The sequence below is a fragment of the Durio zibethinus genome, chromosome 3, assembly GCF_047325235.1.
Source record: "Durio zibethinus cultivar Kanyao isolate XHJ-2024 chromosome 3, ASM4732523v1, whole genome shotgun sequence".
Lineage (NCBI taxonomy): Eukaryota > Viridiplantae > Streptophyta > Magnoliopsida > Malvales > Malvaceae > Durio > Durio zibethinus.
In genome coordinates this window covers 9,347,290-9,419,378 of record NC_143164.1, presented here as the reverse complement: position 1 = coordinate 9,419,378, position 72,089 = coordinate 9,347,290, and the positions used below count along the sequence as shown (strand labels likewise).

Genomic DNA, 72,089 nt, shown 5'->3' with positions numbered 1-72,089 from the left:
TAATTTTTTAATGTTATCAACTTATATTTGCGTTACAATAAAATCTTTTACACTTGTTTCTTTTATTATGTTTAGAATTATCATAAGTTTTTTTTAAGTTATTATGACACTTATAATATATTTTACATCAAATTATATCAATTTTATGATTATTTTCATATTTTTACATTAACACTTATTTTTTAATTGAATTATTTGTTTATTTACAATACTAATTTTTTTTTGCATTACTAATTTATTAAGTTTTAATAATATCTTCTTACGTTATTACTTTTCATTACGTTTAGAATTATTACAAATTTTTTTTTAAGGTGTAAAGATAATTTTAACTATTTCATGTTAAATAATATCAATTTTACGATTATTCTTACCATTTTACATTAACTCTTAACCTTTTATTTAAAATTATTATTTTGTTTGTAATAATAGTTCTTTTATATTACCAACCTATTTATTTATGTTATAATAATTTTTTTTTTACATTTGTTCTTACTTTTCATTACGTTTAAATATATTAAAACTTTTTCCTTAAAGGTGTTACAATACTTCTTACTATTGTACGTCAAATAATACAAATTTTACGATTACTCTCATCTTTTTTATACTAACACTTATTTTTTGGTTTAGAATTATTAATTCTTTTAATAATAATTCTTTTACATTATCAATAATATTATTTATGTTATAATAATATCTTTTTACACTTGTTTTTGTTTTTTATTATGTTTAAATTTATCACAACTCTTTGTTAGGGTGTTATAACAATTCTAATCCAATTTATATTAAGTGACACCAATTTTACAACCATTCTTATCTTTTTATGTTACGATACTTCTAACATACTTTACGTCAAATAATTCTAATTTTATACTTACTTTCACTTTTTTACATTAACATTTTTTTGTTTAGAATTATTTTTTATTTATAATAATAAATTTTTTTATATAGTCAACTTAATTATTACTTAATAATAATATCTTTTATGCTTGTTCTTATCTTTTAATACGTTTAAAATTATTATAACTTTTTCTTAAGGTATTATGATATTTCTAACATATTTTACGCTAAAATATATTAATTTTACAATTATTCTGATCTTTTTATGATAACACCTATTTTTTTATGTAAGATTATTTTTTATTTATAATATTAATTTTTTCATTACCAATTTAATTATTTATGGTTTAATAATATTTTTTCACTTGTTATTACTTTTCATTATGTGTAGAATTATCACAGTGTTTTATTAAGATGTAACGATACTTGTAACCATTTTATATCAAATAATACTAATTTTACAACTATTCTCACTTTTTGATATTAACTTTTATTTTTTTATTACAATAATATCTTTTTATGCTAGTTTTTATCTTTCATTACGTTTATAACTATTACATTTTTTTGTTAAGATGTTACAATATTTCTAACTAATTTTATGTTCAATGACAATAATTTTATGATTATTCTCATCTTTTTATATTAAGACTTATTTATTAGTTTAGAATTATTTATTGGGTTTAAGATAATAATTTTTTTACATTGTCAATTTAATTATTTACATTATAGTAATATCTTTTTACATTTGTTCTTACCTTCATTATATTTAGAAGTATCACAACTCTCTCTTAAGATGTTACGACACTTCTAATATATTTTATACCAAATAAGACCAATTTTACAATAATTCTCATATTTTTTCGTTTCATCTAACTTGTTTATGTTACTAATATGTTTTTAAGTTTTAGCTTTTTTTTCTTATATGTTTAAAAAATATATAATTATAATTTTAAATTGACAACTTAATTATTTACATTACAATAATTTCTTTTTATGATTATTCTTACATTTAATTATGTTTAAAATTATAATAACTTTGTCTTAATATGTGACAATACTTTTTATCTGTTTCATACCAAATGATACTCATTTTAGTTTTTTTTTTTTCTCTTTTTTTATATTATCTATTTGTTTTTCAATTTTTAACGATTTTGCTTATATATTTAAAAGTAATAATTGGTTAAAATTTTATGTTACCAACATAATTATTTACGTTACAATAATATTTTCTTACGATTATTCTTACCTTTTATTATGTTGAGAATTGTTATATCTTTTTTAGTTTGTTATGACACTTTTTATCCATTTTATGCCAAATGACATTAATTTTACATTTCTTCCCACTTGTTTACGTTACAAATTTATTTTTTAATTTATAACTATTATATATATATATATACACAAACATATAAAACAATAATTAATCAAAATTTTACATTGTCATCATAATTATTTACATTACAATAATATATTTTTAGGTTTCTTACTTTTCAATATGTTTAGAACTGTCATAATTCTTTCTTAGTATGTTATGACACTTTTTATATATTTTACGCCAAATGATACGAATGTTACGTTTCCTCTTACCTATTTATGTTATCTATTTTTTTATTTATTAGATATTTTTATATATTTAAAAGGATAATAATAAATTAAAATTTTAAATTGCTAATTTAATTATGTAAAATTTAATAATATTTTTTTACCATTATTCTTACATTTTATTTTGTTTAGAATTATCATAACTCTTTCTTAGGTATTATGACACTTCTAATAAATTTTACGATAAATGATACAATTTTTACGATTCCTTTCGCTTATTTACGTTAATAAATTTTTTATTAATTTTTAATTCTAAAATATCATTTCTTTTATATTATTTTTTATCCTTAAAAGTATTTTTAACTATTTTTCTTATATATTTATAAGAAAAATTAATTTATATTCATGTTGTTAGCTTAATTATTTATGTTAAATAATTCTTCTAATGCTTTTTTTATATTTAATTATGTTTAAAATTTTTCATAATTCATTTTTTAGCATATTACAACACTTTTTTCCCATTTTACATAAATTGATATAAATTTTATTATTTCTATCATATATTATGTTAAAAAATTTTATTTTATTTTAAATATAAATTCTTTTAGATTAATTTTTTTCTTTGAAAGAATTTTACATTAATATTTTTAAATTTTTTATAATTATTTTTTTATTTTATAATAAAAATTACCTATTTTAGAAGATACCAATTACATTAAAATTAAAAAAAAGAATATTTTTAATTATTATTTTTTATATTTAAGTAATTTCTTAAACATGTAATAAAGTAGAAAATAAAAAACTTTTACTTAAAGTGAAAATTAGTTAAATTTTATATAGGATTTTATAAATTTTGTTTTACAATTTCATTACTATCATAACGGTTTTCGGACCGCTAAACAAAAAGATTTTATAATCGAGAAAAATTGGGAGAGTCACCACCAATCTTTTCTAAGATGTGGTTGGCCACCCGAAAGTTTATCTTTCCAATAAAATTATAAAAAGTGATTTAAATTTATCAAAAAGATAAATTTTGTTCCACAAAAAACCAAATTGGGTTCAAAAATCGGTTACTGTGACGAAAGATTAGCACCCCTACAATGCCCATAAATTGATAGCAATTAATCATTTGTTCTTTTTTATGTTGGATAAAATGGTTTTGATTTGAAATTTAATAATAATTTTTTTTCATTTTTTTAAAAGAAAGTAATTTTGTTAAAGTTCTTTATTTAGGAATATCAAGGAAATCTCTCAGTTAAAGAATTACTTTAAAATTCTTCAACATTTAGATAGAATTTTAAATAACTCTTTTTGCTTAATATTTGTCACAAAATTCTTTCAAATGAAAATAACACTTTTTATAAAAGATAATTGTTGGTGACTTTCTAACATCTAGGCAAAATATTAAGAATTATTCCCTTCGAAATGCTATTTTTGTTTTATTTTATAATTTCACATTTTTAAACTACATTTTTTAAAGAAAATATTTCTATGTGAAAAAATAAACTAATGATGGTACAATTAGTTAGCAAACAATAATTAAAGATGCGAACATGCGAAATGAGTACAAATAAATGTATGTATGCCAATAAATGCTATGTATGATAATGAAATATAACTTTGAAATCGGATTCTTCAATATAATGAGACCATCCTGACTCTCCAATATCTAGGAAGAGTTTAGGTGTAATTATTTATATTTAAGATCTCATTTTATTTTTTTTATTTTAAACACATTATTATTGCGAGTCAAAGACTTGTACGAAAAACTTAATGAAATAAAATTTTCTAAATACCACATCTTCTAGGCAGCATTCAAAAACAAATTACATTATATGAGATTTTCATTTATATATTTAGAATTTTGGAAAAGGTTTGAGTAAAGTTAAAGTCAAGACTTTAAAGTTCAATGATTTTTGGATGATGATTTGGGGTTACATGTCAAATTTAGGATGGATTTATGAGATTTAGGGCCTTGTTTGAAGGTTTCAAGATTTTGGGTTTTAGGAGTTTGAGTTTTCAAGGTTTATGGTTTTGGATTTTAAATTTTGGATTTTAGGTTTAGGGTTCTAAAATTTAGGGTTTCAAAATTTAGGTTTTTGAAATTTTAGGGTTTTAAGGGTTTCGAGTTTTAAGGTTTAAGGTTTTGATTTTAGGGTTTTAAAATTTTAAGGTTTTAACTTTTGAAGGTTTAATGTTTTGAGGTTTAGAGTTTTAGATTTTATGGTTTTGGATTTTAGGGTTTTGAGGGTTTAAAAAAAAACACTAACATCTCTAAAAATCCTCAACATCTAAGCTGATTTTTGAAGCAAGTTTGGGTTTTATATTTTTTGAAAATTATTAAAATATTTCATGTATTTTTCTTTAATAAAAACTTATTATTATTATTATTATTATTATTAAATAATTTTTCAACATCTAGGCAAAACTATTTATTATTATTATTTAAAAATAATTTTTATTCCCTCCATCATTTAGACAAAAAAAATCCTTTTTTATTATTCTATTTTCATTATCATTTTTTATATATTTTTTATTCTTTTATTTTTTTATTCTTTTGGTTATTATTCTTTATTTTTTCAAATTAAAAAAAAATCAAAAGTTTTGAAATCATTTTTATTTTTTATTATTGTTATTATTATTAATTATTTTATTTTTTATTTTATATTATTTAGTAAGGTTTTTTTTTTAAAATGTTTACAAAATTATCATAAACTTTAACTTTATTACTCATTATTTAGTTTTATTTATTTATTTTGCTTTTATTTTTATTAATTATTATTATAAAAACAACAAATATTTATTCTAACAAATTTAAAGGTTTTAAACATGCATAAATAACAATAATAAAACTTAAAATGATATAAATAATATATATAAAAAATTCAAAAAATTCAAAAAATTTTACCTGAATCAAATTGATCAACAGTCCGGTCAATACCAGTTCAACTAGACCAGTTGGTTGTAGTTTGGGCAAACAGTTCAATTGAACTGGTGAAGGTTGGTTGAAAGAGGTAGATTACCGGTAGGGCTGCATGGATCTCGAGTCAAATTCGAGTCTATACACAGATCTTTTCTACTTAAAACAGTGTCGTTTTGAGGTTTTCTCTTTATATAAAAGCTCAATTTTTTTGATAGCTCATTTTCTCCTTCTGATTAAAAAAAAAAAGCCTATTTCTTTCTCAAACAAAAACCCAAAAACCGGTCACCTCTTTCAAATGCCAATCGTCGTCTATTGTGTGCTGCCATTGTCGCCTGTTGTCGATCACCCGTCGACCCTAAAAAAGCTAAGAAACCCCCAAAATATCTTTCATGACCCCTCTTTACTGATCTACACTTGCTTTCACAAAAAACTAATACCAAAACCCTATATATAAGTCGAAACCTTTCGGTTTCACCCAAAAAAAAAAATTTGTTTGTTTGAATTTTTTATTTTCTCTATATGGTTGATGGCGCTAAGTTCCCCATTCCCAAAGGACTGTGTTTCTTTTTGTTTTGGGCTTTCTGTATATGAGAAAAATGATCTTTTCCTTTCTTTTCTCTTTTTTTTTTTTGTTTTAGTGGTTTTTCTTTTTGGTATCATTTTTTGGTAGTGGTTTTTGGCAAAGCTTTTGGGCAGGGTTTCGGGTAAGGTTCTTCTTTTGTTTTGCTTTCATAAAGCTTTACTTATATAAATCCAGTCGCAACTCTTACTACCAAGTGATGGTGGCAACTGTAGTTGGGTCTGGGGGCAAACGTCTGGCAGGGCATGACCGGTGACTCTATGGTGGTTTGGGGTATAGGTGCCAGTAGCTGTAGGGCAAGCAAGTGGATTGGCTTAGGGTTTCGAGGGCATGGTGCCAGTGTAGGGGCAGGTGGATAAGTTGGTGCCATGCACGGCACCATGCCTACCCTATCTTTTTTTTTTAATATTATACTTAATATTTAATTATTAATAAACTTAAACAAAATAAAATAAATAAATAGTGTTTAGTCCAAAGAACCTAAATAAAATTTGGTGTCTACAACTGTTATTCTTTATGCATTTCTGAGAATCATGAATAGGACAAAGACAAAGATAATGATTTTTCAAAGAATAAAGATGACTGGGATTGAATTACAAATCAAAGGATAAAGATGACTGAAACTGAGCTGCAAGCCAGAAAATAAAGATGACTAGGATTAAGTTATAAGTCAAAGAATAAAAATGACTACGATTGAGCTGCAAGTCAAAGAATAAAGATGATTATGATTGAATAGCAAGTGAAAAGATAAAGATGACTGAGACTGAGCCGCAAGTCAGAGAATAAATATGACTAGAATTGAATCACAAGTCGAAAGATAAAGATGATTGGGATTGAGCCACAAGACAGAAAATAAAGATGACAGAAGCTGAGCCGCAAGTTAGAGAATAAATGTGACTACGATTAAACCACGAGTTGAAGAATAAACATGATCGACTGAATTGCAAGTCATGAAATGAAAATAACCGAGATTGAACTATAAGTTGAAGAATAAATATGACCAGGATTGAACCGTGAGTTGAAAAGTAAATATTACTGAGACTAAGCAACTAGTCAGAAAATGAACATGATCGAGATTGAACCATGAGTCAAAGAATAAATATGACTGAGATTAACCCTCTAGCTAGAAAATGAACATGACTGATATTAAACCATGAGTTAAAAAATAAAGATGACCAGGACTAAGCCGTAAGTCGAAGAGTAAATATGATTAGAACTAAGCCACAAGTCAAGAAGTGATTTGGGTGCTCTTTAAATTAATAGTCAAGGTTTTGAAGACTGCCCCAAGGGTAGCTTTTCATCTTTTAAGGCTGATTCTTTTAATCAAACCATCATCTTTGCTTTGAAAAGAAACATATCCTAATTCCCCTTGACGTCTCATAAAGAGACCTTTAATACAATTTATCATAAAAATATATGTGATGCATGTGATGATTGTGATAAATTAGAAAGATGAAAATGCAATCAATTATTTATGTCATTTGCTTTTATTCATGTTAATTTGATTTTTTAGATTAGTTCAGTTCTTTCAGACTTTAGAAGCTGTTTTTATTATTCTTATATTTTAGAATCTTTCACTTTTCATCCAATTATTTCTCTTTCCTTTTATTTTGGAATCTCATACTTTTGATAGACCCATTTGACTTTTGCTTGTCTTGAAACTACCTTCGAATTCTTTCTTTATCTCTTTTCACTTTTTCTTTCTTTTTTTTTTTTGGTAATCAATCAATTTTGATTTCATTTTTTATGCTTTCTAACCCTGTATTGTTAATTTTTATCATCCTTACACCCTCTTTTTTAAGTGACATGTTGGCCTATTATGAACATTATCAATCATTATCTTAATTTCAAGTGAAATATGTAATGATTCCATAGTCAAGGTTGAATATGAGATATTTATTTTGGTTTTAGAAAAAAAAAAGATGAGCTCTTCGAAACATAAAGAACAGTTAATTCAACATCTCGAGAATCAAATATCAGTTATTTAAATTATGAATATTTGAACGACTTTTACCTACTTGGACCAAATCTTTTCTTAAAAACTCATTGCATTTATGATTTTGCTATGTTTGATCTCATATAACTAATTTTTGCCCCATACTTGCAACCAATGGAAACTTGCTTCAAAAAGTCATTTCCCTTAACTCTTATGTTGATTTGTCTAGTTATGTCTTCTTTTCATTCCTTGAAGGATTTACTTCTAACTCTACTTTTATTTAAGCTGCCTTTTCAAGTTTTTAGCTTACACCATCACCTTCATGGTTCAAGACTCCTTTTTTAGGTTTTCAGTCTGAATCGTCTACTTTTTCTTTTCATTTTTTTATTTCTTATTTTTTTATCTTTTTTTCCTATCTTTTTTTTAAGCAAAATATTTCCTAAAAATGTCCAAATTCATAGGGTTTGGCAATTCATCACCATCAATTTTGCAATTATTAGAGCTCCACCAAAGAATGCCTTCTTTACCACGTATGGACTTTCTCAATTAGGTGTCAATTTTCCTCTACTGTCATGTTGATTTGACAAAATCCTTTTCAAAACTAATTCACCTTTGCGAAAGCACTAGGGTTGTATCTTCTTATCATGTGTTCACATTATTCTTCTTTTGGTACATCTGCCTATGGCTGAGTGCCAATAGCCTTTTTTTCTTCAATAAGATTTAGTTGTTTGAAATGGTCTCGAACCTAATCTATTTCATTCAATTTTACCTCTATCAAAACTCTCAGGGAAGGAATTTTTATTTCAACTGGTAATACAGCCTCCATCCTGAACATTAGTGAAAATGAGGTGGCCCCTATGAAGGTTTAAATTGATGTTTTATAAGCAAGTAGGGCAAATGGTAACTTTTTGTGCCAGTCTCTATATGTATCTATCATATTTCTTAAATTTTTTTGATGTTTTTCTATCGTACGATTCATCTTTGGATGATACGATATTGAATAATAATGCTGTATCTTGAGCTACACACATAACTCTTTCAACATTTTACCATTTAAGTTGCTAATATTATTAGAGATGATCCTTTTTGAAAGCCCATACTGGCATATTACCTCTATTTTTATGAATCTATATACCACTAATCACATAATACTAGCATACAAAGCTATTTTCACCTACTTAATGAAGTAATAAATTATTATAAAGATAAAACAATGCCCATTCGAAGCTTTTAGGGTTATAGGTCCGATCACATCCATTTTTCACATAAAGAAGGGCCATGGTGGTGCCAAGATATGTAGTAAGACTAGAGGGGAGTGAATCTTATCCATATAAATTTGACACTTATGACATTTTTTGGCATAACTAATGCAATCATTTTTCAATATGGATCAGTAGTAACCCATTCTCATAATCTATATGGCCATAAATGTTCATTAGCATGTGTTCCACAAATTCTCTCATGTACTTCTTCAAGTATTTTTTTTTATTTTTACAACGTTTACACACTTTAGCAATATCTGGTCTTAACTTTTCTTATATAGGAATTTTTTATCAAGCACAAGCCCTACTATTAATTTCAAATAATCCTCTTGCCATTCTCTGAGGCCTACTCAAGGTAGTTTTGGCACTTGATATATTGTATAATGTCATAATATCATAGTTGCCAATCTACTTCTTCTTCTATATTCAAACAGTGGGTCAGTAAATCTCTCATTTACACTCTGATAGGCTAGATTTCATATTGTCATTTAACTTAAACATTGTTGCCATAGTAACCAAGGCATCAACAATCTGATTTTCTTCTCGAGGAATATATTGAAATTAGATCTATTTGAACTATTTTATCAAGTTAGTTATGTGCCTTGGTATAACACCAATTTGGGTCCCTGGTCTTCCATTCGCTTTTTAGTTAATAAATTACCAAGGTTGAATTCTCATATACTTTTAATGCTTCAATCTTCTTTTCAATGGCCATCTGCAAACCTATGGCACATACTTCATACTTAGCAATAATATTTGTGCAATTGAAATTCAACCTTGTAATGCAAGGGTAGTAATTTTCTTTTAGGGATATCAGTATTGTCCCAATGCTATGCCCCATTATATTGGATGCTCTATCAAAAAGCATCTTCCACACTTTTCTTACAAGCTTTTCATCTTCATCCTACAAGATCGCCATTAAGTCTTCATCTGAAAATTTAAACTTTATGGGCCATAAGCTTATGTAGTTATGTCAGTAAAAAAATCAGCTATCGTATTTTTTTATGGATTTTTATGCCACATACATAATATCATATTCTGAAAGCATGATCAACCATCTCGTTATCCTATCTGATAAAGATGGTTTCTCAAAAATGTACTTGATGAGATCCAACTTTGATATCAATCAAGTCGTATGATAGAGCATGTACTGTCTAAGTTTACGAGTGGTCTAAGCCAGGGCACAACATATTTTTTCTATTTAGAAGTACTTGGCATCATACTCCATAAATTTTTTACTTAAATAGTAGATTGCATGCTTTTTCTTACCAATTTCATCTCTTTACCCCAGTATGCATTCCATTAATTTTTCTTGCACTGTTAAATACAAAATCAATGGCCTTCCTACAACTAGTGGTATCAACATCGGTGGGCTTGTCAAATACTCTTTAATATTTTCAAAAGCATTTTGGCCTTCTTTGTCCCATTTACTAGAATTATTTTTATGAAGCAACTTAAAAATCAGATCGTATTTCGAAGTGACTTGAGATATAAAGCAAGAAATATAATTCAATCACCCCAAAAAGCCTCTCACTTCCTTTTACGAGCGTGACGGTGACAACTCTTGAATGGCTCGAATCTTATCAAGGTCTATACCTCTCTCACTAATTATAAACCCTAGCAATTTTTTAGATTTAACATCGAATGTGTATTTGGTGAAATTCGGCTTAAGTTAGTATCTTCGTAGCCTTTCAAAGAGCTTTTTAAGATTTGCAACATAATCTTCACCTTTCTGAGACTTGGCTATCATATCATCAACATACACCTTTATCTTCTTGTGCATTATATCATGAAAAAGAGTGACTATCACTCTTTAATATATGACACCAGTATTCTTTAGCCTAAAAGGTATGACTTTATAACAAAATATACCCTACATTGTCATTAATGTAGTTTTCTCCATATCTTTTCGGGCCATTTTGATTTGATTATAGTAAAAAAACTCATCCATGAAGGAAAAAGTGAAGTGCCTAATAGTGTTATCCACAAAGGTATTGATATGAGGTAGTGGGAAATTATTCTTTGGGTTGGCTCTGTTTAAGTCTCGATAGTCTATACACATCATAACTTTTCCATTTTTTTTAGTAACTGAGACTATATTGGCTACCCATTAAAGGTACTTGGCTACTTCTAAAAAACCCACATCAAATTGTTTTTTCACTTTCTCCTTTATCTTTAACAATGTTTCTAAATACTGGTTGGTACTTTATACTAAACAACATTGGTGCTAAGCCCAGGCATAGTATGATAAGATCATGTAAATACATCCATATATTCTTGCAACAAATCCACCAGTTTTTGTTTTTCAATCAGTGATAGTGAAGTACCTATCCTAACTTATTTCTTATTCTTACCATCTACCAAATTCAACAAGTTACTAGATTCCTAATGGGATTTTATAATTTTTTTTCTTATGCTCTATCCATTTTAATAGATCATGAGGCAAATCATAGTCTTCTGAATCAATATTGTTATCAAGCTCGCTAATGTGAATCAAATTTTTAAAATCAAATCCGACATTTTTGTCTTGGTCATCCATAATATTCATTATTAAAAGACTTGATAATGGGTACAATCACAAGAAAATATGACAGATTTTGACAAAGGTAAGAAAAATAAGGGTAATAACGAAAAAGAAAAAAAGAAAAAAAATAGAGAAAATGGTATATGTGAAATGCATTGCATTTATCATTTTATTAAGATAATGAAAGTAAGCCTATTCATTTAACTTCTGCATGCTCTTAGGTAAAAACAATTAGAATTTTTAAATTTGAACGGTTCAAGGATAATGAAAATAGTACATCATTTTTTTTATCTCCTAACCTAGGAAAGGAAAAAAAAAAACATATTTTCATCTTGCACACCTTTCTCATCTACCCTAATATAAATTTAAAAAAAAACTTCTTCTAATCCCATTACTAGCTCACTTTTTTCAACTTTTAATGATCTAGGATGAACATATCTGCCAGAACAGAATGTCTTGTACAAATAGGGAACACCATTCTTTCATTAACTAATTCATGCCTTTTGAGGTATGCCATTCTTTTCTCTTTTTTTCTCTAACATCATGTTCTTTTAATCAATAGTAGTAGGTTTATAACCTAAACCCTATCGCTCTTTATTCTCAGTCATGTTCGGTGCCTTCTTAATTCTTTGTAAAGCCCTTCCCAAACTTTATCCTACTTGCCAACCTTTGCCTATAGTTTGTTTGATTACCATATCTGTAATCTTCAATAATTAAGGGACTGGTATCTTTGATCCTTCTCCTATACAAATAGCATTTGCTACTTCAAAAGCTCTAAATGAGCATTCAATCGCCTTTTCAACAATTTTAATGTAAGGAATAGTCAAGGTAGTAGTCACTAATAAGTCTTCCCCACCATCTAGACAAACTTACTTCTCTTTAATAATGAACTTTACTTTCTAGTGTAAAGATAATGGTACAGCTTCAGTTATTGAATCCAAAGTCTCTCAAGTAAACAACTATATGTAGGTTTTATATCCATCACTTGAAATAAGATATTAAAGGTACATGGCCAATCTGTAAAAAAAATCTCTATATCATCAATCACCTTTCTTCGTGCTCCATCAAAAGCCTTTACTATCATATAGTTGTTTTTCATATGGAAGGGTCTATTGGAAGCTTTAATAGTGTAGTCATAAGTATGACATTAATAGATGACTTATTATCAATCAATACTTTGGCCATAGCATGAGTTTTACACTTAACAGTGATGTGCAAGGCCTTAATACTATCTCGTCTCTCCAAGGATATTTCATCATTATTAAAAATAATAAAGTTCGGAGCTATAATAATTTTAACCATGTGATCTACTTTCTCAACAAAAATATTATGTTCGACATAAGCTTGGTTAAGCACTTTAAACAAAGTATTCCTATGTGGCTTTAAACTCAACAGTAGTGACAATAAAGAAATACAAGTCGACAGTTTGTTCAACTGGTCAACCACACTGTACTCACTATGCTTAATGATATTTAGGAACTCACAGGCTTCTTTCTCTGATATCGACTTTTTAATATGCATTTTTAAGTTTACTGCCAGTTGAGTACTTTGACTTTTCACTATATCCTCTTTTTTTATCTTATCTTTCCTTTTTCTGACCCTCTTTGATTCCTCATAAGTGTAACACTAACCACTCTGGGTTATTCCTTCTATGCCTGTTATGTTTATAGTATTCCCCATACCTGGATCGTTTGAAGTCTTATCAAGTCCTTGAACCATGACATCATAGTTGTAATTCCATGAGACTGCTTTATCAGTTTGGCAAGAAAATATACTAGGAACATAAATAGTCATTATCGTCCTAAAAAAAGATATAGTTTTCTCAATTGAAGGCTTTGGTTTCACATCATATAATACCGTTAGAAGTTTAGGGATAAAAGACATACCAAGGGGCTCATCATCCATTATATTCACATTGCCTTCATCACACCCATCATAAAACTCTATTACAGTCATGTTCATCAAGGTTTGCAATATTCATCGAAAGATTTCACATCTTTAGATTGAATGTTCAACCATTCTGCCATGGTACTTGTAAACCTAGTCAAGGTCCTCATAGCTTTCATTGGCATCCAAAGATATCATCTAAATCATGCTTACCTCAATCAAATAGTTATACACATGTTCGAAAGGGTCCTTATTTTATCTATGTATCTTTTGATCTTCACATCTTTCCCATTACCCACAACATTAATCTTCCCTTTGGTGTGGTATGGCAAAAGGTTTCTACTCATATTTAGCTTGAATTTGGTATTAAAAGTTAAGTGCTACTCATTAATTAGACCTTGTACCTTATGTTTAAATGTTGTGCAGTTTTCAGTGAAGTGTCATGCCATACTATAATGGTAATTGTACTTGGCATTAGGGTCACACCAACTCGAGTAGGGTGGCTTTAATGGTGCCACATAAAGAGGGGCAACAAGGTGGCCTTTCATTAGCTAGGGGTACAAATCGATGTAAGATATGGAAATTGGTTCAAACTGAGGCTTTTCTCAATTGTTGTTGTTTTATGTGCTTTTTTGGTTATTGGTTCAATAGGTTGGTTGGACAAACGGTTGAGTTAGAGGTATGGGGGTGTAATTGGGTGATTAAAGACTAAAGCTTGGCCAATATAGTGGTTGTTAGGGTGCTCGATATTAATATAGCTACTGAAAGATTTGGTTGGTAGTAGGGTAATAAGGAAGGTATTATAGGTTTGGATTATATGGAACAAAAAATTAGTGTGAAAAATTTCAGTAAGTGATTGCGTGTGTTTCATGCTCTTCCTTCTTTAGATTTGTTGTATTCTTTTTAAGCCCTTCAATTTTGCCACTCTTAATAGCGTTCTCTATCATTTCTCATGAAATCATCATATTAGAAAAAAATTTTATTGTATTTCTAACCAATCTATTGTAGTATGGGGCTTTTAATGTGTTAACAAATAACACACTAATCTCTTTTTTAGTTAATGGTGGTTGGACCTAGATTGTCGTATCTTTCCATCGATACGTATATTTCTTAAAGGTTTTCGTTGACTTTTTCTTCATATTTTGTAATGATAGCTTGTCAGGGGCTGTATCAAGGACATGTTTATACTGGGCGATGAAAGTTTTTACCAAGTCCTTACACAAATGGATTCAACTTCGATCTAGCTGAATGTACCATCTTATTGCTGATCCAATTAAACTATCATTAAAACTATGTATGAGGAGCTTGTCATTTTGGATATGACCTACTATCTTTCAACAGAATATGATGATCTGAACAAAAGGACATTTTGTTCTGTCGTATTTATCAAAATCAAAAGTTTTAAATTTTTTTAGGATAATTAAGTCAGGTACCAAACTGAGCTCGTTAGTATCAATAACCCCAAATATATCATTATCCTCTACTGCTCTGAGCTTTTCTTCTAGTTGGTCATACTTGTTTCGTATTTTTTAGTTCACAACCAGTTTTAACATTTCATGATTGGTTGAAATCTTACAAGTGATGATTTTGTGTACTTGGTGATGTTGGGCATCTATTCAATTTTAGAGAAGTTTGAAAGAACTTCTGAAATAATGTGATGCATTTGGCTATTGTTCATAATTATACTTTTGGTGTGAATTCAAGTGTTTGGAGTTCTTATTGGTTCAAACTTTATAAAAGAAGTTTTTTTTATGGAATATGATGCATAGTTTTTAACTTTGACGTGAAGATGATAGCAATATATTTAGTAAAAAGAGAATTTGAGACATTATGATGTTTATCGAGATTATGAAGAATCAATTGTTATATGATAATTGGTATATTAAAAAGAACAATATTCGAAATTGAAGACAACTTAGGTAACCAAAGATTTATGTTTGAATTTATATAGTATAAATTTATGGATATGATCTATTACATTCATGTCATATGTATTCTAGTGGTTAATTGATAGAAAATTTTATGTTATCGGTGGAAAAGAAAAGAAAATCTAAAGTACTATGTGATATCTTTTTGGTGACAAAATGATTTGTTGATATTGTTATTCAAGGTTGTTATGGTTATGAACACGTGGTGTGAAGCATATTACAAGGAATTTTGTGGATACATGTTTTTTTTGTTACAAAACAATGTTATGAAAGTTAATTTGTTTGAATTTTATTGGAAAGAAATATCAGAGTGCACAGTGGCAGCCTGAATTGATTTTAAGTTCTAAATTGTTATGCTATTATTAGTTGAGAAAGTGATGAAATAAATAAGGACTAATGGATTTTGGACAAGAATATTTTGTGTTCCCTTCATTTATGAGGCTTTATTGTTGAAGAGAAATATTTTATAACGACAGTCATAAGATAAACATTCAATGATTCATTATTTTGAGGTTTTGTATGGAAGTAGATCCAAGTCTTAGACTTATTGGCATAAGGACAAAGAAGAAAAACTTTTATTTCTTGAATTTTTAGAACAAATGGCTGATAAATTTTGGTCAATTAAGTAATGGTTTAAAGTAAGCACGAGAATTATACCAGAATTTAGAGATATGATCTATTGCTTCAAGTGGTCAATCATTTGTACTCATTACGAGGACTATAAAGTAAGAAAGGTTAAGTTTGCATTGTAAAGACATTTGAAGTTCTTGGAAAAGTGAAAAAAAAGGTTTAAACTAAAGAATATTATCACCTCTGATGTTTAGTGTATATGATGAATCTATGTTAAGAGAATATCTAAGTAAAAGCTATGTGATTAGATATGAGTATTTAGAAATTCAAGATGATATGAGTTTTAACATATTGAAATATTTTTTTTTGAATGGTTGATTAGAAAAAACAAGTTTTAAGGCAAAATGATTATTTTTTTCAAAGTTTAATGAAACAATCATACGGTAAGAGATATGATTGCAAAACTAGAAGAATGAGATGTGGATGTAAATCAAGTTTTAAGGATGAAACTTCTTATAAGGAGGAGAGAATGTAATATCCCAGCCCAAATAATAATTGGGCTAAACTAATACTAAAGCTCATCAGTTTATTAAGACATTATTTAGTAAAAGAAAAAAGGCTGAAGTATTAGATAAAAGAAAACCTAACTATCGTGAAACAAAAAAGAAATACAATTCTTTTTCCTCATCTTCCTTAGGGTTAAAGAATATGAAAAATCAAGTTGAAGATTCACAATCAGAGGCTACAATCAAGTTAATCCCTTAAAGGTGAGTACAGGCCCTCTTTTTATTTAAAAAGAAATATCAAGTTGATTGCTATTATTTGGAGTTGAAGTTTTGAGAGAAAAACCAAGAAAAATCATGAAATCCTTCATTAATCTTGATGATCTATTTGGGTAAATTACTGGGCTTTGTTTATTTCATGCTCTTAAGATTTAATAATGAGTATTGAATGGAGTTTGAAGGCTGAAAGTAAATATTTGGGTTTTTAAATATTGAAGGAAAAATTCTATTTTTGAATGAGATGTTGTGATCTGTAATAATGCATTAAAATAGAATTTTGTATTAATGGATAAATTATTGCTGTAATTATTATATGTCATTGGAAAGCATGTTGAATCTACTTTCTACTGAAATAAACAAAAGTTGAATCTGAGTTCTCTATGAAGAGTTGTCTAATTTCTACTTAAAGATGTGCAGGCTATCTAGTAGCAACAGCAGTGAAGAATTTCAAAATTCTTCTTAATTTTTATACAAGGAATTATGTATTGAGCCATAGATGTTAAAAAGATCATTGAATCTACTTTTCAACGAAATAAGGGGAATTGAATTTGGAGTTTCTTGTGAATAAATGTGTAATTTTTATTAGAAGGTATACATGCTGTCTAGCAGCAGCATCTAACGTGGATTTTAAAAATTGTTATAATTAATCTACAAGGAATTACGAGGTGTGCCATATATGGTTAGAAAGCTTATCAAGTATAGTTTCTAACGCATGAAAGAGATCATAATTCAGATTTGGATATATTGAGATATGACTGTTTTAATGAAAAGAGGTCAGGCTGCCAGTATTAATTAGTTAAGTTAACCTTTGTGTAACTTAGTTGATTCTTGTATAAATGGTCTCAAAAAAGGTTGATTAAATTTTGATCTATTGAAATGATCTTGGATAGGCCATTAATTATTTTGGAAGAAAAACTAAGTGGTGGAATTGAAAAGAGGTAAGTAAAATCTCACACACTTTACTTGTTTTCGAATCTATGTATATATGTATGTTTATAAATGAATGAATATTTTATTTCATTATTTTCAATGTATGAAAATAGGATCAAGCATATGATTATTTTGTGTTTCTTTATATAAACGATGGATCATGCTTATGAATGAAATGAGAAAATGGTTTATGTTTAAAGAATAATTTTATGATAGCTACGTTTTTACATCCCTGGAAAGTGGGATCATCGACACCAGAACTAGTTCTACGACCCTGACTAACGGGTAATAGTAGTTAGCAAAGACATGATCATACGACGCTGGCTAACGGGTAATAGTAGTTAGCATAAGGCCCTAGCTAGCGGGTTATAATAGTTTGCAATGATCATGAAGATGAAATTATCGATACGATCAATGTCACAAGTTATAGTAGTGACCGTAGCTAACGATAAACCAATGATAATGATGATTTATGATGATGATGATTTGCTATGATTTTTAATGATTGATCCATGATTTGGTTTGATTATGATATTTGAATGATAGCATATTTTGCAATGATTTATGAAGTGACATACTTTGACATTGATTTATGAATTTATGAAATATTTGATAAAATGATGATCTTGAAATGTTTTGATATTATGATTTGATGAATGTTTTGAATGATCTATATGATGTGTAAGAAAACAATGCTTGATCTAGTAAGGTGTGTGAGCCTATACTTATTGAGCTGTGGTTTGCTCATTCCCTTTTTACTTTTTTTTTTACAGATGACTAAGTGATAAGTTTGTCTTGTGTGAAGCTAGAAGATGAAATGAAAAAGATTACTTAGTCGTCAGAGAATATGTTGGCCAATGAGATCTTAAGAGTTAGTTTTGTATTTTATATGGTTTGTATTTGGATATATAAAGATGTATTATCATTTGGATTAAAGATATGGATTTTACTTGATAGATTGTTTTATTAAAGAATTTTAGAATGTTTAAGAAAGAAGGCTTCATATTACTTTGAGATTTTCTTCAAAGTAATACAATCGTGTTACGTCTTAATCTCGGGGCGTGGTTGTCTATATTCAGTACCAAGATAAGGTCAACAATGATAGATCCTAGGTTATCATTCAAGTGAATCTATAGTTGATTAGTAGAAAGATTGATATAAGGGTAACGTTGTACATTTGGTGGTTGCACATGTATGCCACGAAAAGCTTGAGGTGGGGTAAACCTTAGAGGGTATAATAGTTATTCTATATTAATCTCTTCCCCTGGTCTTGATGTACCAAAACTCTTTTACCCTTCAATGAACTAGATAAAATCTACCTTAGATCAGTCATCTATGCCTCAATACTTTGTTGAATTTTCATTTCCCTTTCCCTCATTTCTTCTTGTCCCTTTTGACTCTCTCAAACCTAGTTACGTTTTCTCCTTCCATGACTCGAGCTTGAGAATGAGTGCTATACTTGTGCGGGATTGAATAACTTGGGTTTTTTGGCTTTACTATCATTGAACCTTAATTTATTAACCATGAATTAGAGCGTATAATACAATATCATTGTTATTATTGTTAATCTTTACTTTTATTAAAATGTATGCATGGAATGAATGTAATGTAAATTATAGCATTGTTTTGGATCAATCCAAACAAAAAGAAACTTTCATTGACCATAGGAATTCTTGTATATCTTCCAATCATGCTTACATTAAAATCATAAAAACATTTAACTTGAGCATATTAATCTATAGCCTCAAATAGAAAGTCTAATAATCGTTGATTATACCCTTGGGTTAGTATAATCTCCCATTCAAGTGCTTCTACTTTCTCAACCATTTTGTCTGCCTTCTAGACAGCCTTGTAAATTTGAGCAATCAAGTGTTCTATGTATTGCTACCTCCCTAAGCTTTCTACTATCCACATCTCTTTGGCTTCCACTTCTATGTTGCAAATACGAGCCCATTCCTTTTCTCTTTCTTGCCACTTCGTCAAATCTTATCCATGTAATTTTGGTTCTCAACTAAGTGATGTTTTAGCCTTGTCAACTTGTGTTCCTATGTCTTTTGCATAGTGGAATTCTTGCTTTCTTCTTCCTTTAATTTGACTTTTAATTGCTTGTTTGTTTCGATAACTCCAGAAAACTTGTCCTTCCATGTTTGCTAGTACTAGCCGTAAATGAAAGTGACAATAGCTTGTTTTCTTTGGCTCTACCTTTTCAGTACTCCATCATTTTCCTTAAATCCTTGATTTTTCTCTTAGATCCCCTTGAAGGCCCAACATCCATTCTTAGTCTGTTGTTTTCTTAATGGAGATATTTCAAATCCTCTTTCAACACTTTTTGTTTCTTGGCCAACTTTTATAGCGTATCATCTTTCATAATCAAATCATATCTTAATTGATTAACCTGTTCTAACATCACCATCTTTTCTTGCTCCATTTTTTTCCTTTTTGCCTCTAATTCTTGTTGGGCATTCTCGATGGCTATCAATATTGGTTTCAATGTGGGGGTGGACAGTTGTTTTGAAACATCTTTTGACAATGGCCTAACTTCATTGATCTTTTCGCTATTTATAAAAGATATCCTTCTGCCACATTATCCGCATACCTGACCAAATTCATTTGATTGATTTGTTTCCAAGCTTTGATGACTTTCTATACTTCTTTCATATAATTGGGTGCACCATAATCGAATTCAAATAGGTTGAGTCTATGAGTCATAAGAATAAACTATTAAGATTCGTACTGTCTCTGGACCATAGAATGTGCATAGCTAACTGCTCCCCATATCCCTAGCAACTGGACCCATGGTTTGTCTCCACAATTGTATAATATGGTAGAATGAAGCACACATGGTGCTTTCCATGTTATGGCATCACTTGTAAGATTAAAAGAAATGACATCCAATACTTTTTTGTCCATTCTCTCCATCATTTTTTAGCATCAAACTCCTTAATCAAGACAAACTGAATAGAGAAAGGTCAAAATGATACATTTTCTTTTCTTCAATAATGACTTTAAATCCAAATATAAAGTAGCTGAGCACATCCTATGTATCAACTTTCACCTTTCTTTCGACAGTAATCTAATGATCTGATGGTTTCAGCTAAGATAGTTGGAGATGGATTTATACCCTTGCCCAATTGCTCAAATAAATCAACCATAGATATTTCTACATGCCCTAGTATCTTGGAAAATATTACCAATCCATAGACCATCAAAACAAACATGTCTTGCCTACAATCATTATTCAGATGGTTTTTTATATGCTTTAGTAGAAAAGTTGAAAGAGTTGACTCTATTCCATTCTTTTTTTTCTTATGTTTATCAATCTCTTCAATCCCAACTTGCATGATCCTAAGCAACTTCTTCTTAAACCCAGCCATCTTTTGTTCTTTCCAACAAATCATGTCCTGACCAACGAAATCTATCCAAAGCAAAAATGAGTCCTCCTTAATCATTGGGGTCAAATCTTCTTGGTTGAACACAAAACATCAATAGGACGGATCCCAAAATTGTACAATGACTCTAATAAGCTGTTCATTGATTTTTGCTGACATAAGCAATGCCACATCCTCATATTTTTTAGAAAATGATTCATTTCTCTCTATTCCTCACTATTTCCAGATAGCCTCTAATTCTAATATGTCACTTTAACTCAAATCCACATACACTAACTGTAGAAGCATCAAGATATGACCATATCTTAAATAGTTCCTTTTTTTTTCTAGGTACTTTTTGATTGGCTCTTAATCTTTAAATAGTTCTTACACACAGATGATATCACTACAAGTTTCATAAGAGCTTCTCTTGTAAAAGATTGGCCTAAAATAATACCCCCTAAGAAATATGATGCATGCAGCAAAGTTATGGGCAACAAAAGAATTAAATGAGTCAGTAATGTTAATAAAATAAATAAATAAATAATCAAGCATAGCATAGCATATAACAAAGCAGAATATAAATAGTATATTAGCTTTAGGTAATTTTCTCGAAAGGATGGCATGGCTCTATCCTAGGCTCACGATATGCTGGGTTAGGATTTATACGTCTAAAAGTTTTCAGACTATTCCTCACATCATCATCTATTATAAAGTGATAAGACTTTCCAATCCTCATCCATAAAAGAATTCAATCTGAATGAAAATATTTCACTAGTAAATGCAGAAGTTATCACTTCATGAAACGTAGTTACTTTACTTTCTCCTAATAAGGATGAAGTTTGGATCTAAAACTCATGCATCCGAAAGGATATACAAAATGTGTGCAAAGAGATATATCAATTGAACAACATAAGAGAAAAACTTTTAATTTTGTTGATTTTTGGACATTAAATAACAAAATTAATGAAAATCATCAAAGTTAAAAGTATAATAATAAAATTTTTCATTTCCATTAACATAATATTGCGTGAAATATTTTAATTTTGTTGTTTTTTTTTTGTAAAAAATCAACAATTTAAAAATATATTGAAAATTTTTAACAAGATTGAAATACAGTGACATATAATATTGAATATTGACTTATAGTAGTACCAACTTTCACCTTAATCTCCGGTGAAATAAAAAGCAATAATTTTGAAATTTTAACTAATTTGTAATCAAAATTTATCGTAAACTTCGATTGAGAGTAACATAATTTATTTTCATTACATTTCAACATCCAAATCAATAGAAGAAGAATTTTATTATGAAATTGAAATGTGTCATAATATATATATATATATATATGTTGGCTCTCTTTTCTTTTCATTTACAAAGATAAAAATATCAGATTGAGTACAAAAAATATATAATTTAATCTCTCCCTTTATTCTTAAAGAAAAATTGCTTGCATGATCAATCAAGGCAAATGATTCCGCAGGAAAAGTTGACTGGATCTGGAACAAGTGACCTGCAAATGGCATGAAATCAATTATTTGCCCAACTTTTTTCTTTGTTCCTTATTAAAAAAGAAAAAGAGAAATAAATTACTTTTATCACAAAAGAAAAGGTAATGGAAGACAACCCTCGGGTGGGACTTGGGATTGTGAAAAGAAAATAGACTAAAAAGTCTGCTTTAAATTCATGTGGGGTTGTATAATAGAGTTGTTGGATTTAAATTGTCTTTATTTATGGGCAACCAAAAAATTTTCTTGTAAATTTAGAGGCAAAAGGCCCAAGAAAAACTATTTTGGTGAACCTTAAAAAAAAAAAAAAATACTAATTTCCTTGATAATGATGAGCATTTCTACCATGATCACATGTTGGGCACATGGTTGTTAATAATTTGATTTTCTCTAATTTAAAATTTTTGGTTTTTCTTTTTCCTTTTTTTCCTATTGGTGAAGAATCAAATGCATGCACCAGTTTCTTCTTTTCCCATTGTGGACCGGAGAGCCTTATTTCTCACTCAATTGTTTCATTGTTTTTTAGAGAATTTCTCTTGCAAGTTTTTATAATTATAAATTCTATAGTGACAGGAAGCATCCTCTCTGTCAAATGTCAATGAATTTAGTTTAATTTATTCAAATACAATCACATGGAAATTTACATTTTTGAATAATTTTAGGATTTAATATTTTGTTTAACTGAATAATTTAATTCCAACTTTTTGACTGTTATTATTAAAATATAAGGAAGTAATTAGCCAGCAATAGCCATCAAATATTAACATTTGTCTTCTGAAATTTGAGAATTATTTTACAAAATTCAAATTCAGCTTCTAAAATAATTTGCAAAGAAAAAAATCCTCTCCCTTAAACCCAAAAAAAAAAAAAAAAAAAAAAAAGCTTCATTACAAGAATATGCCACATGAATAAAGTCAAGTACCAAGAACTCTCCAGAATTTTAAATTCTTTAATCAGAGGGAGTCAAATAATTAGGCTATTTTAAATTAATCATCATTGAATTCTTTTTTAATACTATACATCTAACATAGATGATTTATTGATTGGAGTAATTTTTATTTGTGTCCCCTATCCTAACCCAATGCAACATGACTGGTCAAGTTTTGGCCGCTTAATTATTTGACTAATCATTAATTCCCAAAAGTTATCTTTTACCCTCAATAAATGACCGCTAGCAATGCCCTTTTAATTCAGGACGTTTCTTGAAGTTTTTTTTTTTTTTAATATTTAATATTGACTTACATTGTCCGGTATCACATTTGACTTAATAAAAGTATCAAATTAAAAAAAATTATGCACGTAATTTTTTTTATTTAAATAAATATAATAGAGAGTACAAAATAAATAAAATTTTCAAAAAAATATTGACTTACATTTCCATGTACAAACATAGTGAAAATGTTAAAGATTTTTGGTTTTTCCTTCGCCCTCTCAATTAATTATGGGATTTTGTTCATTTTTAACAAAAATTTTGTAGTGGCAACAATTTTTTTTTTTTTTTTTTTTTAATGAATAACACGCATGTTTTCCATTTTTTTAAAAAAAAAAATCAAACTAGTTGAAAATCTTAGACTGGGTAAAGGAGAAAACTTCCAATAACTTGAACTAATACACTACATTGACTCCATATCAATTTAATCTCCAATGCACTTCCATCTCAGTGCCTCAATCATTTGTCTGTAACCAAAAAAAAAAAATTATATTTTAGAAAATTCATTTATATATCACATCTGAGTAGGTGAATAATATTCCCTTCCATATTGACTTTTCAAACTTCCCACATAATTTCTAAACAGATATTACACGATAAAATGTTTCATTCAAATGGCCACCACGGATTGATTATGATTTCAGACTTTATTAATCATGTGGATCCCACAGTGTCATATTATGTTCCTAACAGTGTTTATGATTTTCAAAATTATACCCTTCTTCTCCTCCCTTAGTTTGCCTTTCTATCAAAGTGACCTCTTTCACATATCCCATCCAAAGCCTCTCCATTTTTTTCACATTTTTTTATATTCTGAAGACAAAAGTTGGTTTCAGGAAATAATACATTGATCCACTGTTTGGGGTTTTTGGATTTATCCAATTTTTTTTTATAAAACCATAAAAAAAAAAACTATATAAGTAGAGGAAAAAATATTTGTTCTAACCATTTGGGACACCAAATTTACCCATACCATACTCCAATCTCATGCAGTTAATACTTCTAATTATTGTTATCAAAATTGGATCGAAGAACGAACTATTTCAAGTGTTGGTCATCAATTATTGAATTAATAAAAATATTTAAAAAATTAAATATTAAAAAAACTTATCAATTATGTGATAAATAATAAAATTTTATTCTAGATAATTTTATACTTAAAAATTAAAATATATAACATATAATATAATAAGTATGAAAAATATATATTTTAAAATATATAAAATAAATTTAACTTATAAAAATAAATTTAAAATTCAAACTCTCAAAATATCAGTTAAATAATTAAATCATATTAATTTAAAAAAACCAAACAAAAGTAAATATCTCAAAAAATTGAAAACGCAAATAATTGTAAAAAAGAAAGTGGCTATATATATTTTTTTAAGTTGATTTTTTAGTCTGCATAAAATATAAGAGAGGGTAACACCATTTTATTTAGATCTTAGTTTTTTATTTTTTTTATTTACTTTAGAATATGTTATTTTAACTAAATAACACAATAATTCATAATTTCAATTATAAAAATTAAGTTAATTCAATTTTTATTAAACCGGTTGAGTTTTAAAACTTTTTTCAAATACCAAAAAAAATTAAAACACATTCGATTTAATAAAAAATCAGCTAGCTTATCGATTTATTAATTAAATTGCCGATTCAATATGATTTAAAGCAATTTAATTGTTTGTTTGGTCTAATAAAAAAATCAGACCAATTTAGATGTCGAATCACTAATTTAACCAACTGTTAGATTGGTTCTAATAATTATGCTTCTAATAGATTTCGATTAAAGTAAAAACTGCATTTATACATATAATGCTTTCAAAAATATTATCAAAACCAAAAGAAATAACTAGCTAGTTTAATACAGTTATAAGATGTTTTTTGGTAATTAACGTGGATAGTAATTGAATTTTTATTATTAAAATTAAAAATTCAGCTTTATGTCAATAGATCCCATCATAGTTGGCTAAGTCTATAAAAAAATTTTTAAACATGTTTGTGAAGTTTGGAGGCGTGTATATAAATAAAAGCTCAAAAATCATATAATTTAAATTGATAAATTTTTATATGGCCATCAAAACCTGTGAAAAAATATTTTTTAATACAATTATTGCAGTTAATTTACTCATAAAATATAATCTTTTGCGCGTGCACTTATAATGGACTTTGATATTGATAAATGTATTTGTAAAATTTGATGCATTAAAAATTACTAGAAAAAAATTACTGAAAACGGATTGAATTATACAAATGGTCAAAGGCATAAAAGTCATACAGTTGTTGCAATTGCTGGCATTCTTATCAATTGTCAAGGGAAAGTTGGCAAAGCCAGCCAGACAAACTGAGCCAACTAAAATTCTATTGGCAACTAAGATTTAATTCCACAAAAGTAGAGGCTCTAGTTATTTATATATACTGCTATTTGTTTGTGCTAATTCTGCAGATTCAAGTGCAGTCTCATCTCCCAACTACAACTAGTTTAAGCCATGTTGCAGAAAGATTAAGTTCCTTTTGCAATTAAAATGTACAAAAAAAAAAAAAAGCCCCCATTTTAATGATGATATATAGAATATTAAACAGGGCAATTATGCTTAATTTTCCGGTTTTACTTTGAGATTTTACTCGTTAAAATCTCTAAAAAAGTCCATAGGTATTAATATTTTATTTAAAATTTAAGAATACGTTTTGATATTTTATTTTGAGATTATATTTTTATTGAAATAACAAAGAAATATCTATTTCTAATTTAAAAACAAAAAAAAAACAAAAATAGAAATGCTCATTGCGGCCCCAAAAGAATGGAAGAAACAAGAAGATAAAATTTCCCATCGCAGATTCTCATTTTTCAATTCTTAAGCCATATTAATTTATTATTTCCATCCATAGTTAATAAAAGAATAATTTAAAACCCAAGCAATTATTTAAAGAAACAGTGACCAATTAAAAAAATTAACCCAAAAACGATTATCAAAGAATTCAATATAATTATTAACTAACTGATTGATAGTAACATGCATGACCAAATCCATGATGGGAAGACAGAAAAGCTGAAAGTAGTGTTAATATCTTTTTTAATTTTTTCTTTTTGCAACACTTTTTTCCTTCCCAACTACATGAAATGGAAAAGCCCATGCTAATCCATGCAGAGAAATTTGACAAAGAAAAAGGTAAAGTCTATTCAGCCACATCATGACACTCCAAGCCAAAGAAACAAAAAAAAAAAAAAAAAAAGTAGACCTTTTTTTTTTTTGAGGAATGGATTTATTTTTATTACGGATCAACCCATGCATTTGCAAAAGGTTGGAAACACATACATATACGATTCATTTCTTTTTAATAATAAAGTAGAAAGAAATAGGTGGACGTCCGAATAATACAACTGTCAAACACATGAAAACGATGAACCCCTTTTTTCCCTACTACTTGTCTACAATATTATTGTTTTCTTCGTTTCAAACGCGGAGACTAGGCTGAGGCTCCCGGTTTCTATCTCTCACTTTATAATTCTTTAAACCAGTTTTGTCACTTATATTGGGATCACAGTTTTCTCCTCTCCTGCAACAACACATTGTGATTTTGTAATTGAACTGACTAAATTTACATAAGCAAAAAAATGGAGAATAATGAACCGTAAAGAAATGAAAAAATATTTATGGGAAAATGTATGTTACCTTGGTACCGTCATGGCCGTTGCTTAGTAGTGGGGAGGAGGAGGGGGTGATGAATAAACGTAATGGGATGGTGGTGGTGGAGGAGATTTATACTTGTAAACTGGAGGAGGAGGGGGAGGAGACTTGTATTTGTAAACTGGAGGAGGTGGTGGAGGAGACTTGTACTTGTAAACTGGAGGAGGGGGTGGGGGAGACTTGTATTTATATGGCTCCTTAGGAGGAGGAGGGGACTTGTACTTGTAAACTGGAGGAGGTGGTGGAGGAGACTTGTATTTATAGACTGGAGGAGGTGGTGGGGGAGACTTGTACTTGTATGGCACCTTAGGAGGAGGAGGAGGGGACTTGTACTTGTACACTGGAGGAGGTGGTGGAGGAGACTTGTATTTATAGACTGGAGGAGGTGGTGGGGGAGACTTGTACTTGTATGGCACCTTAGGAGGAGGAGGAGGGGACTTGTACTTGTACACTGGAGGAGGTGGTGGAGGAGACTTGTATTTATAGACAGGAGGTGGTGGGGGGGACTTATACTTGTAAGGAGGTGGTGGAGACTTATATTTGTAAACTGGGGGTGGCGGTGGAGGTGATTTGTACTTGTAAATGGGTGGGGGATAGTGCATTGGAGGTGGGGGAGACTTATATTTGTAAACTGGTGGTGGTGGGGGTGGAGACTTGTACTTGTAGGGTTGCTTGGGTGGTGATGGTGGTGGTGGTGGTGGGGACTTGTACTTGTAAACGGGAGGGGGAGGGGGAGGAGACTTGTACTTGTATGGATGTTTGGGTGGTGATGGTGGTGGTGGTGGTGGGGACTTGTACTTGTAAACGGGAGGGGGAGGGGGAGGGGGAGGAGACTTGTACTTGTATGGATGCTTGGGTGGTGATGGTGGTGGTGGTGGGGGGGACTTGTACTTGTAAACTGGGGGAGGAGGAGGAGGAGGAGACTTGTACACGTAAGGAGGTGGAGGATAGTGCACTGGTGGAGGAGGTGGTGGAGACTTATACTTGTAAACAGGAGTTGGTGGGGGAGGAGAGTGGTACTTGTAAGGCTTCTTGGGTGATGGTGGTGGAGAGTAAACCGGAGGAGGAGGAGGAGGTGACTTGTAGTGGTAGGGTGGTGGTGGAGGTGAATAGTAACGGTAGTCAGCTGTGGTTTCTGAAGGCAAGCAGAGAGAGAGTGCTAGCACTAAAAGAGTAACAAAGAGAGAGGTCATCGAAGACCCCATTTTTCCCATCTTTACTACAAAGTGGGTTTTGGTTCTGCTCTTAGGCAGCCTCTTCATATCCTTTATATAGATTTTGTCTTTACCTTCTAATTACGGTAAAATCGACTTAAACTTTTTTTTTAATCTTTGTCAAACCCCACGATTACAAAAATAAAAAAAATGCAAATGATTCAGGTTTGAACGGGTTTTCATGAATGTAAGAAGAAAGGACTTGAGAGGTTCCGATCGTTGAATTTGGTGGTTTCGATTGAGATTGCTAGCTAAGCAGAGAATAAATAAAGTAATAGTGTCCACATTAATATAATAATTTAAATAATTATATGAAATGCCATAATTCAACTAGAAATCTTCATTGTTAATACTATTATATAATTTCATTTATTTTTTCATATTTCATGGATTAAATTGCCTTGAAAACATTGTGTGGCTGCCAAACTTTTCCACTTCCATGATTTTTTGGCTACGGGACCAGGCGGCTAGACTTTCTTTGGTGTGTCGTTTCCAAAAATTTTGTTTTCTGTGGGCGTATTGTATTGAGAAAGCATAATTTATAGAGTCCATTCGCTTTATTTATATTTCAAATCTCAAAATTTTTTTATGTCAATTCATCGTCTACAGTTAATTATGGTCTTAATGAAGATAATTACATGGGTTTTTATCTTACTTTTAATTTTAATTAAGCTGTATCAAACCACTAGTCCAACTAAAACATATAAATGCAAAAACTAACAGTGACGGATCTTAAATTTTTTCAAAGATATCTACTTATAATATATATAAAAAATTATGGATGAATTTATTAATTTTGTAAACCAAAAAAATATTCATGAAAAATTTTTCTTTCAAACCTTTTAAATTTTCAATCTTTAAAATATCCATAAACACCCTACTAAAAACCATAGATCCACCTCCAACTAACAACAGTAAGTTAGTTAACTATTAATAGGACATATATTTGCTGAATTAGTTAGCGATTTGATTAATTTAATCAACGGGAAAGGAAATCATTCACTAACCACCACTTATTTAATTAATTCCTTAAGTATATGTTTAGATATGATTAATTGATTTGGTTATCTAATTGCTCGAAAAAAACCAGTAACCAAATTCAATCACAAAAGAAAAAGAAAAGATTAAGCAACGATCCTTCTCAAATATAACACTACTTTTTTTTTGTTTTTTAATACAGGAAGAAAGTGATTGATGTGGATGGAATCTTTTACTTTAATCTCGATCACGTACTTTCATTAATTACTTGACTTAAATAGACTTTTTAAGCTATTTTTTTCACTACAAAAAATAAACTATGTTTAGCACAAAATAAAACTTAAGGAAACATCAACCTATAGTTAACGACGTGTACTGTTAAATTAAAATTGTACACTTATAATAATATGTTTTATGCATAGTCCTGCCTATGAACTGGTGTTAGATCCGATTGGCCTTTCGAAAGGCCTGCCCAGGATTGGGCAGTCGGGTTCAATGATTTAATTTTTTTTATATAAAAGATATTAAAATATTTTTTAAAAAATTAATATTTTAATATTTTTAACTATATTTTAAAATTAAAATTGAATAAAAATAAAAATAAAATTTTATCAATAAAATATAATTTTAAATCAAGTCGAGTTTAGGTTTCAAAACTCATGTCTAAACCTAGAGTCAAACCGAGCCAAAATCACAAATTATACAAGATAACCTAACTTTTGAATAATTTATTTATGCATTCATGTTCTATTTTTGTTACATATTTTTTTAAGGTGACGTTTAATATCATTAAAATTCCCATGGTGATCTAATTATTATGGTTATAAAATTATCAAAGTTATTTGATCATTATTGATATTAAATTATCGTGTTTGGTATGATATTATAAATTACTAATGATCTTAGATCACTGTATACTTTATTTGATATTATATATAAAAAAAATCATCGAGTATAAAATATCCAAAAACACAAAAAAAAAAAAAGTAAGTAAAAAATTAATATTTATTGAATGAACAATTTATAAAATAATGATGTAATTTTATAAAAAACAATGAAGTATAAAATAATTTTGATAGAAATAATTTCTAAAAGATATTATTAAATAAATTCAATAAAATTTTATAAATAAATACAACTTAATAACTATTCTTCTACAAATCGATAAAATCTTAGCCATATATACTAAAAGGATGGCTCTATATTATAATTTCAATATTATAGAAAAACTCTTAATATTTTGATAATCTTAATCGTATATATCAAAGATGTAAATTGTATTAACTAGAGAGTAGAGGGAATGATTGATTTCTCAGAAGATTTATTTATAAAAACAATTTGGATGGACTCATGTATTTTTTCTCACTACCATCAGGATAAAATTAATTAAAAAATAATATGAAAGATTATTTTCTTACGATGATAAAATTTTTATATCATTTTGAATGAAAATCAAATTACTTAAAATTCATAAATTCACATCAAATAAAATGATGCAATTATTAAATGAAAATTACTATAATTTTTAAATTGATAACCATATACCAAAACGCTCTCTATATAAAAACATGCGAAATCAGAGGCTCTAAGCTTTATTTTAGACAATTACTATGCCACATATTGAGAATGATTTTATAAAGTAATAATAATGAACATAACACAAGTATCATTGCAAAATTAACCGAAATAAAAACTTTAGGGATAATTTTAGAAAACTTTAGTTCCAAGTTAATAATTTTAAGAAGAGAAGGAATTCTATATTCATTAGCCTGAGAAAATAATATATAGAGTAATTTATTTATATATAAAGAACTTTCATTAATTAAAATTTTTTTTTATATAATATTATAATTGTATCGTAATTTTAAATATTATTTTAATTATAATATCATAATTTAATATTAAATTTTACTGCATAGTTACACAATATTACTGCAATTCTTATGCAATGCAGCTAACTATTAACTTTGATTGCTAAATAAATCAAATCAAGTCACTTTTGTGAGATTGGTTTTATTTATTTTAATAAAAAAATTTCGAGAGAATTAAATTGTTCAATCTTTGAAAGCCAGGTCAAAAGTTTAATATTTAAAAAGAAAAAATGGTGCATGTATTTGATCAATAAAACTTGAAGAAAACACCATCACTTTCTTCTAAATCTAACTTTACCAATTGAATCATCCTCTTTATTCTTTGTTCTTTATATTTAACTCGAAAGTCAAGTTATTCTTTTGAACCGTCAAAGATTGTATAAAAGAAATGTAAACTAAATTAATTGGATAAAAGAAAAAAAAGCAAGCCAAAAGTGGAAAACTCAAAATCCAATTCGGCGGAGTTGTTAGCATTACACGACAAAATTGCAATTCACTAAATGGTTCACACTAAACTTTTAAAGATAGTTGACAAACAAGTTTGATATTCATAATTTGCCACAAATTTCTAGACAACGTAATGACTAATTTGCCTATTTTCAAGCTAACAATAATTATTAATGACGTGAGGGAAGGGTTTTAGAATCAGTCAATAATTTTTTTAATTTGGGTTTTAATTTATCCTAATTATTAGGTACTGATCACTAACTTACAAATCCAAATCCTCTAGAAAATATATAAAAAAATTAAACCCTGGATCTAGGGTTAACTTTTTGAGGATGTGACAATTAAAGTTGTAATTCTTTAAGATAGTATTTGATATTATTTTTAATATCATCGTAATAATGTAATCATCAAGTTAATTTTATTATCAAGATAATTTTATCATTTGTGATTTAAATTCAATTTTTGTTAATAATAATTAATTTATTGAAATTAAATATTACACTATTAGGTATTATTAAAAATAAAATATTATTTTATTTAAAATTATAAAAATAATCATGCATATTATAATAATTACACAAATTAATAAATTTATTTGTTTAAAAAAATAATAATTGGGAAAATATAATAATATTTGTTTATTTTATAATAAAATATGATTAAGTTCTTAAATTAATAAATACATTTTTTTATTAGATAAACTAATTTTTATAATATAAATTATGTAAAAACATTTGAATTAAAAAAATAAAAATAATCAATTAAAACCATAATAAAAATAACAAAAAGATTATATTACATATAAAACATTAAAAAAATGCATAATTTTTTTTTGAATTTGTTAGAAACATTAACTTGAAAATATAAAAATTATAATATAAAATAATTACAATTTTACAAAAAATAAGTTTTTATTCACATATTAAATAAATAATATTGACTATTGAAATTTTACATATCATTTTATCTTGATGATAAAAGTTTCATATCCTTTTAGATGAAAATTATATCACTTTCAAAGGTACTAATCTGATCATTCTTGATAATTAAAAATCACTGTCACATAAAGTCGTTAAATGTTTATCAAATAAAATGATTTAATTATCATGTAAATATTATCACAGCTTTTGGAGTGATCATCTTATATCAAATATTTCCTAATAGTAATGCATTTGAAAGACAAGTTAATTAAAAAAATTAAATAAATAAAGGTAGCCATAGATAATTACATATAAAAAGATAAAGATAAAGCTAAGTGCGGACAAAAGTTAATTAAATTCAATTTACATGATTTTTAGTGTCAATAATTTTTTTTGATAAATAATTTATAATTTCTACATAAATTTTTGTTGAAACTAATAATATATTCTGGTTTCAAAATAATATAATCTCAGCTCAACTGTTTTAATTTTTTTTTTTTTAAAAAAAGATAAAACTAAGCCATCGATTTTTTTTCAAAGGTTTCCTTGACAATTTGTTATAAGTGGCAACTAAAGAATCAAATTAATTATTATTAGCTAACATAATTCTATTTGAATCTATAATATTTTCAAAATATGCCACGTGTCAATTTCATTAATAAATTATTCTTTTATATTTAGAGAAATTTTTTTTATTTATTGTACAATCCTACAAATTAGTTTGATCTTTCAATTTTTAAATTAAAACTTTACAATTATCCAAGAGAATGTTCAAATCAATAAGCATTTAATTCTAGCAATTATTGGTTTTTTCACCATATTATCACTATTAATCCATTCATGAAAAGAAAGTGAAATGTTTAATTCATTAAACCTAAAGATGATAAAATCTCTTCCTCTTCTTTATTTAACCATTTTCCTATTAATCTATTTAATGTTGTTGATCTTTCAAAAGTCTTTGTAAAAAACCCTTAAAAAATTTATTCATTTTTAATCCTTGAGTTTTCATTCAGATTTTGTTTTTTTTTAAAACAAATTCATTGATTTGTAAGTATTTTTTATTATTTTATTTAAACTCTTAGGATGTATTGATAAATATATTTGTTAATTTACAATTTCTTTTTTGCAAAATCTATTAATTAAAAGACCTAACTTACAAATTCAAAAGGTATTAAAAATATCTGATTATAAATTTATTAATTTGTGCAGTAAAATTCTCAACCCATTTTAATTTTTTTTTTCTTTGTTCATGATAGATCTTTATATTTGCTTTTAAAAAATTTAATATTTCACAGGGTTAAGAAAATAGATATGCGTAAATATATTTTAATATTTTAAATTATTATTGTTATTGAACTACAGCAAGAGATGTAAATGATACATTAGTACTCGCAAGTTACTCGCGTTCGATTTGAAAAAAACTCGAATTTGATTCGATTATTATAAAGTCAAGCTCGAGCTCGAGTAACTTGACTTATTGATCGAGCTGAATTTGAGTATTCTTATATCCGGCTCGAATAGCTCGCGAACCTAATTGAGTTTTTATATTTAAATATATTTTTATTATTTTAATTAATAAAAAATTTCGAGTCCGAGTTCGAGTTCGAGCATAAATAATCGAACTCTTGTGGAGTATACAAATCGAACTTATTTTTACATATTAATCGAGCTTAATTGAGCGAGCTTGAGTAGCTCGAATTTGATCATGAATCGAATTCGAATTTGAAAAATAAAATTCAATCGAGTTCTAGCCGAATATCGAACTTCAAGTTGTGAGTCGAGCTCAAGCTCAAACTTCTCATTGTATCGATTCGGTTCGATTACACCCTTAACTGCAATAACGCTCGGCACACTACTTAATTATTATTATCGTGGACTTCTAATAGACACAGAAGTAATTAAACGGTAAACCTTTCGGTTTTTCTTCCCCTTTTGAAGAATGACAGCAGCCCACTGCTGTCATCTTAATTGGGTGCGTACAAATACACAAACATTAAACAAAAACCATTACAAATGCTTAAATGGTATGTTAGGGAATTTCACAAAATTTTGTGGTACATTTATTTATTTATTTATTTTGTCAGAGATAAAAAATAGTAATTGATTTCAAACTGAAAGTGTAAATTCATGGTTTCATATTTTTTTGAAAATTTAGCCAAAAATAATATGGCATAAAACTGAATTAAGTGAAAAACTAAAAAAAAAAAAAAACACCGATATGTTATTTCATATTGAAATCTCTTAGTCAAAAAAAAAAACTTCAATAAAAAAATGCATTTAGACTTTACTCCAATAGTAAACGTATGCATTTATTAATTGAAATAATTGAGTTAGATTCCATCAAAAAGAAAAGAAAAAAAAAAAAAAGGACTGAGTCGGACATTTACATTTAAAAAAACAAACAATTGAAAAAAAAATACATTATACAATAAATAAATATTAGTAAAATAAAGAAAATCTACGAAATGAATTCAACTACAAAATTTAATGTTATATTTTTTCAATTGTTTTTTTTTAAAAAAAAACAATACGATATGGATCTCATAATCACATGATCAACTATCACTATTAATTCAATAATTAGCGTATATCTAATCCCAAGTTGTCTTTTGCTACTAATAATTATACATAAAATCATAGCTGCCTCTGGTCCACACTTGGCCTCAATTTTCGATCTACTTCTCATTATTTTCTTGGCCTGTTTTTAAAAGATACAAATAATTTAAAAGAGGGTACAAAGCAAGAAAAATAAGAAAGAAAGAGACAGCTCGACTTCTTATTGATTATTTCTTAGTTGTCAATCTTGGTTTGTAATTAAAAGATAATACCAAGAATAAAAAGCAAGAGGAAAGCTAGGATCAGGATCAATGAAGGGAAAAAAAAGAGAGAGAGAAGGAGTACAGCTTTGCTTTTGATTTTTCTTCCCCAAAAACTTTATTGACAAGGTGTTGTGAATGCAAAATCCAAAAAAAAGAAAAAACACTATTTAAATCAGTCATTGAATTGGGTTTTTCTTACAATGAGCAATTTAAAAAAAAAAAAAAAAAACAAATTTTGACAACTGACAGGCCAGCTGCCCATATATGCTTTGTTCCTTTCTTCTAGGACGAAGGATATCGCGGACCCTATTGCTATCTTTAATTCTTGGAGTAAAAAGGCATACAAAACATGCAAGATCTCGCTACTGAAATACAATAAAAATGTTGGGATTTATGCCTCTAAAGCCATGTCCGATGTCAATGGTTAAAGTTAGATTTTATGATTTTTTTACATAGAAGTTTAAAGTGATGAGAGATTTTTTTAATTTTGTGGTTAGGACAAATTATAAGTTTTCAAAAAAAATTTATATTAAATTTACATATCATTTATCAAAAGAGATTGTTAAATTAAAATAATTATTAAATTTACAGATTATCTATCAAAATATATTATTATATTAAAATAGTTATGAATTGAAAATTTAAAATTTAAGGATTAAGATTTTAGGTGAAAAAAAAATAATACTCTGTTTATGTAATTCAAAATTATTATGATCTATATATATATATATATATATATATAAATCATGTGCCAATTGAAGCTCTGATTTTTTGTTAAACAATTAGTTTAGTTCAATGATCGGTAGGTATCCCTCGTAACTTCACATCCCCCCAATCTCTGTTGAAACTTTAATCTAATTCCTAAATCAATTGCTTTTCAAACTATATATTTTTTACTGACTTTTACTTTATTAAATTAACCCCTTGCATCTCTATTCTTTACTCTACATTCAAATAGCTATAAAAAAATATTTATTTATTTCACCGACAGAAGAACGATGATATATAATGCAACACGAAATTTTGACTTGTTAAACTGTTGCCATCGATTAAATTTATCGAATATTATTATCAAGAAATTGGACGGCTGTCATGGAATATTGAATTATTATTTATTCCTAGCTAGGAAATCAAAACATAAAGATCGAAATTGATCTTCTATGGACTTTTGCACACTTTGAAAGAATACTTTCAAACAGTAATAAATAATTTTGTGATTGATAACGTGGGTCATTTTATCTGACAGGTGTCAAGCAATTTTCTCAAAATAAAAAACGATTGGATGTCGACCATTGGGGTGATGGTAGTAGGCCATGTTTTGTTCACATTTTCTCAGCAACCAAACATGACTTGTGGGTTCAACTGATTATTTCACTCCCGGTCTAGTTTTCGGATAGAAATGTTAATCAATTTTCGTTTTGGAATCTAGTAGTATAGAACTGACCGAATTCTATCAATTGATTTAACATAGAATAATAAAGCAACTTTGTTTTTTTTATTATTATTATATTTTATAGCAAAATTTTGTACGACTTTCCACGTGGGATATTGTATAATGTTAGGTACAAGCCATTGCAGATGCCGTGTAAGTAAGAAAAAAAGTTGATGTAATATCATAGTGACGGGATAAGCAGATTAATCTGGACTTCAAACTTTTTTCTTTTGCCTAGTCTCAGAGACTAGCCTCCAAACTCAATAAAAGATTGTACCGGAAAGAAATTAAGCTTTGCTGTCCCACGCTGGCTTTAGCTTTGGGAGATAGAGTTTGGGCGAATTACTTCCTTCCCCAGAAGAAAACAAAGGGTGATTATAATTTGTTGATGGCCTATGGGCCCCATATTAATTTATCCCTCTAACTAAAGTGCCCTACTTCAGAGGTGAAGTCCTAATATTTGGACCAATTGACATGAAATTTCTATCCTTGCTTGAAAGTTGTAGATTTAAAATAATTCATACACTCAGTTAACTAAACATAGAGGATACATGTATCAATAACAAGCTAAGACGAAAACTTCACATTCCCAGGAAGAATTCGAAATTAGTATGATTTATTGGCCGGTAGGATGAAGTGTCAATGCTATATTATGGAACTGTCAAACCAACATTATATTTCTAGTTTTTTTTTGTTTTCGCCGCTAAGCGAGAGAAAGGACCAAACTCTAAGTTCCTACATCAATTCTGCTGGCCCAATGAAACAAACTTCAACCACTTTGACCCCTGAAACTTGGATTGTAATAGCCATGATTCTATATATACTCAGCAAGGGGGCTCGGAATGGAACAATTTGTTTTTTCAGCATCTGAATGGACCATTTCTCCAGCGATTTGCAGCAACAAATGATTCTGAATGAGGCTGATAACCTTAATAGAGTGGGATTGCCATAGCTAGTCTCCCACCTATTTACCATCTGCAAGCAAGCCAATTTTCACCAGTTGCAATCAAGGAATTGAGATGTGAAAGTCGTGGAATAGCTTTTAGAATAAGCATCGTTTTTATGTGATGACACCAAAAATAATTTAAGAATGTCAGATTTGCCAGTTATATCACACACAACATTAAGACCCATCATCTTCCTTCGTGCCTTAACAGTGGGCATAGACCATCCAACTGAATTCATACTCGCTACTCCTACCAATCACATTCATCAAACCCATGGAAATAAATCTACAGGCATAATTCATCAACGTGTACACAAATTAAACGTGTTAAGATGTTAGGTTATCTACAAGAAACATCATTTGCGTTTACACCTAAGTGATTTTCAAACTAAACTTAGCAAAGTATCTAAAATCACAATGCACATGATTCAACTCCAAAGAAAACAATTAACATTCACAATAATAAACGTTATTGGTGCAAATCCATTAGCTAACACAAAATTGTTTTGGCTTAGACCAATCAATATCCAAGCTTGAAAGATGAAAAACACTAGTTCCTGTATTTAAACACTAAATGCAAATGCTAACATGATCTCTACCACAAAAAAATTACTAATAAAATAAAAGAGCTCTTTTATCTAGAAGTTATTGTACAACAAAGCTTCCTGAAATGTGCAAGCAATTCAAGATTTGCTTGATCCTCCTAAATTTTTGTGAATCTCTAGTTCCAATAGTCAGTGGGATTGAGCACCTTAAATTGCAAGTTTTAAATATAGTATTTAATTAAACGCCCACTCCTCAAAACCCTTCCATTTATAGAAAATATGTGAGAAATAAAAATTTGCTTAAAAATGGCTTGCATACAGCCTAGTTGTCTCCAGAGAGTGACATTCACCTCCTCCCACGGGTTCCAGAACCTGACCTTGGGCCTGGGTACCGAGAAAACTGCAGCCTCAAGTAGTTAGAATCAGGATCATCTTCATCCATTTTATAACCTGCACAATCCAACAATAAAGTCTACTTACTCAGGAAGTTATGAAAAGTGTTAAAAAAGACTAATATTTGGTCACCCACTATGTGTATGTTTTGGAAAAAAAAAAAGTGTGTTTTAAAAGAAAAATGGAAGTTAAGTGATTAACATGTGGTATCTTTTTTTGTCAAGTAGTAATTTCTTTTAAAGAAAAATGTCTTTGTCTAAAAAAGATCACATGACATATATATCTTTAATTTTAACTTTATTACCGTTACTTTATTTCGATTTTATGTAACTTCAAAACTGAATAGGTGTCATTTAACTCATGACACCAAACTTGGTCAAAAGCATCATATATAGTAAAGATATATGGGTCAGCCAATGGATGATGGGCTCAACTTATGTCATTTCATAGTTCAAAGTTCTATTTTCAATTGCAAATCCCTCCTGGTAGCATTCCTTTTGGGAAAAAATCGAGTATGCATATTTTCTGCCTTTCACAAAGCTCACTTCCTTTTAAAATCATTCATGCATGGCAAAATTTTAAAGAACAGACGCATACACAAACTGAAAAAGAACTAGAAAACCAAGACATAGAAGAAAAATCACATAGCATAAAAAGTATCTTCGGTTTTTTTTTTTCTGATTTGGCGGAAAGGAGATTCAAACTCTGCTCTTTGAGCAGGTGATACATGCGCCTACCACTTGAACCAAATGCTCAATTGCACCAATATCATTCTATAGTGTTCACTATCATTTCCGATTGTTTTTTCCATGTATCATTTTCCAATGATAAGCTACCTTCTATAAATGCCAAAATCAATGGAAGAAGAAATCACCTTGCAAGGCACTCATTGCAGTTGCAGCACAGGCGGGACTTGAAAAATCAACAAAACAAAGGATAATAGGATCTCCACCACGCTGCATCAGCAATCATCAGTTTTTAGCATTCAACAAAACAGTCACGCTTATGACAATTTCACATAAGAAAACAACAAAGGAAGTCATGCTACAGGAGACAAATTAAATATTGGTCAATGCCTAGACCACTTACATGTCGGGATTCTTTGCTCACTAGTCGTACTTCTTTATATCCAACAAAAGGGCGAAAGATATCTAAAGCCTCAATCAAGGAATGTGAAACAACAGTGGGAAGCAAGGTAATCGAGTTAAAATATGGTATCATAAAAGACATATCGACATATTTTATCAAGCATTACATCATTAAATAGGATACGGGCCACTTCTCTCCTTGTGCTGTCAGGAGGAAGTCCCTCAACATATAGAGTATTGGAAGCATCTGGAGGTAAAGGTACAGTATCCCGACCTGGCCTCGACATTGCATCTAGTGGAAGTTGACCACTATAACCGACATTTCGACCATTTGGTGCCAGATCTGGAGCAGATCCCGAACGACCCATCACAGGAAGTTCAGCTATTGAATGAGCAGGCATTGCACCACCAACAGCCCTTCCCAACCCACCAAATTTACTAGCTTCTCCAGAAGTAAAAGAAGAAAGTTGCTTCAAAAGCAATTTAATGAATGCTTTAGAAAACAAAAATGGAGATGCATGGTGGAGGATAAATAAGCATGAATAAAGATTCAAGATGGTACCGCGCTCTGGAGATAACGATCATATGCTGATCCAATTGTTTTTGTATCCTTCACAGACAGATGTCCGCCTCGATCATCATCTCTTGCCAAATAATTATGCGTCTCATGAACCGGATGCAGTTCAGAAGGTAGGGCATCTATGAAGTTGAAAATTGAACATTTATGTGTAACTCTTTCTTAAAGCAAATAATATCTTTCACAAAATATGCAGAAGTGAAACAAGCGTGTTTCTTAAAATCATTACAAACAAAATGTAAAGACAAAAATAAAGTTCCGCAAAGCAGATGGCTAAATGCAAGTCTGAACAAAATTTACAGCTAGCTAAGATGAAAAAAAGGTAATGTTGCAATTAATAACTATGCACAGACAACTTAAATTATTTAAGCAATCCGATATGTACAAACAAACTTGTCCTACAAATGTCAATTTGAAAATGAAAAAAAAAATGTAACAAAACAACAGAAGTGAAGCAGAATACAGCCTTGCAAAGAAGAAAACGGGTTAAGAGCACTCGATACTTTTGGTTTTCAATGGTCATCCATTTCTTATATCACAGCCAATGGATACCTTAAAACTAAGATTCTATATAGAATTATTAACTGATTATTTCAATATTGAGCCTTTAAAATTTCTATTGCATTCATTTTCATTGTCAAAAAAAAAAAAAAAAATCAACTTTCAAGCGTGCTTATCCATAAATGCATATAATTCAACAAATGAAATCGAACATCAAACGAATAGTTTAGTCCAATACAGAGTTTGAACAAAATTCTACCAATCTAATAGAAAATTTTCTACTTTTTCTGAAATAATTTCAAAAGCAGATAAAACTAAAACAGAATTGAACAAAAGTTTGGCAAAATAGACAACGATTATGGCAACAAAAAGGGTTTAAAGCGACAAAGAAAGAAGTGTACCGTAGTCAGTACGTGGTCGTTTAAGCATCCCACCCGAAGACAGCATCGAAGGAGTTGGCTGCCGCCGATTCCAGTAACCATCCGCCATTCACTCTTTTATTAAATCTCCTCTGCAAAAACAATAATAAGTAATTAATTTTTCTAATTTTCCATATAGAAAAGAAAAAAAAGGAATTTAATTGAGAGAGAAAGAAAAGACCTTGGCCGGGAGTTGAGGAAACCCTAGCTCGGGCTATCTACTTCGCTTCCCTTTGTTTTATTTTCGTCCTGATTTTTTGTTTCTAAACACAAAGCACAAATCTGATTTCGCTGAGTTTCTCGTACGAGTCTTGACTCACAAGAGTTACAACTCAAACACTAGCAAATCAACAAGTGTGTTCGAAAGTGTTCGGTGCGGTAGCCTTCATAAACCCTTTGCGATGGACCAATCTTTTCTAGCCACGTCTTATTTTTCAGGTAATGTTTTTTTTTTTTTTCTTTATAAGTGAATATAATCTCTTCTTTATCTTTTATTTACTTTTGTCCGTCTTCTCTTAGACGGTTTATAAATTAAATCATAAAAAATAAAGAATATTTTTTAATATAAAAAATGTCAAAATCTATGAATTAAGAGAGGAAAATTTCTAAATACCGAAATCCAATCTCAATTTTATTTGAATTCATCTTTAAAAAAATGAATTATTTAAATTAAATCTTAAATTTTTTTAATACTTGAATTTTATTTAATTATAAAATAACGTTTGATATCTTTTGTCAAATTACTAAGATAATGTAATCATTGAATTAATTTTATTATCACGGTATCTTATCACTTTTGATTTTTAATTATTTTATTTTATTAATAATTATTAATTTTTAAGAATTAAAGGTTATTATGTTTACTATTATAAAAAATCTGTTTAAAAAGATGAAAATAATTATGTATATTATAATAATTACATAAGTTAATAATAAGTTAACGTTATTTAGAGATAATAATTTGTAAAATATTAGTAATATTTTATTTATTTTATAATAAAATATTATTTAATTATTAAATTAATAAATATATTTATTGTTAAGTAAATTAATTTTTATGATATAAATAATATAAAACATATTTGAATTAGAAATTAAAAAATCTATTAAATTAATAATAAAAAAATAAAAAAATTTATATTATATATAAAATATTAAAAATAAAAAATACATAAATTATTTTTAAATTTATTATAATAAATATTATTTTAAAAATATAAAAGTTTATAATATAATATAATTACAATTTTAGGAGGACGTAAGGCTTTAATTTATATATTATATAAGTAATATTAATTATTATTAATTTTAAATAATATTTTATTTCGATGATAAAATTTTTTTATTTTTTTGAATGAATATTAGATCATTTAATGATTTATCTCTCAAGAATTTAAAATCATCATCACAGAAAATTACACAATATTTATCAAAATAATTATATAATTTTTGTGTATAAATCACTATAATTTTTAAAGTGATCATCTCATACTAAATATAATCTAAAAGCATTCATAAACCAAGTCTATAATATCCTATTTTTGAGAGATTTCATTATTTTAACAAAATTATTCTGTTTATAAATTCATCTCATAATAAAAATATTGAAAAATAAAAGTTAATTAATAATTACTTCTTTGGCTTTAAAACAAAGGATGAGAGTTGACTTAGACACATAATTTTTTTATACATAGATTAAGATAAATTATTTTTTAACTTCTTTTTTATACATAACTTAAAAAAAAAAAAACATTTGAGTAAGTTGCTGTCAAGTGTGCCATAACGCTAAACCTCCATTTGTATTGCACAAAATAACTTTTAAAAAATGATTTTTGAAAAATATTTATATTTTTTTAATTAAAATTTTTTTTTATTATTTGGATAAGTTAATGAAAAATATTTTTAGTTGTTTAGTTTTTTAAAATTTTTTTTAAATAATATTAATATAACTATTAAAATATTAAAAATTATTTATTATTAATATTAAAAATAATTATATTTTAATAATAATATTTAATATTAAAATATTATGTTAATATAAAAAATACTTAAATAAAACTATTTATTATTCTTTATATTATTTATTAATATATTATATTAATAGTATATTATTTATTTATTAATATGATTTCATTTATTAATATATTATAATATTATTTCTTAATGTTATTTATTATATTATATTAATAGTATATTATTTATTAATATAAATATATTATTATAATATTTATTTATAATAATATTTAATAATATATTATTTATTAATATAATATTATTTATATATTATTATATTATTTATTAATGATATATTATTTATTCATATAGTATTATTTATTTATTAATATAATATTATTTATAAATAAAATTATACTAAAAAATATTGATAAATAATTTTACTTGTATACAATATTTTTATGAAAAATATTTTTTTTAATTCGTAAGATAATTTTTAAAAAATAATTTTATTTTTTATTGATCAAGTTATTTTTTATTTACTCATTAATTTTTATCAAATAAATATTTGAAAATATAAAAATTATTTTTCAAAAATCGAGGCTAACAATAAATGCCTACACCCATAACCCAAGAAGTAAATAGTGTAATTGATTTTTTTATCAGTCATAGTAGTATTAGTATTAATTATACAAGCTGGCTCAAATCTTGAAATATTAGCTTTATCTCAATAAAAATAAAAATAAAAAACTTAACAAGAAAATTTTTTCTCAAACTTGACTAATGTCAAGAGAAAATACTGTCATCGAATAATATGTGAATCCAAAATAAATCTTCACTCTCTAAATTCTATTTTAAACGTGAAAACATCCCTTTTTTTTAAACTTTAGTTAACAAAAAATAAAGCAGATATCTATAAATTCACCCATGAACAGCTTTTCTTTTAAGATCTATTAATCAATTCTCCTGAACAAATAGAATTTTGGGTGAACTTGTGAGAAGTTACACTTATATATCTTGATCATAGCACACCATCAAATCAATTTCATATAACCTTCAAAACAAAAATAAAAACAAGTAGGCTGATATATATGGCATCGAGGATGTAAAATCAGAATAACACTGAAGAAATTTTATGATGCAAAAAATTAGTAACAAAAGCTAACAACAAACTAATTATTTAACTTAATAAGCTACTTTCAACACTTACAAGGAAGGGCCAGGCATGGCCTACGGAGAACTAACAAAGGAACTAAGAAGTGGAGGTTCTGGTATGTTTACTGTCCCTTCCAGCATCAATATAACCTTTTTCATTGTTGGTCGAGATGATGGTTCATCTTGAGTGCACCACAGTCCCACCTTAACCATCCTCTCAAGCTTACTCTTTTCCACTTCTTCATTTTGCACCAGCTTCTCCAGTTCATCAGCCTTGAAACAATCATAGACCCAATGTGCAAGAACTGCTTCATTCTCTGGAACATCCGCCTCCACGCTCCTTCGACAACAAATGATCTCAAACAACATTATTCCGAAGCTATATACATCTGCTTTCACTGTTATAGGCAAGTTTTGATGCCACTCAGGTGCAACATATCCCCTTGTTCCTCTGATTCCAGTATATGTCTTCGTTTGGTTGGGCATCAACAGCTTGGCTAATCCAAAATCTGCAATTTTTGCATACCCTTTGTCATCCATTAGGATATTTTCAGGTTTGATGTCACAGTGGATGATCTGAGATTCACACTCTTCGTGCAAGTAGAAAATTCCTCTGGCAATGTTCAATATTATTGCAATTCTTCCCTCCCAATTTATCTTTAAATTGGATCTAAAGAGAAAGTCTGCGAGTGAGCCATTTTTCATGTACTCATACACCAGAAGCCTATTAGTTCCATCATGGCAGTAACCAAGCAATTGAACCAGGTTCTTATGATGAGTTTTCCCAATTGCTTTCATTTCATTCCTGAAATCTCTTTCTCCTTCAGCCACCACTTTTTCTAGTCTCTTGATGGCTACAATTCTCTTGCCATTGGATATCACCCCTCTGAAAACTGTCCCATAAGCTCCTTTACCAATCTCATCAACGAAATTGTTAGTTGCATCTTTGAGCTCGTCAAATGTAAATGATCTCAAAGTAACATCTTCAGCAACTCGATTATTTACAACATTCAAAATTCTCTCGTATTCTCGAACATGAGACCTATATTTAAGAGCACCGACTGCTACTAGAACAAGAAATGTAAGTGTCATGCCCGCCATGGCTATGCTAGTGATTAAGATGTCTAGTCGCAGCTTTCTGTGCTTTCTTTTCCGACCCCCAGCAGGTCCAGCACCAATCTTTAAAAAAGTGATCGCTTGACTACTTAATTCCCTTCTCCCAAATCTTAATGGCAACTTCAGCAATTTGCACAATTGGTTTTCATAAATCGCTGCTTCACAGTAGCAGTCTCTAAAACATTCGTCTCTGCAAGAATTTTTTGCTATTGATGAGAGACTCAAATATGAATCACCTTTCCAGGATAAACCAATCAGTTCATAAAAGTCAAGAGTTTGCTCACTCTTTACCGAACAGGCATCAATACTGTAATTCTTTTGGCATCCCAATTCCTTCTGTCCCTGGTTAATGAAATCAAAACGACTAGGACATTGACATTCAGGATCCCCATTCATCAGAGTGCAGTAGCTATTCACCCCGCACAAGCCTGTAGGATCACATTTGTTATCAGAGGATGACCATTCGATTGACCAATTACCGGATTGGTTGGAACTATGTGAATACAATCGAAATATTCCATCCGCATCAATTGTTGCACGGTATATGGGTTTACCTAAGACAATAGACTTGTCAGGAATAATTTTTATGTTGAATCCAGTGGCATTTAGCAGGTATAGGAGACCATTGCTGTCAAGATTCAGAGTCACACCAGCTCCAGCATTATATGTTCCAGTATTCCAGTAAAAAGTTTCCGTTTCTACTGCTTCTACTGGATATTGCACCAGATTCCCATCTCCTTGCATAATGATTAGAAATTTTCCACTCGCATGATTTGTCTCGGAGACACTGGAAACCAGCTTATTGGGCACCACCAGACGCTGACCAGGTAAAATGGTGTCTGTTGGGGTATCAAAACTCTGCCATAGTATCTCTGAATTTGAACTGAATAGAACAAAGTTACCAGAGTTAAGCATGGAGGCTGAGGATGCTAATTGAGAAGCAATTGCTATATTTATCATTTGGCCTTGCTTTGATTGCACAAGAAGGCTACCTTCAGTGCTTAAAAGCAATGTGACATCCTTGGAGAATGGAGGGCCATCTCGGTTAGCCGTCCATACAACTGTTTTCTGCTGGATTTTTTCAAACCATATGCCTACAGAGAAGCCATTGCCATATGGATAGAAACCAAAGGCAAATTGGCCACTCTCTGATAGCCAATATGAATTGTTATTTGGTGAAAGAGAAGAACCTGGTCCGATGATAGAATTTCTTGGTTGAGCTTTAGCTGTGGTAAGTATAAATCTTAGAAGAAACAAAATCACAAATGCCATTTTTTGGTTGATAAAAACTTTCAGGTCCTTGTTTCTCTCTCTTTGTGATTTGAATGCATAAGGGCGTGAAATGGAAGTTAGAAACATGACCCCAATCTTGCCAATTCAATACGCTAACCCCAGAAATAAGGCAAACGAAACAAGACCTTTAGTTTCAACAAAATACACGCCTTCAAATTAATGGCAGGACTAATACTTTTGACTCTGACTGATCAAATAACTGGGCGTGGGAGTAAAAAACAAACTAAAATGAAGATGAAGAAATTAATTTGTTGGTCACAGTCTCCGTCAATAACATTTTTTACTCCTTTCCTTTTCTTTGTTTTGGATCAAAATGTTTTATGAAAGACCATGTAATTTCTTTCTTCGGACTTAAACAGAGACAAACTAATTTTCTCCAACTTTGACTTTCCTTGGTGTCTTTCAACTTCATTTGAAATATCTATCCATCTATTTTCTTGAATACAGAGAGCCTGAACAGAATGGGATTCGATGAATCTCTACCATTGTTTAAATCTGTCTCAGTCATTGATCAAAATCTGAAGGAAAAGAAAGTCAAAGTTTTTGTGCTCGACATTCACATTGATGACTAAAATCGGACTTTTGTCTATTTGGTCGTCGTACGTGGGGCACTATTAAGGAATTAATACACAGAAATCCCTTTTAAAAAAAAAAAATCCCCTTCCGTTTACGCTGCACAAAGGAGCAATTTAGTTAAGCGTGTAAAATATTTATTCAAGCGTCCATGGAACCATCTTGGCTTAAAAACATAGGTAAATCCGTAAATGAAAGGAAATTTTATTGTATTATTATAGAGGTGGCAATTGCGGGGGGTCAAGTTGGATTTCCTATAACTTTTCTATCTTACCCGCTTGTTTTTGGTTCATTCTGATGGGATCTCACTTAATCAACTTTTAAGAATTGGTATTATGGATATTTCAGAGTCATAAAGATATGTGGTCATTTAGGCTACAAGGAAACTCAACATTGATGGTTAAATATGTGAGGATCTAGCACATTGAAAACCCAAAAAATTAATGGGATCTTCAAATGCTCTCACCACGAGATTTTAACTCCTTATTCAATCAAATCAAACCTTACCGGTAAACATACCTTTGCTTGAACTATTACAGTGTTTCAGCTTCTGTTACAGAAATAGAGTTTGAGAAGTTTGATTCCGCTTGATCTTAATTCAGAAGAATTAATCCGTTATCTATTTTATTGTTCTTAGAAATTACTCAAATCTCAAATCATAAAACATGAACTGGTTTTGGAAATGCTGTTATGGTTTTGATTTGGTTAAAAGATGCTTGTGGACACATTCATAGTTATACATGATCAGACGAAACCTTTAATTAGACAAAACCTTCGTTATAAATGATTAGAGTCAACATAAAATTCCCGAATGATCTCAGCAAGATGATTCATGATTTATCAGATAGTAACAGACATGTGTATCACAATTCCCAGATGAAATGAAATAAAGTTGCCAAAAATAGTATAAAGAAAGAAATGTGCAGCTACTTATAGAACTAAAACCTCTTCATTGAGATCTTTGGTATGGCCTATGGCGAGCTGACAATGGAACTAGGACAGGGAGAATCTGGTATGTTTACTGTTCCTTCCAGCATCAGTATAACGTTCTTCATTGATGGTCGTGATGATGGTTCATCCTGGGTGCACCATAGGCCCACCTTAACCACCCCCTCAAGCTTTTTCATTTCCACTTCATCATCATGCACCAGTTTCTCCAGCTCATTAGCCTTGAAACAATCATTGACCCAATTTACATGAACTGCTTTATTGTCAGGTACATCTACTTCCATACATCTGCTTTGACAGTTATAGGCAAGTTTCGGTGCCACTCGGGGGCAACATATCCCCTTGTTCCTCTGATTCCTGTATATGTCTTGCTTTGGTTGGGCGTCAGTAGCTTGGCCAAACCAAATTCAGCAATTTTTGCGTATCCTTTGTCATCCACTATTATGTTTTCAGGTTTGATGTCACTGCGGATAATCTGGATCTCACACTCTTCATGCAAGTAGAAAATTCCTCTGGCTTTGTTCAATATTGCTGCAATTCTTCCATCCCAATTTATCTTTAAATTGGATCTAAAGAGAAAATCTGCAAGTGGGCCATTTTTCATGTACTCGTACACCAGAAGCCTATTATTTCCATCATAGCTGTAACCGAGCAATTGAAGTAGGTTCTTATGATGCGTTTTCCCAATTGCCTTCATTTCATTCCTGAATTCTCTTACTCCTTCAGCCACCACTTTTTCTAGTCTTTTGATGGCTACAACTCGCTTGCCATTTGATATGACTCCTCTGAAAACTGTACCGAAAGCTCCTTTACAATATTGTCTATGAAATTATTAGTTGCATTCTTTAGCTCCTCATATGTGAATGATTTCAATGTGACATCCTCAACAAATCTATCATCTCTTTGATCCAAAATCCTTCGGGACTTTTGAATGCAATGCCTGTATATGACAATACCAGAGGATGCTAAAACAAAAAATGCAAGCGCCGAAGATGCAATGCCAGTAATGAAGATGTCCATTGGCACTTCATTCTTCTGCCCTTTCCCTCCAATTATGGTCCTAACCCCAGCACCAATCTTTACAAAGTTGTCATTCTACCTCCCTTTCCTCTTCTCCAATATCTTAGTGGGAGCTTCAGCTTTTTGCATACTTGCCTTGCACTTCCATATACGGCAACTTCACAGTTACAATCTCTTAAGGATTTGTCTCTGCAATAATCTTTTGATACTGCACGGAGAGTAGCATAACGATCATCTTCCCAGGTCATACTACTCAGTTCATTAATATCAAAGTTTTGCTTACTCTTTCTAGTGCAGGCATCTGCACCATAATTTTTTTGGCTTCCCAAGTCCTTCTGGCCCTGGTCAATGAAATCAAAACCAGGAGGACATTGACATACGGGATCCCGGTCCATTAAAGTGCAGTTGCTATTCACACCGCACAAGCCCCTAGGAACACATTTATTATAAAAGGATGACCATTCGTTTGACCAATTACCAGATTGGCTGGAACTATGTGAATACAATCGAAATATTCCATCTGCATCAATTGTTGCACGGTAGATGAGTTTACCAGAGATCCTAACCTTCTCAGTAATGTTTTTTACAAGCAATGCGGTAGCATTCAGAAGGCAAAGCTGACCATTGCTATCAAGATTCAAGGTCACATTATTTCCAGCATTAAATGTTTTTGAATCCCAGTGACCAGCCTCCTGTTTTACTGAATCTACTGGGTATTGCACCAGGTTCCCATCTCTCTGCATAATGAGTTGAAACCTTCCCATTCTATGATTTGTTGCAGATACATAAGAAACCAGACGTTGACCTTTAGAAAGACTCTGACCAGGTAAAATGGTATCTGTTGGGGAATCCAATGTCTGCCATATGATCTCTGAACTTGAACCAAAGAGAACAAAGTTACCAGAGTAGCATGGAGGCTGAGGAAGCAAATGTAGCATTTGCAATGATGGTGTCACGCCCCAACTAAAATGCAACATGGTCATATTTCTTTGAAGTAAACCTCAAAGTAATACAAAGCCTTCTTTTTTAATCATTTTAAAATTCTTCAATAAACTAATATAGTTTGTCAAGTAAAATTCATATATTTAATCTAACTAATGATACATCTCTATATATTCAAATACAAACCATATAAAAATACAAAACCGTTTTGTAAGATCTCATTGGCCAACATTGTCTCTAATGACTAAGTAATCTTTCTCATTTGATCTTCTAGTTTTCCACAAAGCTAAGCAAACTTATCACTTACTCATCTATAAAGAAAAAGTAAAAGGGAAATGAGCAAACCATAGTTCAACAAGTATAAGCTCACACACCTTACTGGATCAAGCTTCATTTTCATACATATTATATAGATCATTCAAAATATTCGTCAAATCATAATGTCAAAACATTTCTAAAATCATCATTATGTCAAACATTTTCAAAATATCTTTAATCTAACTAATGATACATCTCTATATATCCAAATACAAACTATATAAAAATACAAAACCATTTCGTAAGATCTCATTGGCCAATATTGTCTCTGACAACTAAGTAATCTTTCTCATTTGATCTTATAGCTTTTCACAAAATTAAGCAAACTTATCACTTACTCATCTATAAAGAAAAAGTAAAAGGAAAATGAGCAAACCACAATTTAACAAATATAGGCTCACACACCTTGCCGGATCAAGCATCATTTTCATACATATTATATAGATCATTTAAAATATTTATCAAATCATAATGTCAAAACATTTTTTAAAATCATCATTATATCAAACATTTTGTAGATCATAATTAATATCAAAACACGTCAATTCATAAATCATTGCAAAATATGCTGTCATTCAAATATTGTAATCAAATTGAATCATGGATCAATCATTAAATCATCATAAATCATTATTATCATAAATAATTATAATTCATTTATCATTAGCTATGGTTACTGCTATAATCTGTAACATTGGTCGTATCGATAATTTTATCCTCTTGATCATTGCTAACTATTATAACTCGCTAGCCAGAGCCTTATGCTAACTACTATAATCCATTAGCAAGGTCGTATGATCATGTTTGTGCTAACTACTATTAACCATTAGCTAGGGCCGTAGAACTAGTTCTGGTATCGATGATTCTACTTTCTAAGGATGTAAAAACGTGACTATCATAAAATCGTTCTTTAAACATAAATCATTTTCTTATTTCATTCATAAGCATAATTCATCATTTATATAGTAAAAACACAAAATAATCATATGCTTGCTCCTATTTTCATATATCGAAAATACTGAAATAAAATATTTACTCATTTAGAAACATATATATACATAAGTTCGAAAACAAGTAAAGTGTATGAGATTCTACTTACTTTCTTTCGATTCCACCACTTAGTTTTTTTTCCAAAATAATTAACAGCCTATTCAAAATAATTTCAACATAACATTAATTAATCAACCCATTTGAGACCACTTATACCAAAATAATTAAGTTAAACAAGAATTAATTCAAGTAATTAATTTTGGTAGCATACACTACTTTCACTAAAACGATCATATCTCAAGATATCCAATTCAAAATTAAAATCTTTTTAATGCGTTAGAAACTAAACTCAATAAGTTTTCTAACCATATATGACCCATTTCATGATTCCTTGTAGATTAATTATAATAATTTTTGCAATCCACGTCAGATGCTGTTGCCAGACAGCCTATACACCTTCTAATAAAAACTATGTATTTATTCATAGGAAACTTCAAATTCAATTATACTTATTTCGTTGGAAAGTAGACTCAATAAGCTTTCCAAACATATATGGCTTCATCTATAGTTCCTTGTATAAAATTTAAGACAATTTTCATAATTCAACCTTGATGTTGTTGCTTTACAGCCTGCAAATCCTTAAGTAAAAATTAGATAACTCTCCATAAAAAAACTCGGATTCAACTTTTGTTTATTTCATTAGAAAGTAGATTCAATATGATTTCCAACGATATATAATAATCATAGCAATAATCTATCCATTAATACATAATTCTATTTTATTCACTATTATATATCATAGCATCTCTTCCAAAAACATAATTTCTACTTCAATCTTTAGAAAGTCAAATCCTTATTTTCAGCTTTTAACCTCCATTTAATAATCATCAATAAATCTTAAGAACATGAAATAAACAAAGCCTAATAATTTACCCAAATAGATCATGAAGATTAATAAAAGATTTCATAATTTTCTTAGTTTTTCTCTCAAAACTTTAACTCCATATAATAGCAGCCAAAATGGTATGTTTTTCTTAAATAAAAAGATGGCATATACTCACAATTAGAAAATTAACTCAATTGCAATCTCTAATTTTGAATCTCCAACTTCATTTTTTATGCTCTCTAACCCTAAGGAAGATGAGAAAGAAGAATTTTCATTTTCTTTCTGTTTCTCGATAACTAGATTTTTCTCTGGTAAAACACCTCAGCCACTTTTTCTTTAATAATTAACCTCTTAATTAACTTAATGGACTTTAGTAATAGTCTATCCCAATTATCGTTTGGGTTATGATATTACATTCTTCCCTTTTTATAAAAAGTTTTATCCTCAAAACTTAATTTACATCCACATCTTATTCCTCTATTTTTGCAATCACTTTTCTTGCCATATGATTGTCTCATTAAACTTTGACAAAAATAATTATTTTGCCCCAAAACTTGTTATTTCCAATCAACCATTAGAAAAAAATATTTTTAATATGTTAAAGCTTATATCATCTTAAATTTCTAAATACTCATATCCAACCACATAGCTTCTATCAAGATATTCTCTTGATATAGATTCATCATGTATAATAGACATCTGAGGTGACAGTATTCTTTACATTGAACTTTTTTCACTTTACCAAGAATTTCAAATGTCCTTACAAATTGCAATATTAACCTTTCTTACTTTATAATCCTCGTAACACCTTTAATAATAACACATTTGAGTACAAATGATTAATTACTTGAATCTATAAATCTTATCTCTGAATTCTAACCCAATTCCTCATTACTTTAAACCATTCTTTAATTAACCAAAATTTATCAACCATTTGTTCCATAATTCAAGAAATAAAAGTTTTTCTTCTTTGTCTTTATGCCAATAAATCTAAGACTTAGATCTACTTTCATACAAAACCTCAAAATGAATCATTGAATATATTTGTCTTCAAATATGATATAAGCAATTATTAAAAGAATGTCAATCAATGATAAAATGTCAAAAAAAAAAAAAATGGAACACAAAATATTCTTACCCCAAATCCATTAGTCTTTATATATTAAAGATTCATCACTTTTTTAACTAACGATAGCATAAAAATTTAGAACTTAAATCAAATTAGGCTTACACTACTCATTCTAATATTTTTTTTCGATAAAATTCTAACAAATTAACTTTCATAACATTGTTTTATAACAAGAAAATATATGTCCACAAATTTTCATCTAATAATCTTTACGTTGAGTATTCATAACCATATACTATCTCAACGTTGAAAAATAGTATCAACAAATCCTTTAGTCACTAAAAAGTATCACATAGTATTTTAATTTTTTTTTCTTCACCAACAATATGAAATTTTGTATCAATTAATCGTTAGAATACATATGAAATCAATGCAATAAATCATTTCCATAAATTTACAATATGTAAATTCAAACATAAATCTTTAATTATCAAAGTTGTCTCCAATTTCGAATATTGTTCTTTCTGATTTAATAAACTAATTATCATATAACAATTGATTCTCCATAATCTTCACCCATATCATAATGTCTCAAATTTTCTTTTTACCAAATATATTACTATCAACTCTAAGTCAAAGTCAAAATTTATGCATCATAATTCATAAGTAAAATTCTCTTATAGAATTTAAATAATAAAAACTCCAAATACTTGAATTCGTGCTGAAAGTATAGTTATGAACAATAACTAAAAACATCACATTATTTCAAAAGTTTTTTCAAACTTCTCTAAAATCGAATACATGCTTAGCATCACCAAGTACACAAAATCATCACTTGTAAGGTTTCAACCAGTCTTTTGCCATTTTAAGAATTCAAACAATTATTCATAGCCAAAACATATATATTTTTTCTGTAAATCAATTATTCCTTCAAAACCAACTTCTTTACTAAATCATTTAGATACCCACAATTTTAATTTTTATCTACAAATTCAATTCCTTGCTAAGTACACAGCTTTGTACCACAATTGGCAATGTTTTTCAAAAATATAAAATTAGAAAGAATCCAATAATATGCTTCAATTAGAAACTATAACCACAAGTTAATCACTTTAACCATTAAAAAAAAATTTGTACACCCCAAATAGGAATTTAATGATCAAACTTCAAATTAACTATACAAACATCCAACTCACATAATCAAATCTTAAATACTTTCTCAATAAAAATGTAGAACTAAGTTAAGTGAATATCCTTCTTTACGAATATAAAACTATTTACCACAATTATAATATTTTGGACTAAATCCATCAAAATAAATTCTCAAACACTTTAATCCATAAATAATTACTTCAAAATTTTAACATATCATTTCATTCAATCTCTAATATTCTATATTTTTAATTCCAACAATGTACACTTATATTTCAATCTTAATTCATGATTAAGGATTCACTTAACACTCATCAAATAACTTCAAAATCTCATTAAGTCGAAGGTCTTTTTCTCAAACTAATAAGATCTCCAATGATCAAATGTTCTTTTAAATAATCATTTAACTCATAAAATATATCTCATTACAAGTCACATCGAAAATCTCTTCAACTTATAAAATTGTGCTATATCAAAGTAATTACACATTTTTTTTAACTACAAGATCCAAAAGTAACATGTAAATATCAACCAAAATAATTACACCAAGAATTCATTAAATCGTTGATTCCTCAAAATTCATTGAAACTTTAACTACTCCAAAAATTTATCGAATCATTTACTTATACTCACCATTATAGTCTATGAATCAAAGTTATGTCCTTGGAAAATCATCATATTATCCAAAAGTTATTATTTAAATTCTTAAAAATCTCCATATAGTATTAGGATCATAATCATGCTCGTATAATAACTCTTTTAATATAATGATTATACATTACGTTCTTAGAAAATCATCTTTAATCTAATTATCATAATTTAACTTTATAGATATCTTCAAAGATCATAATTGTAGTTCTTAAAAAATTCTCAAAATCATAATATATGCTTTTTAACATCTCAGATAGTTTAAATATCATAAACTGAACTCTTAGAAAATCTCCAAGAAATATAATTTAAGCTTTTAAAGAAAATATCATCACAATCTACAAATCAAAATATAACTCTTAAAAATTCTTCAAAGATTATAACTTAAGCTCTGATACTACTTTATGTTACACCCTGAGATCGAGATATAATACGGTCATATTACTTTGAAGTAAAATCTCAAAGCAATACGAATCCTAATCTATAACCATTAAAAAATTCTCAAATAAAATAAGGTTCTTAATAAGTAAAATAACTAAATAACAAGTCTTCAAAGGTTCAAAGTTGAGTATTACAACTAAAAGAAACAATACTTCATGAAATCCTATTCTCTAGGTAGTTCTCCAATGCTCGATTCTTCTAGCTTCTCACAAGACTAATCATACTTATCATTCATATCATCTGTAAAGAAAAAAATGAAGAATGAGCAAACTACAGCTCAGTAAGTATAGGTTCAATCACCTTATCAAATCAAACATTATTTTCATACGTATGATATAAATCATTCCAAAAAAATTCATTAACTCATAATGTCAAAAATAGTTCAAAAATCAACATTCTATCAAGCAATCATAGATCATAAATCAATATCAAATATGTCACCAAATCATGGATCAATTTGTAAAAATCATTCATTACAAGTCATCATTATGTTTCATTTATCGATAGCTACAGTCATTGTTATAACCCATGACATTGGCTGTATCGACAATTTCATCTTCATGATCATTGCTAACTATTATAACCCATTAGCAAGGGCTTTACACTAACTACTATAACTCATTAGTAGGGTCGTATGATCATGTCTATGCTAACTACTATTACCATTAGTCAAGGCTATAAAACTAGTTCTAGTATCGATGATCTCACTTCCTAGGATGTAAAAATATAGCGATCATAAAATTGTTCTTCAAACATAAATAATTTTCTCATTTCATTCATAAGTATGATCCATTATTTATATAAAAAAATACAAAATAATCATATGAGTGATCCCATTTTTATACATCGAAAATAATAAAATAAAATATTCATTTATTTAGAAATATACACATATATATATATTCAAAAATAAGTAAAGTGTGTGAGATTTTACTTACCTCTTTTCGATTCTATCATTTAGTTTTTCTCACAAAATAATTAATAGCCTATTCAAAATAATTTCAACATAACATTAATTAATCAAACCATTTGAGACCACTTATACCAAAACAATTAAATAAAACAAGAATTAACTCAAGTAATTAATTTTGGCAGTATGTGCTACTTTCACTAAAATGATCATATCTCAAGATATCCAATTCAAAATTAAAATAATTTTAATGCGTTAGAAACTAGACTCAATAAGTTTTCTAACCATATATGACTCATCTCGTGATTCCTTATGGATTAATTATAATAATTTTTGCAATCCACGTCAGATGCTGCTGCCAGACAGCCTATATGCATTCTAATAAAAATTACGTATTTATTCATAGGAAACTCTAAATTCAATTTTGCTTGTTTCATTGGAAAGTAGACTCAATAAGCTTTCCAAATGTATATAGCTTAATCTGTAGTTCCTTGTATAAAATTTAAGACAATTTTCGTAATTCAACCTTGATGCTGCTACTTTACAGCCTAGATATCCTTAAGTAAAAATTAGATAACTCTCCATAAAAAACTTAGATTCAACTTCCATTTGTTTCATTAGAAAGTAAATTCAACATGATTTCCAACAATATATAATAATCATAGCAATAATCTATCAATTAATACAAAATTTTATTTTATTCACTGTTATAGATCATAACATCTCATCCAAAAACATAATTTTTACTTCAATCTTTAAAAACTCAAATCCTTATTTTCAGCCTTTAACATCCATTTAATAATCATTAATAAATCTTAAGAACATGAAATAAACAAAGCCCAATAATTTACCCAAATAGATCATGAAGATTAATGAAAGATTTCATAATTTTCTTAGTTTTTCTCTCAAAACTTTAACTCCATATAATAGTATCCAAAATGGTATATTTTTCTTAAATAAAAAGAGGACATATATTCACCATTAGGAAATTAATTCAATTGTAGTCTCTGATTTTAAATCTTTAATTTCATTTTTTTTTGCTTTCTAGCCCTAAAAAAAATGAAAAAGAAGTATTCTCATTTCCTTTATGTTCCTCGATAACTAAAGTTTTTCTCAGCTACTTTTTCTTTAATAATTAATTTTTTAATTAATTTAATGGACTTTAATAATAGTCTAACCTAATTATCATTTAGGTTGGGGTATCACAGATGGTCTCTCGTCCTTGCTTCTGTTGCACAACAAGCCTTCCTTCGGTGCTTAAAAGCAATGTGGCATCACTAGTGAACGGTGGTTCATCTCGGTTTGCTGTCCATACGACAGTTTTCTGCTAGATGTTTTCAAACCAGATGCCTACAGAAAAGCCATTTCCATAGGGATAGAAACCAAAGGCAAATTGGCCAGACTCCGATAGCCAATATGAATTATTAGTTGGAGAAAGAGAAGAACCTAAAGAAATGTTGGAAACTCTTGTGTGAGCTTCTGCTGTGAAAAAAAATACAACTTAGAAGAAAAAGGTAAAGCATGATAGCCATTTTCGTTTGCCCGTCTCCTTCTGAATAGAGGTAAGTCATTTTTTAAGGCCTTGTTAAGTTCAATAGGAAGTCAGGTAGAAGATTCTACAAAAAAAAGTCAAAAGTCTACATTCTGGCTCTTAGTCCTTACGCCATCCATAAGGCTCCGAAATATTTAACAAATCTTGATTCTTCCCCAATGTAATGTTCATTCTTGACTCATTTGCCACCCTCATGCTGGGGAGGCATCAAAGGCTTGAATTTTCAAATCTTCTAAAAAAATAATACAACAACCAAGTCACTGATGAGCAACAGAAACCAAATATTTCTCCAACCAAAAAAAGAGAAGTTAACGGCTGAAGTTGCTACGCAACAAGCTTGAAAGTTGCTGAAACACATCCTTGGTGTAAATGTATACCATAAAATGAAAATCACTCAAGACCTTTCTTGGGCGTTGTCGTTGGTTATGTTTAATAAAAGACAGCCTCCAGTTGTGCACTGACTGACCGTATTATTTGACTGACACCTTGTTTATGATTGCTTTGACTCGTGCTCTAGTCTAAACCTTCTTTTGAAAAATTGATATGTTTGTTCTCTTGAATTTGATCAGATTAAACAGGATGGAATTCCATGAAACTTCATCTGCTATTATTTAGATCTGTCTTTATCAATGAAAAGAATCAGACTTATTATTATTTTAGTTAGTAAACGTATGGCCAGACGAAATATTTTGCATTTTTAGATCTGTCTTTATCAATGAAAAGAATCAGACTTATTATTATTTTAGTTAGTAGACGTATGGCCAGACGAAATATTTTGCATTTTTTGGTCGAGTATGGTCCTGAGTGACATATCAAAACCCAAGTTACATTTGCAGTAAGATTGCTAACAAAAGAATGATGAATTCACAGCCTTTGGAAAAGTTTTTGATCCTTCTGTTCCTAGGTAGAACTCTTCAAGACCTTTTTTTTTTTCCCTTTTTGTGTTGCTGTTTAGCCTTATGTTTAATTTATTCATTCTTCCTTGAACTAAATTAAATAAATAAGTTCTCCATCCACTCCTTTTCCCAGTAATTCAATCGTATAATCAAATTGTTCACCAAAATAAGATGTTGAAAGTGTCAATGCAGGAACTAATAATTTGAGAATGGGCATACTTCTATACTGAGTAATTTTTTGCATCGTTTTTGTATATTACATTTTAATGGTCATCTTTATTTCTATTTACTATAAATCAAGACAGGCCATAACACATTTCCATTCCTCTCTCTCGTTTTTTTTTTTTTTTTAAATGAAATACTCAGAAATTTTATGTAATCAATTATTTCAAAGCCTTTTTTGTAAGTGAATCCAAAAATTAATCCAGTTGATTCATATAACCACTTTTAAAAAATGACATCCAATAAATTTGAAATTCAAATATCAATTCCAGTAACTCTTATCCCCAAGCTACAACCTCTTTTATAAAAAAATTTCTTGCAAGCAATGTCTTCATAGGAGAGGTACTTTCATTAAGTTCAAATGATTGTATATTGAATATTACAATTCATCCAATTCGTGTCACTAATTCTAAACCCTAAAAAGATCAGCTCTGCAGAAAAGGTTTGTTAATCCATTTCCTTAACAAGTTTTTAAGACCTCAGGCTGAAATCATTTCATTAACCTCTTCTTTTTTCGCTCATTCAACATATCTTTAAGGAGGCAAATGCTGATGCAATAATGAATATCATGCCACTTACAAAATATATCCATGGATAAACTGTAGTATCCCATTACGAAATAAGCCTTGAAACAAATTATATTTTATGAAATTGATGATTAAAACCAGAATCCAGTAAAGCTAAGCAAGTAGAGTGAGAGGAATGAGAATTGTTCATTTATTCCTTCTTCCCTTCGGTAGCGTAAAGTTGTTTAATTTCTTCAACATCATCATAGCAGCCAAGAAATATTGGAGACCGCTCATGTATCTTTGTTGGAACCAAATCAAGTGCCTACAATAATTATGAGCAAGATATTAGCAATTTTAGGGGCTTCAATTTATTGTTGTCTATGAAAATTTTAGAAACATCTCATACCACTGCAGTATTGTTTTGTTTCAGAATAAAGCTGACGTCATTTATGCCAATAAAAATCATTACATCTTTGAAATGTGCGGTTAAAATAGAAGCATTTCTTTGCCACGGCTAGCACAAATTTAGTTAGTCATTTGATCAGCTTCATAACAGAAAAGGTTAATAATGTAAATACCCGTTGCTTGCCAGTGAATGCCTGACCTCCAGCTTGTTCCATCAAGAACGACATTGAAAAGACCTCATAGAGAACACTAGTTCACACAAATTAGTCGAACTTAGTAAGAAATTACGCCTCATTGCAAATTAACAAACCCATTAGTAAAAAATTTTAAATGGAAGTTGAAAAAAATAATGCTACAGCCCTGACTGCGTTTAACATACCGCAGCTTGCCATTAGGGCTCTTCTTATCTGCAGGGTATAGAAAGATCCCCCCATAGAGTAATGTGCGATGGACATCAGGTACCATGCTGTTCATCACAATCACATTATCATAAAACCAAAGTCCATATTAAAAGAAACAAATCCGGTTCATATACCAAACGAAAATATCTAGATGCGAGAAAATTAAATATTCACTGTTGATCATCTATGTGGATTAAGAAATGTAATTCATATGTAATTCATCATGATTTCCTTGTTTTTTTTTTTGGATAGGTCATTCATAGTGACTTCATTTGGACTAGAATTTGAATATGTTACCATGATGACTTGCATTGCAGTCAGATCATGTATCAAAGTAGGCATATAGCACACTGGACTTCAAAAATCTTATAAGATTGTAAAGAAGTATTATTTTCCTCAGTTATCCACACAAGGGGCCTCTAAATTGCTCCTGGCCCCTGAAATGCTCACCACATCAAATCAAACTTGTTAAATCATTTGAGTCTCTCTCTTACAGAACTTGGACCTATTCATACTCCCTTCAAATAAATTTTCAAGCTAAAAGCTCCAACCTTCCCTTAGCTTCCCCTATCTCTTCTTTCTTTTAAAGGAAGGGAGGTTGTCTTTTTCCTATTACTTAAATACCCACATCCTTAAACACCCACATAGTGGATCCTATATAAGCCACATTCATCACATCACAATTAATCAATGATAGACTATTTTACATCAGAATCAGTATTCTGACCCAAAATTGGAGAAAAAGCAGGCAAGGTAACTCCAGTAACAATAGAATCAATGATACCTTCCAATTTATCTTAAGAGACTTTGGAGAGGAACCATCCTTAGGGAACTTGCAGTTTTCCACGTACCTGAAGTTCAAAAAAAAAAAAAAAGTGAAGCAACTGCACTGAAAAACAATTAGAAAATAAAACACTTGTAAACTGAATTAAAACGTACTTGGCCGTTGGACCATCCCAGTTCGTTGCATTTCATTCATTGACTGAATAGACCTTCCCTTTCTTTGGAATCTGTTAAAAAGACATGATAAACCGATGCTTCTAAATTATCCCAAACAAATCAGAGTTGCCATACAGAGACAAAATATGGACCTTATACTGTAAAACAACTAGAAATAGAAGATGAAGAGCCATTTGTTCATATATTCCGGGATGTTTTTATTATATTTGTATGATGATCATGAATGGTTCAGATACTAAAAGGATTTTAGCTTTGGACCATTGGGAATGGCATAAAACTTGCACCTAAATACGAGGATGTACAGATTACACTTATTTGCCAAAGAAAATGCATTTTAAAGTTTACTAAAATCAACTGATAGCAAAAACAAGAGTGTTCATATTAAACCCTAAGGTGTAAGAAGTTGAACCAGCAAATAGGGTAAACAGCAAATCACATGATTAATCCAATACTCACATAACAAATATACCTTTATGTCTGGGTGAGTTAGTATTAATTCTCCAAGAGATGGATCAAGGGTGAATCCATTAACTCCTTTGCCAGCGCTCAACACAAGCTGCAAAACGATTACATTAAAATATGTAGCGCAAGGCCATAATACAGAAAGTAGCCCAAAAAATGACAATGTCTTTCCATCAAGGAAAGGAAACTATTATTAAAGATAGCTGATCTAGTGCAAGAGAATACTTAAACAGATACGCTAATAAAAATGGAATACTTTCTTTACAGAAATGCAGTTTCTTCTTTAGCCCTGTTCCCCACTATCTTTTAGAAATAGAAAAGAAAGTGAAAGTACTCAAATATATACATTAAAGAGACATAGCCACATAGTGAATGAAAGAGGAAGTTCACATGGCAATACCAAAGCATATAAAAACAAATCATTATACCGTGCAAGAACTTCCATACATGCAATAGCCAGCTGCTAACATATGCTTCCCAGGTTGCAGCACATCATCTAGAGATGGTTCATGGTTATCTTTCACCATGTAAATCCCAAAATTCTAGATGAAAGAGAACACGTTTAGTTGACCACTGCAATATCAAGTTATCTTAAAACAATTATTACTAGGCACATACTTGGTGCTGGAACTAATGAAACAAAATATGGAATAGCATTTTGGGATGAGGACTCATACTGTTCCAATGGAAACTCCACAATCAATGTTGGAGGAACCATCCAGTGGATCAAAAACAACACAGTTCCTGCATTATTTAAGTTCCCATCAAACGTACATGAAGAAAACTCTAATATCGACATTTTTACTGCTGTTAAGTATAATGGAAGCAATATTCATTAGAAACAGAGCAGAGAACAGCTGAAAGCACCTTCCACGCTTTGAAGGCTCCACAAACGTTGCTTCTTCATCTTCTTCCGAGACAAGGACACACTGGTTTAACATCCAAATGTATTAAAGAGAAAATTATAACATCTTGAATGTTTACTAAAAAGGTCATCCAACTACTCACTGTTCTGCCACTGCTTACTAAAGCCTTGATAAAGACTTCATTTGAAAGCACATCCAGCTTTTTTTGCTCTTCACCCTTTATTCAAAATAGATGAACTCCTCTAATATGAAATATTAATACAATAGAATATAAGAAAATTATTCATTTGGCAATTACTTGCCTGAACATTAGTCTCCCCAGCAAGTCCAATGAGTTTGGCAAGACCAGCCTGAACCAATAAACAGCAAACAGATTACAATCACTTAAGCATATTTGATATTGAAACTGGAAACCAAATATCCCAAAAGCGTAATGTGATAGGAAAGGGCTCAACTTTTACTTGTTTTGAACAGAACATGACCCAGAACTCATTTGAGAAGAAAATGAAAGGAGAAAAGATTCAAAAAAAAAAAAAAACCATTAAGAAGAAAGAAAGAAAATAGAACAGAAAGACCTTGTTAACAGCAGAGCAAACAAACTTGCAACCAAGAACGATGTGATTAAGCAAGATGGTGAAATTCCCACGAGACTCAGGATATTTGGATTGCTCGTTCAACACGAAACGTGTTATTGTCATTAAATCAGTCCTATGAGCATCCGCTGCATGATCCATCTCTCTCAACCCCTCCAAAAGCCCAAAACAAAAGCAAAAGAAGGAAAAATAAAAGTAACCCAAACAGCAACAGCAAAAAGAAAAACTATAAACAAGGAAGAATACAGTATATATCAAAGAAAAGAGAGACAGGCTATGCTTTTTTCGAGGTGGGGAGCCTAAAGAATGTTTGGGGGCAGTGGGTGATTGATGACGGAGGGGTTATCTGTTGGAAATGGAAGTTCAGGGGACACGTGGAGGAAGGAAGCAAGGCAGTGAGGCAGTGGTCGTCGCTGATGATAACAAGTTAACGAATTTCGTCGTCTTTCTTGTCCTTCGGGATTCGACGGTTATGAAGTTTTTTGTCGTGTTTTCAGAGAAGCGGACAAGGTAATCGAATTCGAGGATATTTTAATTTTATAAATAATATTTTTTTTTTTCTGTTTGTAGCAGAGGTGAAGAGTCCAATTTAATAATTGGTACCCTTATCTTGCAGTATTTTCTTTTTTGGCATGAGTGCTAGGTATTTATTCTTATAACACCTTATATTATATTATAATATAAGGTCTAAATTATAACAAAATCAACAATAAAATTTCCTTTTTATATCTTTCTTTTTTTGTTCTTCCATTTTGGCATTTATTTATTTATCTTTTTTTGGTTTCAAGAGAGGGCAAAGCCTTATTACAAAATGAGAGGGAAAGATTTGGTTCGAAACTAAATTTTTATGTTTTTTAAAAGCTTACGTGATCGTTACACCGTAAAACGAAAGATATTATATAAAAGATATCCCAGACTTTTCAATTTCTCAATTTACTGTACACATCATTATTGTGTTTAAAAATAATTAGATGGATAATTGAGGAATATAAAGGCTGCTCAAATTATAATGAAAAAACTCGTTCTAGAAGCTTCTACAGGGAGAGCTAAGGAAGGGAGAAAGCATGAAGAGCAAAAAAAGAGATTTATAAGATGAAAGATCTCGGGATAGTATCTTTCCTCATCTCATTCTCAAATATCTAATTGCATTTTTTTTAATCTTCAACAAAATTTTGTTGGTTCTTGCCTTGAACTTAAATTTATTGATTTATGATTGGTTGGTTGATGAATATTGCAGGTACTAATGCTAATGAAACCACTAGTACAACTACCAAAAGATCAACAAGAAAGAAGAAACTAATTGATTTTTATGCTGCATGATTTTCCTGGGAAAAGTCTGATGACAATTCATGCCCTATGGACTGTTGGGATTGATTCCAAGATTTACTATATTCTATACTTTTTCAATGAACTTTGAATTCGTTGTCATTTTTCAGACATTTGCTAAACTGAAAGAGGAAAACCTACTTTTAAAGGAAAGGGGCTATTTAAAAAAGGTGCCTTAAAGGTTCTTGATCATGGTGCTTTATTGAACTCCTCATAAGCTCTTGACTGAAATCAATTAATCTTAGTGTCATCTTTTATTTATTGAACAGGAGATAGCATCCCTTGCAAGTCTTGCAGCAGGTCAGTTCTTTCTTCTTATTAATTATTTTAAACCAATTACTATTATTTTTGTTTATATTTGTAATAACATTGTTTATCTTCAAAACTTGTGCAAGTCATTTGGCTTTGAAAATGCTTTGCAATCTCATTCCAAGGCTAAGCATGGTACTGTAACGTAAAAATTAGTAGGTCTAATATCTTTGTTCAAATTTTGGCATTTTTGGAATGGATAAGTGGATATTACTTGAGTAAATGTAATTGATATAGTGGTTCCATTTGAAAATTACCTTATGTTTGAGTTGGTAGTTTCTATGACCAAGGAGATTCATACTTTCATTGTTGAGTTGGATAAAAGATTTTTTTTTTAAAGAAGATATTTGGATAACCTTATTTAAGTGAATTATGGGTAATTTTTTTAGTTGATAAATTGTTATTTGTTGAAAGCAGAAAGATAGACAGTGTGGAACAAATTTGTGAAGATACAAATATGATAGCTGAAACAATGAAACATTGTAAAGTGAGTTTTTTAAAGGAAGAGAAAGGAAAAAAATTGTGAAAAAATGTGAAGTATGAAGAAGTGCTTGGTCTAGTTTGCAAGAGATAGTTGCATTTACAGATTACGGAGAGAAAGAAGCTCTCTGCACGTATGGGACCACACAAGCTTAGTAGAATGGCTGCCAAGTTTACATGTGTGTTGGAATTGACCTCTCTCATTCGGTTTCCAGGTCTTTCTATCATAGGATTCTGATTCTGATCTTGCCATTATTGTTGAAGGGTTCAAGTGTTTAAAGGTGCTTAATTTGCAGAATTGTAAAGGTAAAAGTATTTGCCTTCCGTTTTTTTTAATGGGTATTTCTTTGTTTTTGGTTGGAAATGTTCTTATTTTCTTTTATAGGGAAGTTTTCCTATTTATATACTCTTATTTAAAACTTTGGTAGCTTTTAGCGTATCATTTTTGTTACTAAAAATCTATGTTTCTTAATGGATTGCTTGATAGTCCAACCAATTCTAAGTTTTAAACAATTTGCCCTTTGCCGAAATGAACACCTATTTTTTCTTCCACTTTGCTGTTGAATTAAAGAGGTTTAAAATCTTCAAAAGGTTTTATTGTGGATTTATTATATATATATTTAACTAGTGTAATGTTTCAGTTTTCAAATAATTCCAACTACTTGGGAATTATAAACTTTTTGCCCTGTTTCGATTACATGCCTATGAATTTTGTTCAATCTGTTATGTTTTCAATTTCCTTCAAGTTGTTGCTTCATGCATTGTGAAATTTTTATCTACATTTTATTTTCCTAGATAATTAGATTTTTGGGCAGGAGAAATGTGTGTGTAATGTAGTTTTTCCTCTAATAATAGGTTATTGATGGAATATTTCATGTATTAGAAAGTTATCATGTTTGCATGTAATGTTTTATGTTGATTGGCTCAAATCATGCTTCTTTGTTATTTAAATGAATAATTCTTACCTGATACAATTTCTTTTGGTTTCATCCCAGCACTTCTATAAGTATTATTTGCATATTGTTGATTATCAATTATTTATACGAATGCTGCATAGCTATTATCTTCTTCCACTCTATGCATGTCATTTTGCTACTAAACTATATATCTGTGATTGCTGACACAACAGTCTGAATCTAAGTATTTTATGCATCTGAGGATACAACTGGGTCAAAAACATTGAATAGTTCAGATTCATATAACTTAAGTAGTGCCTGACTGTCCATGCCATATTGCAAAAGAATTATACTCCTGGTTATGTTGTTTATTAGGAGTGGTTTTGCTACAAAAAATGAGCATTCTAGAAAGGTTTTTCGATTTAACATCTATTTATGCATATTCAATTTGAACTTCAATTTTCCCCTTCTAATTTCCCACTGGTAGAAGATATTACAGTCAAAATGGCTTTAAGATGTGTTAATTTTGTCTAATGTTGTTTATTGTTGTAGACACCAAATTTTATCCGGATCTATCATTTTCAATCTTTGGTTTAATAATAATAATAATAATATTGATTTAATTAATATAAAAAAATAAAAATAAAAGTGATAACTGATAAAAAAAAAAAAAGAAAAAAATCAGGATGGCAATGGTGCCTTACACGCCACCACTGCCACCCACCACTGTCACCACCATCCCCAATCCCATCGGAGCCCTTGCACCTCACTTGCCCTAACTGCTCGAAACTATCAACCTTACCCTGCCATCACACTCATACCTCACCAGACATATGCTCCATTGGCTACCACAATTTTCAGCCGTAAAAAGCCCCTAATGTTTCCCCTTTTAGCCTCTCTCGGACACCCTCTTCTCGAAAACCTACGGATAGATCTTCGAAACCTTCAGACATACTATCCTCAGCACCCTCTCGTTTCGAGCCCAAACACCAAACCAAACCTTTCCCTTCAACAACCCCAAACAAAACTCACACCAACCACAAAAAAAATAAAAAAACAAAAACAAAAAGACACACAGTTTTCCCCGCAAGGAGGAACCTCAGCGCTGAAGCTCTCTGCAAGAACAAAAAATTAGATCAATCTTTGGTTTACAAAAAAAAAAAGAAAGAAAAGAAAAAAAAACGGAAATCTTCAAACCCCGATCTAAGTCGATTAAGGCTTTTTTTCATGAAAAAGATAACAAATCTGAGCTCAAGGGGTTAAGAAGGGCATTTTGGTAAATTTTAAAAGTTTTTTGGTCACCAGCGGTCACCGGTGGTGACCCAACAGCTGTTGGCGAAGCGGCACGGCACCGGACTCCGATCGGAGCCAGAAAGCATTTTCAGACTGAAGAGATTTTTTTTCGAGCAGAAGAAGAAATGAGCAAAAATTTTTTTTTTTGAGGTTTATATAAAAAATTAAACAAACTCAAAACGACGTCGTTTTGGTAGGGGAAGATCCGCGCGTGGATTCGAACCCAACCCGGGGTCTGCGCAACCGACCTGACAACCCGGCTCCTTAGCAAATCTGAATCGGTTTGCCCAGACCGAACCGAACTGTTCCCTAGACTGGCTCAAACCGTTCCTCAGTCAGCTCAACTGAACCGCACGCCAAATCGAACCCTTTTCGATCAAACCAAACCGTCGTTGACTGGATCGTTGACCGGTCCGATTTAGGTTAAAAAAATTTTTTTTTTATTTTTTTTATATATTATTTTTTTTGCTATTTTGAGTATTTTTTATATTTATGCATGATGAATTTTTAAATTTGTTAAGATAACTAGTTAATTTTTTAATAATAATAAAAATGAAAACAAGTAAGATAATAATTAAAAATATATATTAAAAATACTTAAATAATAATAATAATAATAATAAAATAATTTTTCTTATTTTCCCTGCCTAGATGTTGGAGGGAATAAAATATATTTCTAAAAATAATTTCCCCTAGATATTGGAGAATTATTATTAATAAATTTTCTTAAAAAAGAAATATATAAGAACTTTTTGATTAATTTTCAAAAATCGCTAAAATCGAACTTGCTCCGAAAATCCACCTAGATGTTGAGAATTTTTAGAGATGTTCGCATTTTCTTAAAAACAAAACCTTAAACACTAAAATCAAAATCCTAAACCTTTTATACCCTAAAATCCAAGTGTTAAGACCCTCTAAACTTTAAAATCAAACCCTAAAACCCTCAAAACTCAACCCAAAATCCTAAAATCCGAATCTTCAAAATCTTGAAACCCTAACCTTTAAAACCTCTACTCAAACCCTTACTCAAAACATTCTAAAAATCCTAAGGACATATGTGAAAATCTTATTTGAAGTAATTTGTTTCCGAATGTCGCCTAGATGATGGGGTGCTTAGGAAACTTTACTTCGTTAAGTTTTTTCATACGAGTTCTTAATTCGCATTAATAATAAGATTAACAAATAAAAATATAATAGTAAATTGGATTCTTAAATATAAACAATCGCACCTAAGCTCTACCTAGATGTTGAAAAGTCAAGGTGATCTCATTATACTTAAGAACTCAACTTTTAAATTACATTTCTTTTTACATGACATTCATTAGCATACATACGTTAGCGTATTATCATTATTCTCTCTTTAATTTTTATTTATTATTTGATGATAAAATATTTTATAATAAAAAAATAATAATACATTTTAAAAAATTTTTGTGATATTATAAAATAAAATAAAAATAACATTATGAAGGAAATAATTCTTGGTACTCTAGCTAAATGTTGGAGAGTTACTAACAATTATCTTCTATAAAGACTGTTATTTCATTTTAAAGATTATCGTGTTAAATCTTAAGTAAAAAGAGTAATTTTAAATTCTACCTAGATGTTAGAGAATTTTAAAATAATTCTTTAACTTTAAGATTTTCTCAATATTCCTAAATAAAGAGCTTTAGCAAAATCTTATTTTTCCAAATGAAGGGAATTAGTGTTAAATTTAAAATTATTTAAAATTGAAACCATTTTTATCTAACATTGAAAATAACACATAATTAAATGGTACCAATTTATGGGCGTTGTGGGGGTACTAATCCTTCCCCACACGTAACCGACTCCTAGACCCAACCTGATTTTTCGTAGATCAAAATTTATTTTTTTGATAAACTTTAAACTCGTTTTTATAGTTTTATTAAGAAGATAAACTTTTGGGTGGCCAATCACACCCTAACAAAGATTGGTGGCGACTCTCTCATTTATTTTGATTTTAAAACTCCTTTACGTCTGGCGGACCCAAAATCGTTACGACAGCTTGGTGACTCCGCTGGGGACTTTAATTCGAGAGTCAAGCTAAAACTTTTAATTATGCATTATTAAGAATTGTTGGATTTAATTGGTTTTATTTGACATTTCATTTAATCTCCTTTATTTTGATTTTTCAAAAATATATATGTTAATGAATAAGATAAATTGTATGTTAGTCGTGATTTTTTTTACGTGTTTATGGTAGTTCGATTAATACATTATTTTGCACACACTTTGCATATTCATGCATGAGCTCTAGACCCGAGCTCTATCTCTTATAGGAGGAAGTGAAGTAGCTACGCTCTCGTGAGGTGATAACCTCCGTATTTGCTAGCGAAACACTTCCACTCAAATTGAACCCATTCTGTTACTAGCTATAATAGGTGAGGATCGAGGAGCCTTACTAGTCTATAATGGACAATGATGTGAGGAATAGTCTGGGAACCTTTAGACATGTAAATCTTAACCCGGCATATAGTAAGTCGTAAGGTCCAACCTTAAGAAAGAGCCATGTTGTCTTTTTTATGAGAAAATTACCTAAACTATGGCACTATGTATATTTTGTTATGACGTATATTATACTTGCTCATTCATTTACTCATTATTTATTTATTTGTTCTATTTACATTATTAATTTGTTTAATTCTTTTATTTTCTTCAATTTTATTGCATACATCATATAGGTACCATATTTCTTAGAGGGTATTATTTTGGATCAATCTTCAGCAACAAAAATTTTTAGAAAACCTAAAAGATGTCATTCGTGTGTAAGAGCTACCTAGAGGTTAAGAGCCAATCAGAAAGTACTCAGAGAAAAGAAGGAGATTGCTTAATAGATGGTCACATATCGATGCTGCCACAGTTAGTGCATATGGATCTTAGTCAGAATGATATATCAAATTGAAAGCTATTTGGAAATAGTGAGGATTAGAGGGAAAGGAATTTTTTTTCAAGAAATACGGGGACGTGGCATTGCTTATGTCAGTAAAGATTGATGAACAGCTAATGAGAATCGTAATACAATTCTAGGATCAATCTTATCGATGTTTTGTATTCAACTAAGAAGACTTGGCCCCCACGATTGAAAAATATTCTTTTTTACTTTGGATAGAGTCTACCAATCAAGATAAGATCTATTAGAATGAGCATAAGACTATCGAATATATAAAGAAGTTAGCTAATATCATGCAAGTAGGGGTTGAAGAGACAGACAAGCACAAAAAAGAAAAGAATGAGGTTGAGACCATCTCATCAGCTTTTTTGCTCGAGTACATAAAAAAGTATATTAATACTAATCAAGGATTGAATGTGTTTGTTTTGGTCGTGTATGGATTAATGATATTCCCTAAGGTGTTAGGACATATAGAAGCATCAGTGGTTGATTTCTTTGAGCAATTAGATAAAGGTATAAACTTTTTACCAACTATTTTGGCAGAGACTGTTAGATCACTTAATTTTTGTCAAAAAAAAAGTGAAAGATGATTTATAGGGTGTGCGCAATTACTTTTTGTCTGGCTCAGAAGCCATTTTTGAGGAAAAGAAAAGACATCATTTCAACCATTCTCCGTTTATTTTGTCCCTATCAAAGAGTTTGTTGCTAAAGAATAGAGGAAAAATTGGACAAAAGGTCAGTGGTTGGCATTTTTTTTGAAGCTCACTAGTGATGATGTAACATGGAGGGCACCATGGATGTTTTCGATGGCCATCTTGTATAGTTGTAGAGATAAGTCATGAGTACCTTTGTTAGGAATATGAGGGGCAATGAGTTATGCGTCTCTTATGGTTCAAAGATAATATGACTCATGGCAGTTCATCCCTATGACTCATAGGCTTAGTTTACTCGAGTTTGATTATGGAACA

The 72,089-nt window shown here is 29.6% G+C and overlaps 5 protein-coding genes and 1 pseudogene across 9 annotated transcripts; all 6 read right to left on the bottom strand.

Annotated features, from left to right (window-relative positions):
• Positions 1 to 27,028: 27,028 nt before the first annotated feature.
• On the bottom strand, positions 27,029 to 28,717 carry LOC111301992 (uncharacterized). Its single transcript, XM_022897942.2, has 2 exons — positions 27,462 to 28,717; positions 27,029 to 27,345 (listed from the first exon to the last, which is right to left on the bottom strand). The coding sequence occupies exon 1, from the start codon at positions 28,688 to 28,690 to the stop codon at positions 27,485 to 27,487; it is 1,206 nt and encodes a 401-aa protein (XP_022753677.2). The 5' UTR covers positions 28,691 to 28,717; the 3' UTR covers positions 27,029 to 27,345; positions 27,462 to 27,484.
• An 8,908-nt stretch (positions 28,718 to 37,625) lies between these two features.
• Positions 37,626 to 41,953, bottom strand: LOC111298994 (nucleic acid/nucleotide binding protein). 2 transcript variants are annotated; one of them, XM_022893821.2, is made up of 8 exons: positions 41,808 to 41,953; positions 41,609 to 41,718; positions 40,692 to 40,828; positions 40,314 to 40,599; positions 40,131 to 40,192; positions 39,916 to 39,997; positions 38,999 to 39,098; positions 37,626 to 38,132 (listed from the first exon to the last, which is right to left on the bottom strand). In XM_022893821.2, exons 2-8 carry the CDS (start codon positions 41,694 to 41,696, stop codon positions 38,126 to 38,128), a joined length of 762 nt encoding a protein of 253 aa, XP_022749556.2. In that variant the 5' UTR covers positions 41,697 to 41,718; positions 41,808 to 41,953; the 3' UTR covers positions 37,626 to 38,125. The 2 variants fall into 2 exon arrangements, with proteins under 2 accessions (XP_022749556.2, XP_089614521.1); XM_089758395.1 differs by lacking the exon at positions 37,626 to 38,132 and having other exon boundaries at positions 38,713 to 39,098.
• A 2,688-nt stretch (positions 41,954 to 44,641) lies between these two features.
• On the bottom strand, positions 44,642 to 47,227 carry LOC111301982 (G-type lectin S-receptor-like serine/threonine-protein kinase LECRK3). Its single transcript, XM_022897937.2, has one exon. It carries the CDS (start codon positions 47,207 to 47,209, stop codon positions 44,810 to 44,812), a length of 2,400 nt encoding a protein of 799 aa, XP_022753672.2. The 5' UTR covers positions 47,210 to 47,227; the 3' UTR covers positions 44,642 to 44,809.
• A 1,339-nt stretch (positions 47,228 to 48,566) lies between these two features.
• LOC111300087 (G-type lectin S-receptor-like serine/threonine-protein kinase LECRK3) lies at positions 48,567 to 58,787 on the bottom strand (annotated as a pseudogene).
• A 1,328-nt stretch (positions 58,788 to 60,115) lies between these two features.
• LOC111300079 (fructose-1,6-bisphosphatase, cytosolic-like) lies at positions 60,116 to 62,035 on the bottom strand. 2 transcript variants are annotated; one of them, XM_089758393.1, is made up of 5 exons: positions 61,965 to 62,035; positions 61,810 to 61,876; positions 61,004 to 61,090; positions 60,798 to 60,873; positions 60,116 to 60,541 (listed from the first exon to the last, which is right to left on the bottom strand). In XM_089758393.1, the coding sequence occupies exons 3-5, from the start codon at positions 61,087 to 61,089 to the stop codon at positions 60,428 to 60,430; spliced, it is 276 nt and encodes a 91-aa protein (XP_089614519.1). In that variant the 5' UTR covers position 61,090; positions 61,810 to 61,876; positions 61,965 to 62,035; the 3' UTR covers positions 60,116 to 60,427. The 2 variants fall into 2 exon arrangements, with proteins under 2 accessions (XP_089614519.1, XP_089614520.1); XM_089758394.1 differs by lacking the exons at positions 61,810 to 61,876; positions 61,965 to 62,035 and having other exon boundaries at positions 61,004 to 61,101.
• On the bottom strand, positions 61,975 to 64,601 carry LOC111298987 (fructose-1,6-bisphosphatase, cytosolic-like). Of its 3 annotated transcripts, XM_089758389.1 has the most exons (8): positions 63,889 to 64,601; positions 63,616 to 63,663; positions 63,456 to 63,530; positions 63,315 to 63,376; positions 63,125 to 63,191; positions 62,895 to 62,989; positions 62,455 to 62,541; positions 61,975 to 62,035 (listed from the first exon to the last, which is right to left on the bottom strand). In XM_089758389.1, exons 1-7 carry the CDS (start codon positions 64,045 to 64,047, stop codon positions 62,532 to 62,534), a joined length of 516 nt encoding a protein of 171 aa, XP_089614515.1. In that variant the 5' UTR covers positions 64,048 to 64,601; the 3' UTR covers positions 61,975 to 62,035; positions 62,455 to 62,531. The 3 variants fall into 3 exon arrangements, with proteins under 3 accessions (XP_089614515.1, XP_089614517.1, XP_089614516.1); XM_089758391.1 differs by lacking the exon at positions 61,975 to 62,035 and having other exon boundaries at positions 62,895 to 63,020; positions 63,889 to 64,578; XM_089758390.1 differs by lacking the exon at positions 61,975 to 62,035 and having other exon boundaries at positions 62,876 to 63,020; positions 63,889 to 64,567.
• Between the last annotated feature and the right edge of the window lie 7,488 nt (positions 64,602 to 72,089).

Bases quoted from the DNA above. Each gene is read 5' to 3' on its own strand.
- LOC111301992 (XM_022897942.2), bottom strand. From the start codon at position 28,690: ATGGGAAAAATGGGGTCTTCGATGACCTCTCTCTTTGTTACTCTTTTA.
- LOC111298994 (XM_022893821.2), bottom strand. From the start codon at position 41,696: ATGGCGGATGGTTACTGGAATCGGCGGCAGCCAACTCCTTCGATGCTG. The intron at 40,600-40,691 runs GTACCATCTTGA...TTGCTTTTGAAG, and splicing joins ATCGTTATCTCCAGAGCGCG to CAACTTTCTTCTTTTACTTC. The intron at 39,099-39,915 runs GTGATTTCTTCT...TGGATTGTGCAG, and splicing joins TGCAATGAGTGCCTTGCAAG to GTTATAAAATGGATGAAGAT.
- LOC111301982 (XM_022897937.2), bottom strand. From the start codon at position 47,209: ATGTTTCTAACTTCCATTTCACGCCCTTATGCATTCAAATCACAAAGA.
- LOC111300079 (XM_089758394.1), bottom strand. From the start codon at position 61,098: ATGAACAGCATGGTACCTGATGTCCATCGCACATTACTCTATGGGGGG. The intron at 60,874-61,003 runs GTATGTTAAACG...TGTGTGAACTAG, and splicing joins AGCCCTAATGGCAAGCTGCG to TGTTCTCTATGAGGTCTTTT. The intron at 60,542-60,797 runs GTATTTACATTA...TAATTATTGTAG, and splicing joins CATTCACTGGCAAGCAACGG to GCACTTGATTTGGTTCCAAC.
- LOC111298987 (XM_089758389.1), bottom strand. From the start codon at position 64,047: ATGGATCATGCAGCGGATGCTCATAGGACTGATTTAATGACAATAACA. The intron at 63,664-63,888 runs GTCTTTCTGTTC...TTATTGGTTCAG, and splicing joins TTTGCTCTGCTGTTAACAAG to GCTGGTCTTGCCAAACTCAT. The intron at 63,377-63,455 runs GTGAGTAGTTGG...ATGTTAAACCAG, and splicing joins TAGTAAGCAGTGGCAGAACA to TGTGTCCTTGTCTCGGAAGA.